This window comes from Tenrec ecaudatus, chromosome 13 (assembly GCF_050624435.1).
Source record: "Tenrec ecaudatus isolate mTenEca1 chromosome 13, mTenEca1.hap1, whole genome shotgun sequence".
NCBI classification, from domain to species: domain Eukaryota; kingdom Metazoa; phylum Chordata; class Mammalia; order Afrosoricida; family Tenrecidae; genus Tenrec; species Tenrec ecaudatus.
Genome location: NC_134542.1, coordinates 23,523,875 through 23,594,033, shown reverse-complemented (window position 1 = coordinate 23,594,033; position 70,159 = coordinate 23,523,875). Strand labels below are relative to the sequence as shown.

The window sequence follows — 70,159 nt, the reverse complement described above, 5'->3', positions numbered from 1 at the left end:
AAAAGGCTTTCGAAAGGAGGTTAATTCAACCAATAAAATGGAGCTGACTACTGTGTAGCTGGAATACGTGGTCAAAACTCTGCTAGCATGCCTTTCAGCTCTCCAAGACAGGTAGCAGTTTCTTGGAGTGTGTGTGTGTGTGTGTGTGTGTGTGTGTTCTTGCTCCTTTTTCAAGTTTTGCTTTATTTTGTGTTGGTGACACAAAAGGCTGAATTTCAAAAAAGAAAGAAAAATTCTCAGTATTTGAATTATTTTCTACCCTCTTCATGTTGCCATATAGCATGCATATCAGCTCTCATCTGAAGCTAATCATGAAGGTTAGTTAAATGATTATAAAACATTCCCTTTCAAATAAATCTTTATGCTGTTGAGACCCTACTAGCCCCATTAGGTCTGTGTAACCCTATAAATTCTGCATCTTGCCTGATGGACTTAGCTTTAAGAGATATTGCCACAAGATATTGCCACAATATTGTATATTTAATACAGTTCATAATTAACCTGTTTTTCTCATACCCAATAACCTGTTTTTAAAATTTATTTATTAAAGGGGGTAAAGGGAGATGTCGGACAGGGCAATATATGACAAAATAATAATTTATAAAATATCAAGGCTCATGAGGCAGGGGGCAGCGGGGAGGGAGGGGTTAAAAAAAAGAGGACCTGATGCCAAGGGCTTAAGTGGAGAGCAAATGCTTTGAAAATGATGAGAACAATGAATGTGCAGATGTGCTTTACACAATTGATGTATGTATGGATTGTGATAAGAGTTGTATGAGCCCCTAATAAAATGTTTTAAAATAAAATTTATTTATTTAGTTAGTTTTTGAGTTCTTTCTTCCCAAGAAAAGTATTCCACCACAGCAAGCATCACTCCTTTTTTTAAAACGTTTTATTAGGGCCTCATACAACTCTTATCACAATCCATACATACATCAATTGTGTAAAGCACATCTGTACATTCTTTACCCTCATCATTTTCAAAGCATTTGCTCTCCACTTAAGCCCTTTGCACCAGGTCCTCTTTTTTCCTCTCCCTCCCCGCTCCCTCCTCCTCCATGAACCATTGATTACTTATAAATCATTATTTTGTTATATCTTGCCCTGTCCGACGTCTCCCTTCACCCTCTTTTCTGCAGTCCGTCCCCCAGAGCAGAGGTCACACGTAGATCCTTGTAATTGGTTCCCTCTTTCCAAACCACTCATTCTCTACCCTCCCAGTATTGCCACTCACACCCCTGGTCCTGAAGGTATCATCCTCCCTGGATTCCCTGTGCCTCCAGCTCCCATCTGCACCAGTGTACAACCTCTGCTCTATCCAGACTTACAAGGTAGAATTCGGATCGTGATAGTTGGGGGTGGGGAGGAAGAACTGAGGAACTGGAGGAAAGCTGTATTCTTCATCGGTGCTACATCGCACCCTGACTGACTCATCTCCTCCCCTAGACCCCTCTACAAGGGGATCTCCAGTGGCCGACACATGGGCTTTGGGTCTCCACTCTGCACTTCCCCCTTCATTCACTATGGTAAGATCTTTTTGGTTCTGATGATGCCTTATACCTGATCCCTTCAATACCTCGTGATCGCACAGGCTGGTGTGCTTCTTCCATGTGGGCTTTGTTGCTTCTGAGCTAGATGGCCGCTTGTTTACCTTCAAGTCTTTAAGACCCCAGACGCTATCTCTTTTGATAGCTGGGCACCATCAGCTTTCTTCGCCACATTTGGCAAGCATCACTCTTAACCAGACATTAGAAGGATGTCATCAGACAAACTCGGACCTCTAGGATGGAGTCTCACCAGACACTTCCTGGTCAAGAATTATAGCCTGGCCCCAAGGCATATTCATGACCATACCTCAGAAACCTGTTACATATTTACAATCTCAATTTACTTCCTGGGATAAGTGGCAAGCAAGGCAAATGCCCCTCTTCAGGGGCTCGTGTGTGGTTGCTGTGCGGTTTTGAGTCTTGGTGAGCCTGTGACATAGTGGGTCATGCATTGGGCCGCTAACCGAAGGTCAGCATTTCAAAATGACCTGTGTGGGAGAGAGACGAGGCTTCCTATTGCCGTAAAGATAGAGCCTCAAAAGCCCACAGAGACAGTTCTCTTCTGACTATGAGTCAGAATGAACTCAATGGCAGCGAGTGGCTCGATTCCAAATCTGCCCAATGTAATACATCTTGTGATTCTTGACTACTGCTTGAGTGTTGATTTTTGGAATCAAATCAAATAAAACCCCTGACAATCTTTTCTCCACTGGTCATGATACTGTCTATTGGTCCAGTTGCGAGGATTTTGATTTTCTTTGGTTTTTTAAAAAATCTTTACCAGTAAATGTTTCTTGTCTTCTTTACTTTTATTAAATAAAGATCAAGTCATTCTGAATACCACGGGAGGTTAATGCGCTCTTCTCCATCCGGATGGCATGTTCTTTTTCACGAAGACCAGCTTAGATTTTTTGCGTAGTGTACAGCTTGGTTAAGTATGGTGAAAGGATACAACTATGAGGCATTTCTCTCACCAGTTTTAAAATTTTGACTGAAATGACATGGAGATTTAAAATCCTTACTGTTTATAACTTATAAAACTCGGGTCCATATTAAACACATGTACCATGTCATGAAGGTTTCAGTAGTGAAACAGAAATACGTTGAAATAGAGTTGATTCGTCACTTACCTGGCACATGACGCTATGCTAAATGCTTCCTTGAGATGCCTTCTTTTCATTTAATCACAACGCTAGGAGGTAAGCCTCCTTATCCTCACCGTCTTAAGGATGAGGATGCCAGGCTGGAAACAAGGACCCAGATGAAGCGTTCTGAACGACCCGCTTTGAGGAAAGCCCGGGTCTCTTCGTGAACTCTCACCGGAGTGAATGTATGAGCAAAGCCATTGACCCAAAAGGTTTTGTGGATAACATCTTCAACATGAAACTAATTTATTTGAAAGGTGTCACAGAGTATTATGCTAACTGGTAGGCTGCCCTGTGGCATCTCATTCTACCTTTCCCCAATCAACCCCCTGCTTAATACACTCCCACTGTGCAGGGACCTTTTCATTTGGTTGTAGAAAAGGGTTACCACCCACTCCTCACGAGTCAGTACACTAAGTGGGGCAGAGTCTCTGCCTCCGGTCTCTCTGGCACATGCACCATTGGCTCAGTGCTTGGCCAATGGCAACTGAGTGAATAAAAGCAAAGAAGAAGAAATGAAAAATAACCTTGAAGTTGACATTTAGTGACGAGTTATCCAGCCATGCACAGTGCTGAGTGCTCTGCTTGTGTTATTTTATTCTGAAGGCAACTGCCAGAGATAGATATTAATTTCCCCAACTCACACCCCTGGTCCTGAAGGTATCATCCTCCCTGGATTCCCTGTGCCTCCAGTTCCTATCTGCACCAGTGTACAACCTCTGCTCTATCCAGACTTACAAGATAGAATTCGGATCGTGATAGTTGGGGGCTCAGAAACCATAAAGATGCTTAAGTTTATGCAGCAAGAGAAGCCTAGAGCTGGAATTTCATTCACAGTCTTCCTGACCACCAAAGGCATTCTCTTAAGCAAGCCATAAACTAAGAACTCAAACTTAAGGCCATCAAGCCCATTCAAACTCAGTGGGACTCTAGAGGACAGAATAGAACTGCTCCTGGGGGATTCTGCAGCTGTAACTCTTTGTGGGAATACAAAGCCTCATCTTTGTCCCAAGGAGTGGCTGGTGGCTTCACACTGCTGACGGCTGTGGAGGGCAGCTCAATGTGTAACCACTCTGCTTCCAGGACTCCTAGGGAAGCCACAGCTTCCCTCAAAGAGATTTTGCCCCCTATATGTTATAACAAACTCAGCCACATTTTCTGGAGCTTGCTTTTGTTGTTTCCATCAGTGTTCATTCTCCACCCTTCACTGCCATACGTGTGTCCTGGCTGCCGAGAGACTGGACTTGCTCGTGCCTCCTCTCCCTGCTGGGGAGCAGGGGAAAGGGGCCAGAGTCGTTCCTCCAACCCTCTCCTTGCTTCTGACGGCAGTGTCCAAGTTCTGGTGGCAGCTGTCTCCTTCTAGAACATTCCATACTGGGGACAAGATTGCCCCCCAAAAGGAGCAGTTAGTTGGTTTGAAGTGGGAGGTGGCCAGGCCAGAAATTCACAGTTGAGGCAATGGTTTCTGGCCTTCTGACGGTCAATCTTACTTGAGAAAATCTGTAATTCCTTCGTTGATAATTTCTTTCATTAGGCAGAATTTAAGTTGAATTAATTGTTTCTCAGAGGGCCAATAATAGTGGTAATGACGGTCAAAGGGGAGGAATACTGGTTTAGAATGACCTCTCCTTTCAAGGCTCCAGCTCTCCCTGTCTTCCTCTCCTTTCTGTTAACTGGTTGCTCTGGGAGGGCAGAGGCTTCCTACATGGCTGGTCTCCAGGAGTCTCAACTACCTTTGCTTCTTCCTTGGCCAAGCCCACTCCTGGAATAGTGCCTTCCCCACAGCCTTGCCCCCCAAACCACGGGATGTCTATTTGTGCAGAAGCCCTGTGGAACCACATGCCAAGGGTTTCTAGCCAGGACATGAGCGGCTCATGTACACTTTGGCTTTAAGTCTTATTGGAGCAACACAAACTTAACAGCTATGAATTCTTACCTAAACATAACCTTCTATTAATGACTGCGCAGTGATTTCTCCTGCGTGCCCCCGAGTTTGAGGGGTCTTGTCCAATTCCGAGTGTGTGGCCTTCAAACAGCTTGGGGATCATAAAATGAGGGAGAGAAGAAATTGGGTTTTCTCTGGAAACATACAGCATTTGTCTAAACTTCTTAACTCCTCAGAAACCATTAGATTTATCCAGTAACTAATTTGACTCATGCAAAAAGTTGGGATTGGGAAGCCTATCACATGGAGACAAGGGACTTATCAGGAAAAGCTTCTCATGAATCTGCAAAAGCCATATATGGAAAAATGAAAGCATTTTTACACGTTTTCATATGTGCAGAGATTCAGGTTTTGCTTTGTGATACACGGTTTTCGCTGAGAGATTGTAAAGCCAAAGAAAGCTTACTCAGATCTGTTCCACTGCAGTGCACTGTAAATTCCCAGAGCTTGCCAATGTTTAGTGTAGATAAATTCCTTATCAGGCACTTGAAAAAACTAAGACAGATCAGATGGACTAACAATCACTTATCATTGTCAGATTCTCTCCATCAAAAATAAGCAAAATACTATCCTGTCTTTAATCTTAGACTACAATGTGCTATTTCCCATGTGATACAGTGGGAAATGCTTTGAAAACTTCTCATGGTGATCCGTGAAGCTTGAAACTTACTTTACTCAGTTTTGAGGGATTAAACAGTCCAGTTAATCTTAGAGTAAGTTGTAATTTAGAAGTAATTATGAAGTCTCTGCTAGAAATACGTCAACAGTAGTTCCTTTCTAGCTCACCCTAAAGACATGCTGGAGTGTATCCTTCATGTTTATAGCAAAGTAGTCACACTTTTGTGAGTTTATAGAAGATTCTTGATACTTTACCAACTTACACGTTAAATTAATCTTCCTGTTTTCTTTGCCCAATCATTTAAAGCAAGATAATACAAATATATCATTAGGCCAAATTATAAACTCATTTCAGTTTAGAATAGCAATATACTATAAATATCGTGTGGAATTATAATTAGAGCATTAAGATTGTTTTGATTTTTTTCAATGTAGGAAAATAGTTTATCAAATAAGAAGATGTTTTTCCTTATCCAGGTCAATGTTCATAACAGAGGTCATAAGACAGTGTTCTACATCCTACTTTATGAGTGGTAAATTTGGTCTTAAAAGCTCACAAGTAGCCATCTAAGGTGATACTATTGGTCTGTCCTGATTGAAGGAAGGAAGAGTGATTAAAACGGAAAAATATATGGAACAAATTAATCTGAATGGACTAACGAATCATGAAAGCATACGTTTCCATGACGCTGAAACCAGAACTAGATGGTGCCCAACATCCACTACCAATTACCCTGAAAAGGATCACATTAGACCAGTGATTCTCATCCTGTGGGTCACGACCCCTTTGGGGGTCAAACAACCCTTTCACAGTGGTCACCTGATTCATAACAGTAGCAAAATTACAGTTATGAAGTAGCCATGTAAATAATTTTATGGTGGGGGTCACCTCCACATGAGGAACTGTATTAAAGGGTCATGGCATTAGGAAGGTTGAGTACCACACTGCATTAGAAGATTCTGGATAGAGTGGAAGAAAAATGTGGGAAACCACCTCGCCGCCCCCCACCCACTAAAAAATCATAAAAGAGACTAAGCTACCTTGTTGGATAGAGACTAGTGGCCCGTAGTCTCTCTTCAGCTATTGAACTGAACTCACTCCTTTGTTATTGGGGGGATGGGTCAAGATTTCTTAACTTGCTACCATCAAGGAAAGGACAGGTACACAGTTGTGATGACAAAAAATTGCTTGGCACTACTTTCCTGGCCTTTTGGTAACCTATCAAGTTTTCCATTTCTTTAAAACTTCTTAATAACCCCATGTCCTGTGTCCTTGGTGAAAACCTAGTCAGTTTGGCCACAGTTACCATAACTTTCTGGCAGTTGGAGACATATTGGAAATGGATATCATCAGTGAGAGCCCATAATAAATCTGCTAATGTCTTCTATGGAGCAATGAATGCATTTTCAACATGCTTTCCCATGTGCAAAGACGCAAATTTTGCTTTTTGAGAACTCGCACAGTTTTCGCTGAGAGACTGTAAAGCCAAATAAAGCTTACTCAGATCTGTTCCACTGCAGTGCGCTATAAATTCCCAGAGCTTGCCAAGGTTTAGTGTAGATAAATTCCTTATCAGGCACTTGAAATAACTAAGACAGATCAGATGGACTAACAATCACTTATCTTTGTCAGATCTTCTCCGTCAGAAATAAACAAAATATCACCCGATCTTTAATCTGACTGCAATATGATATTTCCCATGTGATACAGTGGGAAATGCTTTGATCACTTCTCATGGTGATCCACAGAGCTTTAAACTGACATTACTTCATTTCTGAGAAATTCTGCCTTCAATTCCATTATCTCAATGGGTCCCCTCAGAAATTATTGTTCGGTTTGGATTGGGTTGTGAAGGAATCCTAAATAGAGGAAGACTAGTGTATTACTGAAGTTGTCTAGGATTTCCCCCGGCTCGGATCCACCATCAATGCTCCTGGAAGTAGCAGGCAAGAGATCGAACCATGTTGTTCCACTCAGTAATCCGCTGCACAAGACCTCGTTCACGTGTGGAAGAACAGCGATTTGTTTTGAGGACTTTTTGATCCAAGCCAAGGTGTTTTCGCTCATGCCATGTGCTTATGAAAGTTGGACCTTGGATAAGGACAACCAAAGAGTCGTTTCTGCATTTGCATGATGGCTCTGGAGAAGAATATTAGAAGTTCCAGGAACTGCTAAATGAGCAAACAAATCTCTCCTGGAAATACAGCCATACTGTTCTTTAGAGGCAAGCATGGTGAGACTCTCACCTACTTTGACTATGTTGTCAGGAGAGATCAGTCTCTGGAAAAAGACATCAAGCTTGTTAAAGTAGAAGAACGTAGTGAAAAAGAGGCAGACCATAGATGAGATGGATCGATACAGAAGCTACAACAGTGGGCTGCACGGAAGAATAATTGGGAGGATGGTGCAGGGCTGGGCTGGTCAAGGCTTCCTTCTGTTGTCCATCGGGTGACTATGCGTCACAGCCTACTCCGTGGCACCTAGCAACAACAGCAAACAGCAACAAACAACAACGCATCACTAAGAGCACATGTCTGCAGTCAGGTACTGATGGAAAAGACATGTTGAAATACATTTTGTTTGGAATAAACTTGTGTGTGTGTGAAAGGGAAGCCTAGTAGCAGTACTTTTTGCATTTGCCTCATTGCACTATTGACTCCTTGATAAAAAAAATTAAATTAAGAAAAAGAAAAGTAACAAGGACAGAGAGAACTACCAAGACACAAGTTTTCAACTAAATGCCCTTCATTGATCTCCCTCAGGTGATGGATTTTGTAGTTTTTCTCTATTTTAGAATCTTTCTAAGTTGGAAGGACATTGAGACCAGAAAAAATGAGAGGATCTTCTACTCTAAAAAAGTTGCCCTGTAAAGGATTTTTTAGGAAAGAAGAAGTACTTTAGCTTCTTGGGAAGTAAAGAAAGGCTTATTCCTAGACCCCAGCTATCTAAATGTGGTCTGGTCGAGGGGTCATTTGAGCATGCCAGGCTCCGCCCGAGGCATATTTCAGAAGGGAGGACTCCTGATGATTTCCAGAATGTGCGGATACCCTGATACCTACCTACTGAAATACTCTTAAAACCAGACTGTGCGCATCACATTGAATCAAGCAAGCCAGATGCACTTGACTTCTGTCTGATTTTTAAGATCCCTCATCCTAACCCAGAGAGGATACACTCTTTGGCCAAATAAGAGCCACTCTGTTCTTGTTCAGCTTGCAAGTTAAGAATGGTTTTTACATTTTAGGTAGTAGGGGGTGAAATCAGAGGACGGATAATATTTTATGACACATACAAATGATATGAAATTTGAATTATAATGTTCATAAAGAGGGTTTTCATTTACATAGTTCATGACTGCTTCCACGCTACAATGGCCAAGATGAGAAGTTGGCACAGAGATTGTTAAAGACCACAAAACAAAAAAGACCATAAAACAACAAAAAATTTATTACTTAGCCCTTTAAGACAAAGTTTGCTAACCCCTGGTCCATGACACTTGAGTAAAGAACGCTTGTAAATTCTTAAAATATTTCCCAGATCTCTTTCAGTTCGCTTGTATCTACCTCATTCAACAGCAATACACATATACATAAATAGGTGAGATCGCATAATGCTGTGAGTTAATTAAAAAATCTTTAAGTATTTTTGGTGAGAATATACAGGCAACCCCTGCCAAGTCCGTAGTTTCTACATGTACTGTTCAGTGGCCTTGATTACTTTCTGTGAGTTGTATGACCATCGTCACCCACCTTGACTGAGTCGTTCCTCTCCCATTAACTAAGCTCATTGTCCCCTAATGTTCCTGTCGTTGCTGTCAATTTGACCCCATAGAAAAAATTCTTGAAAAATCGCAGTGCTCAGTAAAGTTGTTTTTTTTAAATCATCAACTGCAATATTTTTAATATCTCAACTTTAGCAAGTCTTTCCTAAGTAGTACAAATTAGTTTTTACAGAAAATATTATTTGCACATGTTTATTTCTAATTCTCATAGAAAACCTAACTAAACTAATGATTTTAAAAAATGAATACAGCTGGAATAAACAGTATGGAGCTCAACAACTGCCTACCGCTAAGCTGGTCACTCAACTGATAGAAACAGAAGAGCTTTGATCATTAGAGAGCGAGACTTGGGGCAAGCCTTTGGCACCGAGCATGCATTTTCCTGAAGCAACGCAGAGCACCACTGAGTGGGGTGAATGGATTGAGTAGAAGTTGTTTAAGAAATTTCACATCATAATTGTAGTCAGGTTATTTCGGGGCTTGGTTTTTATCTCCCTCAACTGAAGTATAAACGCCCTACGGGCGGGGAAACACATTGCTTTTGCATTCATCTTCCAAGTGTGGAGCACTAAGCTGAGCATATGCCAGATGCTCAGTCAATGTCCATGGCATGGGTAGTCGATGAAGCCTCCCATACATCAGAGGTGACAATTCCTGGGCCAAGTCAGCTCTCATAGTCACAAGGAAGGCTGGACTCCATCACCTCATTTTAGATCGTCAATGTGTTGATTTGTGATGTTGTATCCTATTTTTTTAAGCTAGCATCCCAAATGGCATGTCAGTTTTTATGATTTATCTTATGCTTTCTTGTCTGTCACGTCAATATTAGACTTTTGCCTAAGAAGCAGAACCCAAAGAAAGCACTCCAGTCTGAATTCCTGATGTGACCAAGAAGAGCAGAAGGTCCACATGACCTCCCAGGGTATAAAACAATGTCAGTGCAAACAAGCGACAGTATTTCGAGACAAAACATGAGGCTGTCTTCAAAAGTATGCGTAGTGTTTGGTGATATGGGGGTGCTTGTTACATATCACCTAGAACCGGAGGGAAAAGATGTCAGTACTGGAAGCGAGAACGCCTGGACTTGCATAGTCTATTGTTATATCAACTGGGCATGATTCCTGATTTAATTATTTTTCTTTCTTGCTATCCTGGAGTCTGATTAAGAATCTGCAACAGTGTCTTCTAACCTGTTATATTGTCATTCTGAGAGAAATATGCTTTTGTGTTGATGGTCAACCTAACATGTTGTCACATCTTGGTATGTAATTATGGTCAAATGCTGAATATATGTAATTGTGGTATAGAGGACACTGGTAAGAATTAGGTTATTTATTAGCATGCACCCCAGTTAATCTTATGAGTATAGGAAAAGTACTTATTTTTATAACATAATCCAAGAGCTTCCGAAGAAAAACAAAACAGACACGTGCTCTGCTACATTATTGCCATGCTGCAAAGGGAAGAACACTCTCCAGAGAGGCATTTATGGCTTTTGGCTTCATAATGATTATCAATTGGCATTTTGGCATAATTGGCACCCTGGTCCTTGCCCTGCCAGTTTATATTAATAAAATCTTGTTCATGTTTAAATCTCTAAGCCTCAATATCCTTGTTGATAGAACATAGGCTTAAAATTAGATTGTATCTTATTCCTTTGGCTAATATCATTATATGACTTGAACAAAAGGAAGTAAAAAACCCCAACTCTTGCAGTTATATCTATTTTAAACTTCCCTTTCCAATGCTTGATTAAACAATAACAGTAGATTCACACTCACTAAGGATTAATCCACTTATTTCACATATACCCCAAACATTCTTAGCAAGGATTATGGTCTAACACTCACTCAAGAGCCAACTGAAGGATTGGCGCTTTGAATCCACCACAGCCTAGCAAACCCAGTGGAGGCAAGTCAACTCTGTCCTAGAGGTCTGCTTTGGGTTGCCACTGACTCCGGGACACACAGGGAACACAAACACAACATCATGCACTTGCTTCTGGTTCTAAGTAAGAGAAAAGGTAAACCGCTAAAGAAAGAATCAAAACCACCCTGCGCCCCTATTTCAATAATTAAACAAACACTTGTTACTCAGCATTAGGAGTCCCACCTGTGGGATCCCAGTGGTTTAGCGCTCAGATGCTGATATTGGCAGTTTGAACTCCCACCAGCTGCCCTGTGGGAGAAAGATGTAGGAGGAGCCTGCTTCCACATTGGATGGCCTTGGGGCCCCCACGGAGCAGTTCTGTTCTTTCATACATGCTTGGTGTGAAAGAGAAGCAACTCCATGGCATGCACTTTGGATGTTTGTTCTGTTTTGTTTCAGAGGTGCGCGCGCGCGCGCGTGTGTATGAACCATGTTGGTTCGCGAGTAGTATTCTTCCCTCCCCCACTTATTGATCAGTAGAGGCTTGCGTGGTGCTGTGATGCTTCAGCAGAGCTTCCAGACCATGGGCGACGCGGAAGAGAGGCCTGGCAACCCACTTCCCCAAATCACAACCTTGTGAGCCCTTTGTGCATGGTGTCCCCACAAGTCAGCTAGCAACAAACAGTGGAGGTAGGGGAGGGCTACTCATGAAACAACACGTCTCTTTTTCCGCTTGAGTTCCTCCTCGCTGACTGGTGACCTCTAACATGGAGGAAGCCGCCCAGGAAGCGTCAAACAGGTTCTGCAAACTCACTCGCTGCAGGCTCGCTCTTTGGACTGGAGTGCCCATTGGAACTCTTGTCTTTAAAAATGAATTTGTGTTCCTTTGAAAAGACTTGATAAAGTCGGGACACTAAAACTATTGCTGTTGGCAGTAAAATGTCTCTACCCTGAGCATGACGTTCTTTTAAGAATGTTCTACAAGGGGTCAAATGGACATGGCAACTAGAAACAGTAGGTAGACACGCAGGGGCCACTCGGCATGAAAGAGCCGAGGAGCAGCAAAGTTCCTTATGAATAGCTCCCGCCCGCTGGAGGGAAGAGGATGGCAGAATGAAACCAGCATGCCTGGGTACCTTTTTCATGTGATCACTTCAGTAAGAAGCTGCAATTCATGTTTTCCAAGAAGAAACAAGTGGAGAAAGGAGGCCAAAAAAGGTGCTAATGTATCTATAGAAAACCACCTGGGAAATTCTCTCTCTAAATCTCAGTTAGAATCATTACTAGCTATGTCCCCTTGAAATGAACTTTGGTGAATTAAAAAGTAAACCTTAGAAAATGCCAAACTGTGGCATGGAAACCAACTTAAAATAGCTTTGTAAGATTTGTCTATAAAGAAGCCACTCTTGGTTCTACTTTGGCAGGTGCTTTGCAAAGAAAGAAATGCATGTGTTTAACATTCATACTGTGTTCATATTGCTACTGTTTGCTTTGGAATTGTGGTTGCATTGTTTCTATTTAGGAGGAAACAGTGGTCTTAAAAATAAAACAACTGTAACTCGTTTTCACAATCCGAGTTCTTGCAAATGTTTTAGAAAAACTTCACAAATTGCTTTGACGTGGTCTGAAGCAACGTTTGTGAATTAAAAATCCACGAGTGAGAATTGTTTCTATAGGACTACCCAATGAGCTACAATATTGAACGTAGTTTGATAGAAATAATGCTCGCACAAATTTTTACAGTTGCTAGATAAAGACTTATAATTAAATAATAACTGACAAGATAAGAACATAATGGCCTCTGTTTGCCCCTCAGGGTGACAGATGGAGGTACAGGGAGGTAGATTTTGCTGCAATGTGAAGGTGAGCTTCCTAATGCTAAGAGCCATCCACAATTGCAATTAGCTGCTTTAGTCAAAAAAGGCTATAAAACCATTTCGTGGTAGTACTTGAAAGGGACTCACTCATGCTGATATTATACGGGATGACTTCCAAGTGCTCCTCCAATTCTAGTATTCTCTAATAGCAGCTGAATCATACAAGGATGTAAATGTTTTCAAAATTATTTGACCCCCTTTAATAATTCTTAATAGGATACACTTCAACTATCCAGCATAGCTCTACTTAGGATAATAGAAAAGAATTGAGACTTAAAATTGTATTAGGGAGACGGCAACCATTTGAAAGAGTATATTTTTTAAAAAAATTAAGGTATTAAGAACAATATCTATTTTCTAAGCAATTTTTAAAGAAGATCTTTGCAAATATCAAGTATCATAATGGTTTCTCTGTGTTATTCTTTGTGCATTATTATGAATGATTAAGGTTCTACTGGTAAAATTATTTGACTGATTCTAAAATGCTTAGTAGTAGATGCATAAAGTTGCCCACAAATGGACAGTGTTCATTGGGAATCACTGTCCTAAGGATTTGTGAGTAGATGGTTCAAGTGAGGGAGCTTTAAGCATCACAGTGGAGCATTGTCTGGTTTAGTTCCGGAAAGGAGGTAAAAGCTGCCTCCTGAAAGCAAGGTCAGCTTTCATGATAGAGAGCAAAGCTTCCAAGACCTTCTCTCACTAATGGAACCCAATTCTGAATGAGAAAACACAGTGGCAAATTTCCATTAATAATTAGGATGGAATAATTGAGACAAAGTATGAATCTAGGAGAACTGGAAGCTGTCACAAATGAAGTGGAATGCACAGAGATCAGTATCCTAGGCATTGGTGAGCTGAAATGGATTTCTACGGGTCCATTTTAATCAGAAAACTATACAGTTTACTGTACTTGGAATGACGAATTCAAGAAGAATGCAATCAACAGGAATGGGAGTAGCCATTCTAGGAGGGCAGGGGGAAGTGGGGAGGGGAGGGGAGGGGAGGAAGGGGGAACTGACTGCAATGATTGACACGTAACCACCCCCCGCCCTCCCAGGGGGATGAACAACAGAAACTGTGGGGGAAGGGAGACAGCAGTTAGTGTAAGATATGAAAACAATAATAATTTATAATTTTTCAAGGGACCATGAGGGTGCGGAAGAGGTGCTGACACCAAAGGCTCTCTAGAAAATAAAGGTCTAGAAAGTGATTATGGCAACATATGTACAAACGTGCTTGATACAACTGATGTATGGATTGTTACAAGAGCTGTAAGAGCCCTCAATAAAATGTTTTTTTAAAAAGTTTAAAAAAATGAATGCAATCTTATTTATCATCAAAAAGAACACTTCAAGGTCTATCTTGAAATACAATGTTGTCTGTAATAGGATATCTATACACCTAGAAAGAAGATCACTTAATACAACTATTATTCAAATTTATGAACCAACATTAAAGCCTATTATGAAGAAATTGAAGAATTCTAACAATTTCTTTAAAATGTATTTAAAATGCCATCAGGATGTATTGATGATTATTGGTGATTGGGATGTTAAAGTTTGAAACAAAGAAGGATCAGTTGTTGGCCAATATGACCTTGGTGATACCAAAGAGATCAGCTGGAGATCACGTGACAGAATTTTACAAGATCATCAACTTCTTCATTGTAAATAACTTTTTTTCAACAATAAACATGGAATTTAAGAGATGGAATACCAAACCAAAACCAAACTCCCTGCCATCGAGCTGTTGCCAACTCAAAGCAACACTATGGGACAAGGTAGAACTAGTCCCATGAGTTTCTAAGACTGTAACTTCACAGGAGTAGAAAGTCTCGTCTTTCTCCTCAGGAGATGCTTTCCAACTGCTTACCATGTGGTGAGCAGCCCAACACACGGCCACACTGCCAGCAGCACTCTATGGCATGGGACAGATGGAATACACAGTAATCAAATTGACTACATCTGTGGGAAGAGATGATGGAGAAGCTCAATATTGTCAGCCAAAACAAGGCCCGGACCGAAGGTGGAATTGACCATCAATTGCTCTAATGCAAGTTCAGGTTGAAGCTGAAGAAAATGAAAAGTCTATGAGTTCATGAAAGCTTAAGCATGAACTTGAATGTATCTCTTTTTAATTTTGAGAACATCATAAGAACAAATTGACGTACTGAGCACTAAGGACCAAAGAAATTGTGGATTGACACCAAGAACGAACATCATGTATGAAGAAAGCAAAGGGTTATTTAAGAGACAGGAAAGAAAGAAAAGACAAAAGAAGATGTCAGAAGATACCCTGAAGTGTGCCTTTGAATATAGAATATCTAAAGTAAAAACAAAATATGATCAGCCTATCTCCAGCAGAAAACACTAAAAGGACAATCCGTTCCTGAAGAAATGTCTGGGCAAACCTTGAAAAGAGACAGGAAGTCTGGAAACCCAAGGGAAGGACTACACAGAGCCGTGATACCCAAAAGAATTGGTTTGGATTCAACTATTTCCAAAGGTAGTCTATGAGCAAGAATGGATGGTCATCAGCTGATGTGAATGAGGCGCGCCCACATCTCATACCAATCGGTGATGTCATGATAAAGAGAGAAAAGACTGACATTGTCAAGAATTTTATCTTTTTTGGATCCACAGTCCATGCTTGCGGTAGCAAACAGTCAAGAAATCAAACAAAGTACTTGCATTGGGCAAATCTGCTGCACAAGACCCCTCCAGAGTTTAAAGAACAATGGTGGGGGGCACATTGATGACGAAAGGGTGCCTGACCCAGTCCAGGGTGTTTTTCCAACGCATCATACGAATGTGAAAGTTGGACAATGAATAAGGGAGACTGAGGAAGTGTGGTTGCATTTGAATTATGGCATTGCTAAAGGATATGCCAGCCAGCCAGCATTTGCCCAGTGACGAAGGCGTGGAGGCATGGGAAAGAGGGCAGAGTGGAAACAGGGATCGTGGGGAGGACTTGTGCGGGTGAAGGTACATTGAGAGGATCACCATGAGCGGACTGAAGCCGACAGTCTATGCATTGATAGGGTTGATGATCTGCTCTGTGGACCTTCCCCTAATTCACAATAAATGTTTGTCGTTTTTTTTAAAAAAAAAGAGAAAGTACCATGGACCACCAGTGAGAGAAAAAATAAATCCGTCTTGGAGAAAGGATAGCTAGAATTGCTCCTAGGAATTGGAGCTTAAATTCTAAGCATCCCTTTTGCAAAAGTCTCTGGATGATGGAGCAAGCCCCAGAGTCATTGCGGAGTCCCCACGTGGATCAAGCCTCCACGGAATTCCTTCCGACCCTTTGCTAGGTATGTGAGCAAAATGCATGAAAGTGAATTACTTCTCCTCCCTCCACTCAGCCCAGGGTGGGATAGTCTCCCTTGGAGACTTGCCAGAGTGTGTTCTTAAAGGAGATCCCCGTACTGGAGGTCACACAGACATGTGTCAGTCATGCCCTGATGTCTTTGATCGAAAGGCCCTGGACGAATTTTGTAAGCTCTTCTGTCCAACATAATGTATGTTTCCCAATCGTGGTTCTATTCCTGCTTCTGCAGTCGCACCTGTCGCTGTGATAAGTTGCGGTGACATGGTTAGGGTTTTGTTACGGCATCTTGTATTCGAGTGTCCGTGTGGCTTTACCTCATGCTAATGGTCTCCCACATCCAGATGACAAGTCTTGCTCTTTAAAACATAATACGTGTTCTCCTTAAATTATGTTTGAGAGGTGGAGTTTCTTTTGACCTCTGAAATAAAACAGAGGCTGGAAGTTTCCCACACATTCTTTGGACATGTTATCCCATGTCCCTGGAAAGGGACGTCACGTGTGGCAAAGTACAGGGCGAGCGAGAGAAGAAAACTCGTGAGGAAACGACTTGGCAGAAGGCATACAAAGACGTCCTCAAATGCATCAACTCTGCGAGAACGGTGCAGTACCAGGCAATGGTTCATTCTGTGGCACGTAGGGTGGATGTAAGAGCTAATGAGGCAGCACCTTCAAACAACAATGAGGGAAATAGAATTTATTAATTGATTACAGTCTTTTATTATCTGGTTGTGTGGATAAACATCTCTCTCCAACAGAGTGCCCGTGTGTTCCGTTAGCAGCTGAATGCAGGGGCTCCTTGTCAACAGTCAGGGCTCATAGCTCATTTATTTCCTGTCAGTCTTCACCAGAAACACATCCTTATTAATAGCCAAGGCCATGCCCTTACTGGCAAGTAGGAGGAGCTGTTTCGTTTCTGCTCTCTCTCAAAGTCCTTCCCATGGAGCCAGCACATGGCTCCTACTTGTACTGAGCTCACCATTGTGTCCTTTGCTCTTCCTCTGTAGAGAATAAAGAAAAATATGTGTATTTTAAGTTTTGTAAGGAAAGCAGAATTTCTGGATTCCTAGGTAATTAAGAATTGATGTTAATGAAGATTGTCCTGCCCTGCTTGGTTCACAAGATATCATCCTGGGTGGTTATCGCTCAAAAACGAGGCTAGATATGGATATGGAGGTGTTTGCCTGTGATTAATATTTGGCTAACACTTTCATAATCACGGGGCATGTGTCATCCAACTTCAGCTGCACCTATCGGGTTTCTTGGGAAGCTCCCATTCCAGCGTAGGCTGTTCCTTGTATAACAATGAGTTGGAAGAAATGGGCTTACACCACCAAACATAAGCGCCCTATCAGGCATCAAAGAACAACAAATCATATCATTGGCTGCACACCTCCATGATACGATCGCCGAAGACAAACGGGTGAATAAGCAAATGTGGCGAAGAAAGCTGATGGTGCCCGGCTATCAAAAGATAGTGTCTGGGGCAGAGGTTGTACACTGGTGCATATGGGAGCTGGAGGCACAGGGAATCCAGGGTGAATGATACCTTCAGGACCAGGGGTGTGAGGGGCGATACTGGGAGAGTAGAGGGTGAGTGGGTTGGAAAGGGGGGACCGATTGCAAGGATCCACATGTGACCTCCTCCCTGAGAGACAGATGGCAGAGAAGGGGGGAAGGGAGACTCCGGATAGAGCAAGATATGACAAAATAACAATGTATAAATTATCAAGGGCTCATGAGGGAGGGGGGAGGGGGGAGGGAGGGGGAAAAATAGGACCTGATGCAAAGGGCTTAAGTGGAGAGCAAATGCTTTGAAAATGATTAGGGCAAAGAATGTACGGATGTGCTTTATATAATTCATGTATGTATATGTATGGATTGTGATAAGAGTTGTATGAGCCCCTAATAAAATGTAAAATATAAATAAATAAATAAGTAAAAGAATTTCATTGGAAAACCTTTAAAAAAAACAAAAAAAGCAATTGTATGAAAATCCATAAAAAGTTAAAAAAATATTTTTCACTTGATTCCAACATGTTTTCCATTATTGGAAAATATAGAGTATTAAAAAAAGATTCAAAACAGAAAATACAAAGGTCATAAAAGGTTTTGTTAAAGCAGATTACCCCTGATATGTGGGTAGAGTTGTTTTCAGGTGCCATCGAGTCATTTCAGACTTACAGTGACCCTATGTATAACTGATCAAATAATGGCCAGTTCTGCTCCCTCGTCAAAGTCATTCACATGGTTGCGTCCATTGTTGGGGCCACTGTGTCAATGCATCTTGTTGAGGAGATTCCTTTTCTCTGGCCCTCTCCTTCCCAGGGAAAACATCCTTTTCCAGGTCCAGGTCTCTCTCAACAACCTCTACAAAGCATGTGAGATGCCATCTCACCATTCTTTCTTCGAAGGAACATTCTGGCTAGATTTCTTCTAAGACAGATTTGTTTGTTGTTTTTTTGGAGGGTAGGAGGGGGGGTAGTCCATGGTATTTTCAATATTCTTCCCCAATTCCATAATTCAATTGCATCGATTCTTCGCCTGTCTTCTTTATTCAATATCCAACTTTCATATGCATATGAGGTGATTGAAAATACCCCCAACCTCCCCTGCCATAACCCTAAGGGACTATTAATCTAGTTACTGTATCTATGGATTACTTAACCAGGATTTCATAGTAAAAAGAAAATCATACCAATAGCCCCAAACAAAATAAAACACAGAAAAACCTCAATACAAAAGAAAACAGAAGATAATAAAAACTACAACAAATTAAAACTGGGTCAAGAGGGAAAAAATAAGACATTAAGTTTTAACATAACTTCAGAAATCCCCTTTCTAATACATTCTGATGGCAAAAATATTCATATCCTACTCAGCGGTCTGAGGAAGTTTAGGGGAGGTTTAATCTGTGTGGGGAACAGAATGAAACACCCTTAAGTGGTTTGGAATTCTTGTCCTTTGCAATTTTACTTAATTTTTTTAATGATCCACACAGTCCAATATCTTTGCATAGTCAACATAATACATGTAAACATCTATCTTTCCCGTATTCTCTGCCTTCAGCCAACATCTATCTGACATCATCAATGATATCGTGTGCTCTACATTCTCTTTTGAATCTGGGTTGAATTTCTGGAAGCTCTTTGTCAGTGCATGGTGACAACCATTTTACTACTATCCTCCCCCAAAATTTACTTGCATGTTATCCTAATGTTATTGGTTGATACTTTCTACATTCATATGAATCATCTTTCTTGGGAGTGAGCACAGATACGGCTCTCTTTCAGTTGTCTGCCCAACAAATTTCTTGGCATAGATGCCTGAGCTCTTCCAAAATTGCATCGGTTTGCTGAAACAACTTAACTTGTATCTTGTCAGTTCCTGGAGCCTTATTGTTTGTCAGTGATTTCTTCTTTCAGTGGCCTTGATTCTTCAGCATATGCTACCCCTGAAAGGGTGGTACATGGACCAAGTTGTTGACTGTACTTTGAGGAATCCCGTTCCATCAGGCTAGCTCTAACTCACAGTTACTCTACGGAACAAAACAGAATGCCCCTGTGAGTTTCTGAGACTCTATCTTTATCTTTATGGGAGTGGAACATCTAGTCTTTCTCCATGGGCTCTTGGTGGTTCTGTCGGGCAAGAGCTAGACTGCTAACCATAGGCTGGTGGTTCAAACCCATCAGCTGATCCTAGAAAGAGGAAGCTATCTGCTCCATTACAGATTTATAGCCCTGGAAACCTCATATTAGGTAATGATGAGTTGGAATTGACTAGATATCAAGCAGCGAGTTCTACTTCAAGGCAGCAACCCTTCCCCAGTCCTATTTCGAATGGCTTCCAATCCGTGGGGTTCATCTTGTTGAACTGTCCCTAACACGGTTCTACTGCTGTCTATTAGGTTTTCACTCGTCCATTTTTTTTCAGAAGAGCCCTTGTGCTTCTTTCCAGTTGGTCTTAGTCTGGAAGCTCTACTGAGATCTGTCTACCATGGATGACGATACTAATATTTGACATACCAGTGGTGTAGTACTCAACATCCCAGCCACACTTAAGTTAGCTTAGCATGACAAATAGACAGATTCATGATTCAATTACTGTCTAGAGACATGTGTAGTTGACTTCAGTCGAAGATGGCAAGTTTGGAAGAGCCTTTTCATCCATAGTAAGTCTAACACATCTAAATGAAATCAACCAAATAAGAGCAATATTCCTGCATGTCGAAACCAGATAAAATTTGCCAATTTCTTACAGTTCCAAGTAGAACAAAAATCAGTATTTGTTTTCTACTTCCACAGAGCAAAATCATCACAAACATGGTGGCTCCTTTTCGTCTCAATCTACATTGGGTTCGAAGTCTGCGGTGGCTCCACTGGGCTCTCCGCTTAGGGCCTCACAAGTACAGTGGGCTTGGGCCCTTATCTGAAGGTGCTGGATGGAATGGGCTCCCAGATTGAGTGAGATGGTTGGCAGAATTCAATTCCTTGGGTTGTTGGTTGGGGTTTGCCCTTCTCAGATACTAGAAACTGTCAATGTTGTTGCTGTTAGGTGCCATTGAGTCTGTTCTGACTCTTGGTATCTGTGGCTGTCACCTAATCTGGTGTCAATTTAAGGATTAAGAGTGTAGGGGTGGAGTCTAGGCTGTCGATCAGATCATAGCGAATGAGGCCTCTATGTGGGCGTGGCCTTCTCCTGAGAATTCTAGGAAATCTGGTACTTCCTCCTTGGAGGTGGAAGACATTTCTCTCTCTCTGCTACTCCCTGGGAGATATTGCAGAAGATAAGCCACATGAATGCAACCAGACCTCAGAAGCTGGAGAAATCACAGAGAGACCCTTGCCAGCACTGAGATGCTTATAACGCCACTGGACCCGAAGACTTTCTATGAACTGGCTTGTGATCTTCCTGCATTTGTTTCATTGCATGTGTTTCATGAATCTGAAGAGGACTTTATAGATTGGTATCGGACATATGGGCTAATATCAGCCTTATGGCCTTGGACTGGACTGGACTGGGATGCTTTCTCAATGTTCAATTCCTCTTGCATAAAAACCTCTCCCTTTTAAAAAATTTAATAAATCTTTTTATTGGGGCTCATACAACTCTTATCACAATCCATACATACATCAATTGAGTAAAGCACCCTTATACATTCGTTGCCCTCGTCATTCTCAAAATTCACCTTCCACTTGGGTTCCTGGAATCAGCTCATTTTCCTTTTTTTCCTTTCCTCTCCCTCCCTGCTCCCCCCACCCCCCTGAACCCTTAATAGTTCATAAATAATTATTTTCTTATCTTACACTGCCCGGCGTCTCCCCTCACCCACCTTCCCATTTCCCATCCCCAGAGAGGAGGTTACACATAGATCCCCAAGATCAGTTCTCCCTTTCTACACCCCCTTCCCTCAACCTCTCCCTGATATACATACACATGTTTATGAATTTGTTCCTCTAGTTCCCCCCGGACTACCGCAGCAACCTTGTATACCATAGAGTGAAATACTGCCAGGTCCTGCACCATCTTGACAATTGTTATATTCGAGACCATTGTTGCAGCCACTGTGTCCGTCTGTCTTGTCCAGGGCCCTCCTCTTTTGTGCTGCCCCTCTAATTGGTCAAGCCTGATGTCCTTCTCCAGGGATTGGTCTCTCCTGACAACATGTCCAAAGTATGTGGCATGGAGTCTTGCCTTCTTTCTTAGCCTCTAAGCAGTGTTCTGGCTGTACTTCTTCCAACTCTAATTTCTTCAGCAAAACCCCCTTTGCCAGGTAACCTAACATAAAGATAGAGATGCTGTCAGGCCATTTTAGAATTTTGTCTGTAATGTATATTAAATATGATCCCAAATATCTTGCTTATAAAGTTCTAAGTTGCCATGATTATGCTATACATGACCTGAGGACATTTTTCTAGGTAGCAGATGAGAAGGACAGGATGGGAAATATTTTCGAAGCTGATAAACCTTAAAGTGTATGTGTGCATGTGTCTATGTGTGTTTCAATGAAGTCAATGTTCTAATATACTTCAATTTTAACCTTAATTTCATTCTAGATGATAAAATTATACCTAAAGTACTTCATGAATCAATATTAAAAATGATTGGAAAATTTGATGATAAAATTAGTGTGAGAATCTTAGAATGCCTTCTAGAGAATCCATCCTATATATTTTGCTGGTACCACTTACAAAAAAAACCAATAATTAAAATAATTGGTACAATTATAAGACTGAAAATTTATGAATCCTGCTCATAAGACTCCTACTTAGGGCCAAATTAATAGATCAAATTTAATAACAGTAAGTGGACATCTGCCAAACACTTCTCAGACGCTGTTGTGTGGTGCCTTACTTAGAACAAATGAGAAGATATTCTTACGTCACTATGACTCAGAATTGATTTGATGGCAGTGAGTTTTGGGAGAAGACTGCAAAGACGATGAAAGTTATAATAATAACAACCCTTTATTGAATACTTACTATATGCAGACACTATGCTTTAGATAAGAGCTGTAGGAGATTATGTAGTAAAGTGGCCAACGACCTGGGATTGAGAACCAGACTGGGTTCATAGTCCCACTTGTCTCTGAGTAGTTACAGATTTTGAATAGAGATTGTTAGTCTTTCAGTATCACTTCAATGATCTACCATGTCGAGTGGATTAAGTGAGATAATCCACGAGAAGGATTTATACACACTTACTCAGAGAGTACCACTTATTTTTATTATTGGAAGTTATTATTGGAAAGTTCGAGAAAAAAGAAGGGCAATAAGGTTGATAGAGGTAGTATGGCCAAGAAAGACTCTCTAAAGGAAGAGAGGCTGGAGCTGAATTGGGTTAACTTGGGTTTCTATAATTAATTAAGCATGCCAATATATTCATTCTAATTTAAGTAAAATTACCCATGTAAGGTTTTCTTTTTCATTTTGTAGAAACGAGGAACTGTTTATATCTGCTCATTTGAATGGTATGTGGGACCAATAATAATCTATACATCCTGCATGTAAACAGAGACCATGTCTGCATAGCTTCTGTTTATTTGAAGATAGGGAAACAAATCTACCAACATGGCACTTTGGGAAAACAGGCAACTGCATTGGGTAAGCAGGTTTGGTTCATATCCAAGAAGCTTACTCTAGGAACTTGGTAAGCCATAAGACTTAGGTTGACTCAAAAACCAAACTAACTGCCATCTAGTCTATTCTGACTCATGGCGACCCATGAGTAGGTAAAACTGCCTGGTGCATTTTGGATACTATAACTCTGTACGGGACGAGAAAGTCTTATCTTTCTCCCACCAGTGGCTGGTGGTTTCAAACTGCTGACCTTGTGGTTAGCAGCCCAACATATAACCAAAAGGGCTCCTTTAGTTAGGCTAAGGTCTAACTAAGGTCCTCATCTAAGCTTTTCCACCATTACTTAATTGGCCAAAAAGGCTAGGTCGTTCCCTCCCAGCGTTATCCACGTTAAATTGAACAATAGCTCAACCTGCAGTCAGAGCAGTGGTGAAACTGGCCACTATTTGGGAAATCACAGAAAAGACTGGTGTTGTAGTCTCGCCATCAGTCCATTCTAGCAAGCTTCTGTTTAAACATATATTTTTAAATACTTTTATGGGGACTCTTACATCTCATCACAATCCATACATTCATCCAGTGTGTCAAGCACATTTATACACATGCCTCCATCATAATTTTCAAAGCATTCTCTTCCCACTTGAGCCCCTGATTTCAGCTCCCTATTACTTCCCCCTCCCCCACCTGCCCCCCCTCACAAACCCTTGATAAGTTAAAGATTATTTTTCCATATCTTACATCATACTCCATCACCCCTCACCTACTTTTCCATTATTCATCCCCCTGGGAGGGGGTTCTAGATTGATCTTTGTGAGTGAGTCCCCCTTTCTTCCCCCACACTCCCCTAATCTTCCTGGTATTTCTACTCTCATTGTTGGCCCTGAGAGGTTTATCTATCCTGGATTTCCTGTGCTGTGGGCACTTATCTGTAGCAGTGTACATGCTCTGATCTAATCTGATTTGTAAGATATAATTGAGGTCATGATAGTGGGGTGAAGGAAGCACCAAAGAGCTAGAGGAAAGTTGTGTGTTTCATTGGTGTTACAATGCACCCTGACTGGCTCATCTCTTCCCTGTGAGGGAATTTCCAATTGTCTACAGATGGGCATAGGGTCTCCAGTCCATGTGCCCATTCCCCCTACCCCACCCCCCCGCCCCTGCCAATTCACATTGGGTATGATTTTGTTCTGTGTCTTACATGCCTGATACCTAATTCCATTGAAACCAGGAGTCAAGTAATCTAAATACTGGCCTAAGATGGTCCTAAATCAGATCAGTTCATCAATTTCCAATTGACAAGTTAAGCATTATTCCAATTGTCTTCTAAGGAACCATTCCTTCTGCACTTATATTCTATGCTCTTTAGACCGGGCTGACTGCTAGGGTAGGGTTTTAATTTAAATCAGGATAACCAGAGTCTTGAAATGCTCTGGGCTTTGCTATTGGTTCATGAGTGGACATATACAGTAGTCAAACCTAGCCCAGCTGAATTAATTTTTTTCCAGAGGCTTTTGTTAGAATGAATTCATAATTGTCTTTCCAACTGGGTTGCTAAAATGATAGAATGAAGATGTGAAACCACTGTCAGGTAACTTAACTCTGAGAAGAACCTTCTGGAACATGAAGACGACAAACAGAAACATTAACTTAGAGATGGAGTGGAGGGACTCTGTCCTGAAGATGTCTTTTGAACAGCTTTATGCAGCTTTGTTGGAACCACCATTCCTCTGGGCTTCCAAACGGCTGAGGATTTCTATCCATTTATCCGAGAACAATTGAGTTGCAGTGTCTTTCACTTGCAGCCAAAGCGTTCTGGCAAGTAGAATCCAGCTCACAGAGCCTCCGCTGTCCTATCTCCACCTTAACCGACCATTACAACAGACTCATTGGTTTCATTTCTTTCTTTCAATTAATTAATTTTAATAAATCATTTTATTGGGGGCTCTTACAGCTCTTATAACAACCCCTACCTCAATTGTATCAAGCACATTTGTACATGTGCTGCTATCATCATTTCCAAAACATTTTCTTTCTACTTGAGCCCTTGCTATCAACTCCTCTTTTTTACCTTCCCTCCCCAACCCTCCTGCCCTCATGAACCGTTGATACATTATAAATTATTATTATTTTCATATTTTACACCATCCGTGGTCTCTCTCCACCCACTTTTCTGTTGTTAGATCCCCTGGATCAGGGGGTGGGGGTGTATATTGATCATGCGATCGGTCCCCTCTTTCTCTCTCTTCACCCCCACCTTCCCCCTACCCTCATGGTATCACTACTCTCATTATTGGTCCTGAGGGCTTTATCTGTCATGGATTCTGTGTGTACAGTGCACATGCTCTTCTCAGAACAGTGTACATGCTCTGGTCTAGCCAGATTTGTAAGCTAGAACTGGAGTCATGATAGCGACCGGGACGGGAAAGCATTAAAGAACTAGAGGAATGTTGTGCATTTACTGACTCATCAATTTTAATTCTAACAATAAAATCCTGGTAGAGAAAATTGCTGCCTCTGGTCCCGTGGTCTGTGCTTAGCATGCGACAGGCTTATAGAATGCAAGCATGGCACTTGCTGGGGCTTGCCCTGTGGTCCTCTGAGATAGGGTCGTTCACATCAAAGAGGAACTGAGGCACTTATCAGAATCATTGACTTCACTCCCTAAGGATATTTCAGAAAAGAAGTACTTCAAAAGAACATGAATTCTAATCATTACATAATGAGCCTGTGTATAGGCCAGGAGATGGTCTTTCAAACAGAACAATACCGAGTGGTTTAAAAATCAGGAAAGTTGATTGTCAGCATTGTAGCCTTTCATCATACTTATTCAATCTGTATGGAAAGTGGATAATCTGTGACACGACTCTTGGAAGAACATGGCACTGGGACTGGAGGAAGGCTTACTGACAACCTGACACTGGCTTTCAGAAGTTGAGAGGACTTGGAACTTGCTGAATGAAGATCACGGAGTACAGCCTTTCCTGCACACTATGACTGGCTGGAAAGAAAGTAACAATCCTTACAACTGGACCAAGAGACAGCGTCACGGTCAACAGAGAAAGGATTGACGTGACCGAGGATTTCATTTTACTTGGACCCACACTCAACACTGATGGAAATAGCTGTCAAGGAATCAAATGGTGTATTGACTTGGGTACATCGATTCCATCAGACCTCTTTAAGATGTTGGAGGACGGAGCAGCGCCCCTCATGTGCCTGTGACAGATGGCCACTGGATAAGGAAGAACTCAGAAGAATGGGTGCATTTGAGCTGTGGTGTTGGTGGAGAATGTGTAAAGCACCGTGGACTAGCAAAGGAACCGTTAGCATGCTCTTTAGAAAGAAGGATGCTGAGAATTTCTCTCCTGCACTTCGGGCATATGTCAAGGGAGCTCTGTCTCTGGAAAAGAACATCATGCTTGGTAAAGTGTGAGGTCAGCCAAGAAGAGGAAGGTCCTTGACAAGATGGATTGACAACGGGGCTGCAACAAAGCGAGCATGACATTAATTGTGCGGATGACCCAGGACTGGGTAGGTTTCCTTCTGTGGTGCATAGCATTGCCGTGAGTTGGCACTGACATGATAATGACGGCAATTAAAATATGTGACTTTCATAAGGAGGGATTAAAAGCATTTATTTTTAATGAATAACAATTATTTGTGCTTCTTTAAATTCAAAGGCTAATACAAGTTTTTGTCCCTCAAATAATTTTCATCACCAATTAATAATGTAAATTCAAACACAGAAATGTTTATTCTGGGTCACTTGACATAAGGCACTAGTGTTCAGAGGGAACATGGAGAACCCAAATCTGTTTGGTCAACCTCTTTCCATGCCTCACAGTCTCGCCTTCTTGAGCCAAATCCCTACAGTCTGTTCCTGTAATCTATCTTCAGTCTCTGCGGCCTCTTTTCCAGAGGCACACAGCCCTTGGGACTATATGTACGATGGAAACGTCCCCAGGGAGGACTGAGACCAGCTTGGATACAGGGTGGTATTTTCCCAAGAAGCCAATCATCCAATTTTATCAAAATCCCCAAACAAGTTGACATCATCGCCAGTAGCCAACAAATACAAAATAACTGTGAGTCCTAGCTTAGGGTATAGTTCTCTACTTATAGACTTGATTCCTAAGTGAAAAAGGATATTATTTAGAAAAGAGTGGTCACCCTACCTTAATAATTACAGAAGAGAATTTTGAATTTACTTAATACAGACTGTCTTTCTATAGAAGAGGAAGCTGAGATACAAGAAATATAAATTAAATACTCCAAAACAAATCTGAGTCTATCCTGTATTTTAAAGCAAATAATACACGTGCTATGCCCGAGCCTCGGGCTTTAGGAGATTTGATAAGAAACGGTGTATACCGACCTGACTTGGTTCTGGGTGCAAATATCTCTAACTTGTTCCATGACAGAAATTTCTACCCTGGTTTTTTGAATGTTGATGGGAGTCTTTTCTCTCTTACTCATTATTTGTATTTTGGTCTTTATATTATTTTATTTTCAGCACACCTTATTTTGATGTTGTTTTAATTGTTTCTGTTGGGTTTCCCAGTCTGTGATGCACAGGAGGAGTGGATGCATCATGATGATAACTGATCCACGGGTAGGGGTCAGGCAATGGGGAGGGACAGGGAATTTCAGGATGGAAAAATGAAGATGGGCGGGGGGAGGGAGCACTAGCACTGACTGTGATTGCACAAGACATTTTAAAGGCGAATTAACCACAGGGGTGGGAATATTCCAAAACTGATATGGTAATGATTACACAATTCTCCTTGTTATGCTTGAATGATTGAACTATTGAATTGCACGATATGTAAATTATGTGGTAGTAAATTATGTGCCATTGTGGTAGTTACATAATCTGTTGTCAATTTGAGACTGATGAGTGAAGGGGTGGAGTTTAGCCTGTCAATCAGGTCACAGCTTGATGACTTCATTTGGAAGCACTGAGGAGATAAACAGCTCCCTAGAGGTGGAACACATGCTCATTCCCTGAGAGACGATACTGACAAAGAGCCGGATGGAGTTATGCTGATACAACCAGAGCTCTGGTGCTGGAGGAGCCATGTGGAGACCCCTGCCAGTGCTGAGATGCTTACATTGCTACTGGATCCAGAAGACCATCTACCCACTGGCCTGTGATCTTCTTGCATTCTGTAGCATTGCATTTGTTGGGTAAGTCTGAAGAGGAATTTATAGATTGGTCTCAGACATATGGGATAATATAGGAGTTAAGAACTTGATCTGAACTGGGCTGGGATGTTTTCTCAATATTCAACTGCTCTTGTATATAAAGCTCTTTCTTTTTGCTTGTTTGTTTGTTTTTTAAAAGCTCTTTCTTATACATATATGTGTCTCCCTGGATTTATTTCTCTTGCCTACACAGACTAACAAAGCCATTAAAACTTTTATTAAAAAGAAGAAAAGGTCCCTAAAGTAAAAAGGAAAATAAAAGCCAATAATTTAGGAGGCAAATGAAAACAAATACAGAGAAAAACAAACATCAAAACAATATAACATGTTAAAAGAGAGAGAGAAACAAGTGTTTTGAGAACTTAGTGGGGAGAGAGATTACTTTCTAGAGGTTTTAGGCAATTGATGTAATGCATTAGCATCTTGGGAGATGTGTGGTCGACCAATAAGTGAAGCTAAGAAAGAGAAGCACTCTAGGGAAGACAAATGGAACTTGACCAAAGTGGATTTGGATGCGCTGCAGATGCTTAAGAGGTTGACTATAAATTTGAACAGCAAATTATTAGGAGGATTTGAAAGTCAAGCTAAAGACTTTATTTTGTTTAATTTAGAAAACTCACAAAAGGAGGGAGGATTTGACAATGAATCACATGCGTATCACCTATTTTCTATAACATCAAACCATGGTTAGTCTTATTTCATCTGTGACTCCCATTTTTCCTGCTCTCCCATGCCCTAGATAATTTTAGACTACATGTAGGTTACATTTTATTTTTTCTACCAATGTGTTCCATATACCCATAGGAGAAGGACTGGAAGAGCATCATAGGCCTGGGGGCAGAATGGTACCATTGTTCTGTCATCACAGTCATTAGTCACTAGGTCAGTAGGTTCATGGCGTAGAACTGACTTCCCAATTAATCATATGTCTGAGCATGACAGAGTTGTGGTCTTCATCATTTTCACTTCACTGTGGGTTATGTAGATATTGGGTTCCAATTACATTGCTCAAAATAGAGATGTGTTCGTGTCCTTTATTCCCGTCAATATATACCAATGAAAAATATTTTCAAGTAATTGAGAACTTTGTACCAAGGTAAATGCTTTCCAGATCTAAAAACATTTTTCATTCCTCCCCATTCTTCATTTGCTTATAGTGTAATTACTTGTGTTAGTCTAGGTAGACTAGAGAAACAAATTCATAGATACTCATATGTGTGTAAGAAAGAGCTTTATATAAAAGATCAATTTTATAGTGTGAAAACATACCAGCCCCAGTCCAGATCAAGCCCATAAGTCTGATATTAACTCATATGTCTGATACTAACCCATAAATTCCTCTTTAGACTCACCCAGCACATGCAATGATGCTGAATGCAAGAAGATCATAGGTCAGTGGGTTGAAGGTCTTGTGAATCCGGTGGCGTTGGAAGCGTCTCAACACTGGCGAAGGTTCCCCCGTGTCTCCTCCAGCTCTCTGAGTATCTCAACAGCAGGAAAGTGAAGGCAGAGAGACTGGGTCTGGCCTCCAGTGAGCTCTTTATCTCTGTTAATGCTTCCAAACGAGGTCAGCAAGCTGTGACCTGATTGACAGGCCAGACTCCATCCCTTTGCTCAAGTTGACAGGAGATTATGTAACAGTCGCATTACTTGCTTGGGTTAAAATGGTTTAGCTGATTGAATTAAGTTTATACTTGGTTGATCTCAATAAACCAAAAAACTTACTGTCATCGAGTGAATGCTGACTCATAGTAACCCCCTATGAGTTTCTGAGACTGTAACTGTTTATCGGAGGAGAAAGCCCAGTCTATATTTTGAAAGCTCAGCTGTTGGTGGTTTCAAACTTCCCACCATGCGGATTGCAGCCCAAGCATAATCACTACAACACTAGGGCTCCTGGTTGATCTCAACATGCTGCATTATTTAATCCTAGGGTTTAGCACTTGTACAAATCCTCTCTCTCTCTCTTTGAAGCCTTGATGGAAAGGACAAGATTGTCCATTCGTTTTGAAGTGAACTGATGTACAGCCACTGTTTTCAAGCCACAGAATGAGTGTTACTCCGTGGGCTGCGAATAGCAAGGCCAGCGGTTTGAGCCCAGCAGCCTCTCGACAGGACATAGACTAGTTTCCTTACTCCTGTAAAGAACTACAGTCATGGAAACCCACAGGGATCATTCTACCCTGACCTACAGGGTTGGTGCCAGTCAGAATCAGCTTGATGGCAGTGAGTTTGGTTTTGGATTACAGGTAACAGAAATCCTTTGAATATATTTTATCTGAGGAGCAGCATGCTCAGAACTCTGCTTGGAGCAGGAAGAAACAGGGCAGGAGAAGCAATTCATATTCCATGTTGTTATTTTCCTATATGTTATATCAAAATTATTTACTTGTGTTAGCATAAAATATGCTGTATGGTACCTTATGCTGGTATTTAAATGTAGGCATAATTTATGCATGGTTGGTCAGTGGAGATCTTTCCTTTGTGGGGACTTTGTCATGCAGATATTTCCGTTTCATATTTTGTACTTTTTTTAATTCATTGAAGTGTATGGTAATAATGTAAGTGCAAAATTACAAAAATTTTACTTCCACATTAAGTATTCATTTTTTATTTTACTATGTAGCTCATGAGGACATTCTGAGTATGAGCTGGATGCTTATGGAAGGGAGGGCTTTCTTAGCTCTGAAATATTTACCATGGGAGTTCCTTATCTCTTCAAGTAGAAAAATATATCACATACATTATTCAGGCGGTATAAAAAAGAAATAAATACATTTCAAATGGCTATTTAAACATCATTTCTCTGTGAAGTGCATCCTACTTCACAGACACTGCAAAACCATGGAAGGTTGAAATATTTTCTGAGTGAGAAAACTTTCAACATGATGCACCACACAGGGTATTGGGAACAGAAACTAAAATAAACCCTGTCTGGCCTCAGGGTTCATGTCGACTATTTAGAGTTGGAAATTCTCATTTCAGGGTACATTTTTCTTTAGCCCAGTCATCCTAAAGGGAAACAAGAATGCCCAAGGAGAGATAAGAGTGCCCGTCTGGCCAGCGGGGTTTGCTGTCCTTCACGCTACTCAAAGATTTATAGAGTATGGTCGAGGATTTTAGATCTTGAAACCATACAATACATCTTCTGCTTTTAATTTATGCTTTGAAGATTTACACAAAATGGAAAGACCAAATAACTCACTTTCCAGCTAACAGGCTCACATTTTCCATCTGGCACATTGTTATGAATAACATGTCCACATTACATCATAGTAAATTTTTCATACCAATGCTCGTCTGCCATGAATTTATAATCAGAAATGTCACATGGCTTATTGAAAAGACATCAGGATTACCCATGGTGGATGTATTATTTAACAGAAGCTTCCCTTGCAATTTATCTCTGTAAATGATATGGGATAGTTAGAAGACGAAGAAGGGAAGAGAATATATCGAGCGGGCAAGTTCACAATGTTGTACAGAGGTCTTTGAGTAAGCATCACAATGGTATTTGAAAAATCTTATATTTTTTGATTAATTTTAAAAATGAAAACACCAACTTGATCGATGAATAATAGAAAACATTTTTATCACCAAATCTCTCCAAGTGTTTAAAATTTCAGACGACTAGCAGGAAGAGACATAAGCATGTTGTAACATGTGTACTTGGTCAGGCACCACATGATGGTAACAGTTCGTGAAGACAGTGCCCTGCACATCACTTTGGTGAGCCATGACTGGAGTACTGAAAGCTTGAGAGGGGCCAACGCAACTGTCGGCGCGAGCATTGGTCTCTCCCGTCTGCAGCAATGTGAAGGAAAACATCATTTAAAAAGACGAATGCAGCACTTGGACCCTAGTCTTCCCCGAGAGCACAGAAACTAGATGGTGCCCTTCTATCACCGCTGTGCTGTGGAAGGGATCCTCATAATAGAAGATCCCGGGTCGAATGGGACAAACACGTGGACCAAAGTTCAGAATCATACAGCAAGACCAGGCTTACAGATCTGATGGAGATCGATGGAAACCAACCCCCTCAACTCCCTACCGCAAGACTATAACCTTTCGAACCTGGAACTAAAGTCACTGCCTCCTTATCCCATCCTGTGGCTTGCCTTTCAGTCCAACAATGGACAGGCCTCCAAGCCTTAGAGTCTACGGTGTGCAGTAACACCCGGGAAGTATGTACTGAATTCCTCAGAACTATCAACACGAAGATCAAAAGGGTGGCATTTGCTTGGAGAGACAGCTCAGAAGCAATAGGAAAGAAGGACAGACGGCAAGAGTAAACATGGGACAGAAATGGGAAGAGCGCTGTCACATTTGGAGCACTGCCATCCACGTCACAGATCAAAATGTGTATCAATGGTTGAGTGGAAAATCAATTTTCCCCGTAAACTTTCCCTCAAGTCACAATAAAGTGCTACACACAAACAAACAAGAAATGCAGCTATCACCTTACACCAACAGTGATAGCAAAATGTAATGCCCCTCCCCCACAAAGCCCCTACACAGAAAAGAACCAATTGTAGAGAGGATGAGGAGAGATCGCGGCACTCGGACCCTGCTGGTGGGATTGCACCGCCAATTATGAAAAAAAAAAACACATGGGCTTCCTTAAAACACTGTGAATAGAATATCACATGGCTCTGCAATCTCTCAACTCAGAACACACCCCAGAGAAGCACAGGACAAAATATGAACTGAAATATGCACACTCATGTTTAGCTGTGATCATTAGTTGTGACCTCACTGCACTCGGACCAGCCATGCACACTCATGTTTATCACAGCACTATCACTAATAGCAAAAAGATGAAAACAACCCACCCGTGAAGGAATGAATCAATAAACTCGGGTGCACACACACAATGGAATAGCATACGTCTCTGAGAAACAATAAGGAAGCTGTCAAACGCCTCATGCCATGGAAGAATTCGGAAGACACCCTGGCTCAGAAAAATGAGCCTATTTCATAGAGACAAGTACTTCAAGGCACCTTCATGATAAAGGAAAACAAAACAGCAAAGAAAAATGGTTTTCACACCAACAGCAGCGGACTTTGAAGGCTGTGGCAACAAGCAGGTCGGGGACAGGGAAGGTATGAGAGAGGGCGGGGGAAGCGAGGGCCATATATATTGGGGAGTGGGGGTGAGAGGTCGACTACTAGAATTTTGCCACTGTTCTGATGGGAGGGGCTATGCAACTGGGGTTTGTGTAATACTCCACAAATTAAATAAAACAAAGCAAAATAAAAACTTTGCTATCTTAAGGCTGGTCTGTGACCATCTTTCTGAAAAAAGAGGCCTTGTGCTTTAGGATTTCAGTCATCCAAGGTAGTCATGGGCTCGAATATTTCCAAACATGTAATGAACAGAGAGGGAAGGCGGAAAACCTGAGCTCTCATGCCCGATCCCAGTCTCCTTTAGATGAGCCTGTTCTGATTTCAGTACTTCACTTTCTTGAGCTCTGGAACAAAGAGGATTTTAATTATCAAAGTAAATTTCAAAGAGAACATTTACCTGCAAAAGATGGTCCTTTGCTATTATTATTCTGTTCCTAAATCTGAGGAACTGATATTGCCAAAGGTTATTCAGCCACAAAAATTTATTGAATGTCTATTACATATGCCAGCATTGTTCTCGTGGTTGGGACTTAATAGTAAACCAAACCAAGTCCCTGCTCCACCGGGTATACAGTGAGGGAGTCTAGACATCATTGCAAATAATATTAAGTACCGCAAATATTTTAGAAGGCTGAGTAAGTGTTCAGAATGACTAAATGATAGGGTGTGCAAATTAAACATGAGTCATCAAGAAGAGCCTCCTAGAGGAAATGATGCTGAAAATGACTTTCAGAAGATGAGCCAGGTAAAAGTATTTTAGGCAGTAGGAATGTCTTGGGAAAAATCCCTGACTTTCTTGAAAGGCTCATGCATCTTGAGTAGGGTAGTATCGCCCAGTATTTTTCCTATCATACCACACAGGTGTTGTTGGGTTTCGTAGAGGAGGTTCTGGCTCCTAGTCACCGTAGGTACCACCAAACAAAGCACTGCCCAGTCCTGCCCCATCCTCACCATGATGCCATGGGAACCCACGGTGGCGGCCACTGTCTTAACCCATCTCACTGAAGGGCTTCCTCTTTTCCCTGACCCTCTCTTTTATCAAGCACGACACCCTTTTCCAGGAACTGGTATCTCCCAATAACATGTCCGAAGAACGTGCATTCTGGCTATAGTTCCGCTAAGAAAGGTTGGCTTGTCCTAGAAGTCCATGGTACTTTCAATAGTCTTCTTCAGCCTTATCATCCAAATGTCACACTTAGAAAGTGATGTTTGCATGTCCCGCATGGCTTCCTGGTCTGGCCTGGATCTCTGGCAAGTAACCACAGACTCAATATCTTGGCATGTCTGCAATTCATTTGCAGGAGTACTTAGGGCTTTGACACATCAGTGTGCAGAAGAGGACTTGGTATTAGAGTATGGAGTAGAGGTAGGCAGGGCCCAGACAGGACAAGGTTAAATGGTGAATGGGCTATGGGAAAGAGGCTGTGTAGGCAGCACAGCCGCCAAAGAAACTTGACTTTATACTAAGGCTAGTTTGTTGAGAAGGGAAAGATGTGATCCAGATATAGAGTGTTGAATTCATCAATAAACGAGACAAACACAGGTAACTTGTGCTTACTTATTAATCTAGAGTGAACAATTTTACAGATGCCGTGGAACCCATATGAAATTGTTCCCTGCAGATTAGCAGTGGGAATGAGTAAACCCGTGCATACCTAGCTCCTGGTGATATGTCTTGAAAATATCCACTTGGAAGCGTTAGAAATCTGAAGTTTAGGGAATTCTCTGAGTTAGAGACAGCCCCTGGGAGTCACGGTGAAGAAGAAGGTCTCTGGAGCTGTGGGAGCACAGGAGACCACTGATGTGGAAGCATACATTTCCTCCAACAGCAACTTTCCAAGTTAAACGCTTGAAGTGCTGTTTAATTAACACGAATGCACTTACATGTCAATCATCGTACTTATATATTCATTTGAAAAAAAAAAGTCAAATTTGCTGCACTTTCCAGAAGGGTCAGGAATCCTGGTGGGTGATGTGTTGGGTTGCTGACAATAAGGGCAGCAGTTCAAAGCCACCAGCGGCACTGCAGGAGAAAGATGAGGCTTTTCTACTTCCAGGAAGATTGACAGCCTCAGAAATCAAAGGGGGGCAGTTATTTCCTGTCATGGAGGGTGGCTATGAATTGCAGCCCAGAAATTTCAAGGACAACAAATACATGGTCATGACCACTCATTCCTCCCTCAGAGTGCCGGAGTTTTACCCGATCACATAAAGAGGCAGGTGGCTATTCGGTATTTATTGATTACCAGTACCTAAAATTGTTTGATCCAAACTGATAGTAGCTCTTATCAGTTGGGGTCTATTCTAGCCAGGAGCTTTCCTATAGAAGTGGCGCAGGAATTAGAGCATGATGAGGTGAATTGACTGTCACAGGTCAATATCACCAAAGAAAGGTTAGAAGCATCTTTCCTCGTTATTCTCTTGCAGGTCTGGATTTCAATGTCTGGTTATCATAGACAGATATTTCTTTATCTATAGAAAACCTAGAGTAGATGCGCCACGGCTTCGGTAGCGACGGCTCTCGCTGTGTCTGAGCTGCTCTAACCCCTCCCCCAGGACCGTCGCAGTCGGCTAGTCCGCGCTTCACGGTGACCACGTGCGACCGAAAGGCCGTGATCCAAAATGCCGACATGTCTGGAGGAGATGCAACAGGACTCGGTGGAGTGCGCGACTCAGGCGCTGGAGAAATACAACCTAGAGAAGGACATTGCGGCCACATCAAGAAGGAGTTTGACAAGAAGTACAGTCCCACTTGGCACTGCATTGTGGGCGGAAACGTTGGTAGTTATGTGACGCATGAAACGAAGCCCTTCAGTTACTTCTACCTGGGCCAAGTGGCCATCCTTCTGTTGAAATCTGGTTAGAGCATGGATTGTGCCCACACACCCGGGGATCCATCCAAAACCAAGGACTGCCGCCTCAATTCCAAATACCAGAGACTGGACTCTTCAGCCTTGCTAGGAACACCTCCACCTTTGAACCTTTTTGTGCTGTTTGGTACAGGACCTCCTCTGGACACCTTTGTGGTTATAAAGCAATTAGCAAAACGGCTTACATTTGTATTTATTTTCTATTCCATACTTTGTCCTGCCTCATGGTTTTTTCTTTCCTCACAATTCATGCTTTTCCAAAAAAAATAATAAATCTGTTGATGTGTGCAAAAAAAAGAAAACCTAGATTTATTGGTTCAGCTACCACAGAGACAAAATGATTCTCATGAAGTTGAGAACTTCATCCCAATTTCACTTGTTCTACTATAGAAAATGAGCTTTTAAGGTGGCAGAGCCTGAAAGCTATAATCTACAAGGCTATATCAGACTGGAAATTTTCAGGCTAAGCAAGGTGAAAGGAGATGCCCAGACTATGTGGCTGGCATGTTTCTGAAGAGACGACCTAAAGAGGTGTAAATTAGTTAACCAGTCCCCCATATTAGTGAAAAATCCTTACTTGTATGGAGAATGAACAAAGAGGCTCCGATTTCTCCCAAGTATCTCCGTCCCTCCTTCTCTGCTGGGCTTGCATCTACCTCCAGGCTCCTGTGCACTTTTACCACATAGGCAGATCCTGGGGGTAGAAACCATAGGCCTGCTCAGAGGCATTGAGACTCAGAAAGTGTGGGGCTAAGGATAAACTACAAATGCCCTCTTTGTTAAGTTAATTCACCTTTCATAATAAAGGGCTTACATTTCTTCAGCTGGTGATAACTTAGCAACACAGCGTAGTCTGTCTCAGGAAAGAACTGGTTCAGGTGAGTTTGGGAGAAGGAAAAGGTCTCTCATTCACCCGGACTCCACAATCTAAGGGGCACCAAGTTCTCCTACAGTGATGGGCAGAACCTCGAAGCCATTTTCAGTGATCAATATCTGCAGCTTCAAATCGCCCTAACTTCCAGTGTAGTGTCTGCCCCCATCCCATTTTCGAAATGCCCAGCCACGTTATACTGGCTGCTCACAGACCGATAAAGCCTTCCATCTGATCTCTGCGATGTGGCTTGGCTTTCTGCTGTCAAGTGGGATCACCCCTCTTCATAGGTCTAAGATGTAGGAGCATCCCCCTGCCCTTGTTGTGTGCTCCTCCATCACACTCTGCTCCATCAAAATCATCTGTCTCTTCATCCTCAGGATCAGGAGGCAAAGCTTGCCAATCCCACATTGTGGTGAACTTTGTTTCAAATACTGGTTTTTCAGCTGGGTATGGATCTACATTCAGTAATAAAATAGGTGCAACACCATCCTCACCATCTTCCACTTCTTCACCAGCAATGGATTCTGCTTCGAATTTGGCATTCACCGGGTCATACAAATGCTCTCACTGATAAGAGCTTATAGATTCCTGGATGCAGCATGCACACGGATGGCGGGGTATTCCAACGAGAATCCTAATCCAGAGCCATCCAACCAAGACAGGTGACTCTCCATGGTGGAAAGGGCGCCAGAGCTGAGATCTTGCCCAGCAGAGCCTGGTATCTTGCCGCTGTTGGCGCCTCCAGCCCTCAGTCAGCCCAGGTGGAAGGACATTTTTGAGGGAGCCCGTTTCACCTGGGAGCATCAAGGTACAGGCATGAAGGATGTTGTGGCAACAGATATTTTCAGTAAATTAAGTGAATCACATTCTCACTACAACAGTTAACCCCTCAAGCAGTTTAGCATAAAAGGAAGCTATTTCCCTTGTAAGTCGAAGCAAGTTGGCGATCATTTCCTGCTCCTGGGATTTCTTAGATATGTGTGGTCTGTTGGGTATCTTTCTGTCCTTTAATAGCACTGCCATTTTCCACTGAGAAGTTACGTCTTTCCCCTGGGATAAACTGGTGGGGACCACAAACTACGGGTGGAGGCTGTGATGTTTTCTGATTCACCATCTCTGGATGGTGAGTGTCGCCTTGATGCTCCGAGCTCCACTCTTGGATATCATGTTGATTCTAAGAACCCTGACATCCTTCTAAGACAGTCCTGTCTGCTGACAGTAGCACGACAACGTAGTCACCTTTTCTAGGGCAGATATTGCTACTTATTGACTCCTCTCTACCTGAGATTTTGCTGTTTTCTTTTCCCCCAGTTTCTGTGATAAGGTATCCAAACTGAATTTCTTCTCAACCCGTGTTACATCAACAGATTAAATTTCTTTTTGGTTTATTTCAAGATTGAGCTGGTAGCATCTGTATTAAAAAAAAATCTCTTCTTATACATATTCACTTGGAAAAAAATCATGTAAATGTTCTGCAAAAATTCATGAGGTGAAACCATTGGATTTTGACAGTGACTTTCAGTGCACATAGAGAGAAAGAGAGAATTTATCAAACCACATTAAAAAATAAGAACTCTAAGAGTTGTCTGATTTAGCCATGGTTTCCTTTCATAAATTCAAGCACAAGTGTAACCTACTTCTTCCTGGTCCTGTGCACGATTACGTGTGGAGATAGTCTAGACATGCTGAACATTAAGCAACTAATTTCTTTGTTAAGTGAGTTGTCTGTGTTTAGATTTTCTGTGGGTCACTTAAACTCTGTTGTCTTCTTTCCTTGTGGCTGTCCAATCATGTACGATTCTGGGTATCACATATCAGAGGTATGGCTTGGTGGTTCTGATCCTAGTGTAAAGGTGAAACTGAGGTACAGGGAGCTGGACGGACATAACTGACAAGGGGAGCTCCCCGATGAGGTTCTGTGACCTAAGCCAATGGGTCAGGGAAGTTGTACCCAGCAGCTGGGGGCTCGGGGATTTTAAAGGGGTGGTCAGGAATCTATGGCAGTTATGGCAATTTGCATACGGGTCTGGAAGCTCTGAGAATTGCTTGTCCACTCATTGTGGCCTTCTTCCAACCCAGAACATCTGGTTTCGCTGGTGATCTTATCTGGCAGTTATCTTATCTGGCATCTCTGCTGCTGACCTTTGGGATGTGCAGGGAAGCACTGCAGGGCCTGACCTGCTTCAGCTTAGTCCAAACAGCTAGCAGAGATGATTCCAGAAGAGTTCCCACTCCTGTTAGTCAGCCTGACTTTCCTTTGCCCCCGGCCAATTGTCTTAGTTTTACAACCCAGACTTGATCAGAGAGCCTTTAGGAACGTCTATGAGGACAGATCAGTTTGTACTTTTAAAATGTTGGTGCGACAAAGAGAAATTGTTAGGTAGCTAGCATCAGGAATGGGAAAGTCCATTAACGCATGCCCAGGAGGGCCCGCATAGGACACAGCTGGATTTTCCCGGTGGGCTCGGATGGGCGTTACATCTGGAGCAGCCCACCTGGGCCAGGTGATTGCAATTCAGCCAATGGGATCGACCTGGGGTTGTTCACCACGCCTCCCCCAGGAACCTTTAAGAAGGCAGGAAGGTCTTCTTAAGGGAGAGGGTCTTGCTTGGGTGGTCTGGTCGTCTTCATGGGAGGAGAGAGATCCTTGCGTGACCCTGAGCAGCCTCTGCCAGGCCGCATGGTCAAAGGAATCCTATGGGTGTCACGTAAAACCTGAAGCTTCTTTTAACTCTCATTAAATTCACTTGGATCATGAGCCCGGCTTCGGCATGAAATCTTTCTCGCGCGGAGCCAAGGACCGAGGCTGAAATCTAGTCGGAGAGAGAGACCTTACAAAATCTCTTTTTAACTCCTCATATGGTTGCTTTTTAATTAATGTCTTTTGTTCTGACACTGTCTTTAAGTGCATATGTTTAATTATGGTTTCAGTTGCCATTAGCCTCTCCCCATAAAGAAATGCCACTCTTTGGTAAAATTCCCAGACTCGTCATTAAAGTTATTGTCAGGAGAGCTTTAAAAATAAAACATATTCAAGTGTGAAGAAAACTACCTCTGAAAGTTCGAATAACAAAGTAAAACCCAACATCGTTACCCAACAAGCCATTTCCACAGCTTAGGGAGATAATATTCTACTTCTCGGCCTGCCCTTCCCTTGCAGGTGCTGAACAAGAAAGTTTCTGAAGGTCGGGGTTTGGGAAGGAATGAGAACTTGGTCTGCCGGTTTGTGATTTACATTTGACCCAATTCAGAAATTCAGAGAAATAAATAAAAGATGCTTTTGTGACTGAGACTTAAGAAAAAGAACGATTCTTAAATGCCCAGGAGGTCTCTTTCAATTGCAGATTTCCAAAATCCAATTCTAACTGGCCTGAGCAAAAGAGAGACTGTTGGCTCCTATCACTGAAAAGGTCACAGGCATCCGGCCTAATTGGATCCAGATGTTTCATATCATCGGGTGTGGTCTCTCTCCGACACCCCTGCTCTGCCTTCCTCAGCCCTCATTTGTTGTCAGGCAGTTCCCTGCCTGCCCTCGACACACATGGTGATAAAACACCCACCACAAGCTCCAGGACCCCACGCTACTAATTTCGTCACCACAACAGTAAAAACTCTTTTCTCCATTGATTAGGTCTTCTGGGGTCTCCATAAAGCTCATAGGTCTTCTCTGCCTGTGTTCTGAAGCAACTGGGAAATAAGAAAAAAAATAACAATAAAGGACGGGTCACAGAAGGCCAGGTATCTATAGAGTCATGTGGGAACCCTAATATGAACTGCAGAGTGGGGCAGACATTTCCACCAAGGGCAAAGTTATACTGGGCAGGGCCTCTCCAACGGAGCTCTGTGAGTAGATTTTCTTTAGAAAATACTCACTCTCTTCTTTCAAAAGTTGTCAGTTAAGCTAAGCCACCCATCCCTGATGGAGTAAGAAAAGGGAGAAAGAGCTGGGGTGTTACATCCAATGGAGTTCTGCCACTCAGAGGGACATGTTGTGGATATGGAGAATGTTCCTGACAAGTAGGTATGAATTGAAGAGTGTTCCCTAAACATCTGTCTAAGAATCCTCACCTCCTCTATCTGTGGATGTAATCGCATTTGGGGATAGAGTTTTCTTTGTTATGCCCAAAAGGTTCTATTAGTGTGGGTGTGTCTTAAATCTTCCCATTTTCAGGATATAAAAAGAGCAAAGTAGGCATAGAAAAGCAAGTCCAAGGGAGGGCAAACTAGATACCATTCAGATAGTGCCAAGTAATCAAGGAAGTCCAAGTCTACAGAAAAGGGGATAGATATTCCCCCAGAGAGAGAGAGAGAGAGAGAGAGAGAGAGAGAGAGAGAGAGAGAGAGAGAGAGAGAGAGAGAGAAGAAAGAACTGGAGAGAATAGGGAGGAGAGAAGAAAGAGAAGAGAAAGATCCTGAATTTGGACTTCTAGACTCCTAAATTTTAAGTAAATAAATTTCTGGCGATTAGTCTTTCACTTATGCTGTTTCTAGTACAGCAGCACCAGAAAACCAAGACAGAACTTGGTACTGGGAATGGGTACACTTCTCTAATAAATTTCTAAAATACGGAAGTGAAATGGACTTGGGAAATGGCTAGAGGCTGGAGGAATTTTGATGTATTTCGTTGCAAGGCCCTGGTTTACCATGAAACCTGTGGGTAGAATTATGGACATTAAGGGCGATTCTGATGAGGGCTCGGAAAGCATTAGAACCTGTGATGAATAGGATACGTATAGGCATAGAGTTCCTATTCGCTCTGAACACACATCCCCATTGTTGTCTTCCACCCATGGGTGGAAGAAACAACATTCAAGTTTCACCACCATTAGCCTTGAGATTGTAACAAATTATATTTTATTTTTTATGTCTATCTGCCAACACAAAAATTCCATAGATCCCCTCACCAAATAGCTCCCATATGGTTTATGGTAACACTCCCCTAGTCAGACTCTGGGTCTTCTCTTTTTGGTGGCTTGCCTCACATATAGTTTTTTACGATTCATAATGTAGTCACCAGACTGATCATTTAAAAATATAAATCAGAGAAGGGGAAAAAAGAAGAGCAGATACCAAGGGCTCAAGTAGAAAATGTTTTGGAAATGATGATGATGGCAACATATATACAAATATACTTGACAGGGTTTATGTATGGAATGTTATGAGCTAGAAGAGCCCCCAATAAAATGATTTTTAAAAAAGTCAGATCATGTCACTCCTTTGCTCAAAAGCCTCCAAGGGCTTCTGAGTCTATCGAAGATTAAGGTCAAGTTTCAGCCTATTGACCTCCAGGCCTTCTAGCGTCTGCTCCCCTCTCATCCACCCATTCTCTGTGCTCCATCTGGCTCCTTGTCCTGTCTTGCTTTCCTCATGGATAGTCTTCAAACATGCCAGCTTGCTGTTGCTTCAGGGTCTTTGTTTAGCTTAAAGTCTGTTTTCTAAAGCTCTTTCTCGTGATCTTCTCTTGGCTGACCGCCCTGCTTCTTCTAAATCTTTGTTTAAATATTGCCTTTATAGTAAGCCCATGCACGATGCCCGCAAGAAAAATGGTCAGCTCTCCTATAGTAGTTAGAACGTGAGATCCATGTTCTCGGCACTGGAACCTGGAACCAGGTGACTTTACCTGCCAAAAGATGTGATGAGGTTAAGGATTTTGAGATGGTGACATTATCCAAGATGTGGTGGAATCGTGGGTTACAAGTTGAGCTACTAAATACAAGGCCAGCAGTTCAAAACCACCTACTGCTCCATAGGAGAAAGATGAGGTGCTTTACTCCCCTAAAGATTTCAAGTCTCAGAAACCCACAGAGGCATTTCTACCCTGTTTTATAGGGTCTCTTGAGAGCTGGAATCAAACTTGATGGCAGTGAGTTTTTGTATCTGGGTGGATTATAGGAGGCAGCCAGGAGGTCAGTCAGAGAAGGACATGTCATGACCGAAGCCATGGTCAGAATGATCTAATTACTGGAAGGGAGTCATGAACCAAGGAATGTGGGCAGCCTTAGAAGCTGGAAAAGACAGGGAAAGAGATTCTTCCCTAGCATTTCCAGGAGTAACAGAATCCTTCTGACACCTTGATTTTAATCTAGTGAAATACTGTCAGCATGCGGCCGCCAGAAATGTAAGGTAATACGCTTGTGTTGTTTTAAACCAAGTTTGTGGTAATTTATTATAGGAGCACCAGGAAATAAAATCATCACTCCCACCCCCAAGCTCTGCACTTTCCATACACCCTCATCTGCTTTTCTTTCTCCAGGGTACCATACAAGATGACCCAAAACCCTGCTGTCTTCGAGTTGATTCCTGCACTTAGGGACACTGTAGGGCAAAGTAGAATTTGCCATATGTCTCGTCTTTCTCCTTAAGAGCAGTTGGGTTTCAGTGGGCTGACCTGGTGGTTAAACAGCCCAATGCCTAACCCATAGCACCCAGAGTGCCTTCAAGGATCTCACAGACCATCCGAAGTACTTTAATTATTCATTCCATTCATTATCCATCTCTGCCCATTGGAATATTAGCTCCATTAGGATATAGACTTTTTATTTGTATGTTTGTTGTTTACTCTAGAATCCCCAGTATTGTGACCAGTACCTGTCTTATACCAAACCAAATCAGTGGCATCAAATCAATTCTGATTCACAGTGACCTATAGGTGTTAGAGTAGAACTGTGCTTCCTAAACCGTCATTGGCTGATTTTTGGAAGCAGATCTTTGGGATTTTTTCCCCCCTCAAAAGAGCCTCAGGACAGACTCAACTGGATAGGCTCAGCATAGCACCTTACCACATGTGCCAACAAGAGACTTAACGTAGAGTGTTGTTGTGTGCTGTCAAGTCATTTGTAACTTATAGTAACCCAGTAGGACGGAGTAGAACTGGCTGATGGGGTTTCCAAGGTTGTAAATCTTCACAGAACCAGAGTTCCCCATCTTTCTCCTACAAAGTGGCTGGTAGGTTTGAACCATTAAAGTTTTGGTTAGCAGCCTACTACCATTATAGAGAAAGACTTTCAATAATGGTGACTATTTGCCAAATGGAAAGATGCATTGGTCTTCTAGAATTGTCTCACATCATATCATTCTTAGTTGTTGTTTCCCCCCCCAAATTTTTGATACAAAAGATTTTTTTCATATAATAAAAACAGCTTTCTACACTTTCAGTCATTTCAAATGTAAAACAAATACCAGTATTTTACATAATTTTTTGCTGTTGTTAGAGTTAATTTAGAGGATTATTAACAGTTTCATTTACAAAGTCCTCCCTCACATTTTGAATGTTCTTAGGTAGGAAAAAGTTCACATTTTAGATTTTTAAAGAACAGGCTTTGCATGTTCTAAAGGCATTAGTAAATACAGAAATTATGTCCTTACCTAATAAAAAAAAAGCAATCTTTAAATTCCCTGGCCAAATCTCAACTTCCTGAAGTCATTCAGCATCAGACCCAAGGACCTCAAAGTCTTCGAGAGAGAATTCCAAAATATGTTTCTCATAGATTTGGGGGAAGTAAATCATTTTAGAACAATTCTCTCTTCCCTTCCCCCTACCACATAGCTTTTAACTACATTCCAAAGAGAGGAAATGACAAAATGCCCTTCGTTCTGATTTTTTATGAAATCTGCCATGACCTATTTAATCATTATGAACCTGAGTCCCAGGTTGGGTGTATGGGATCCCACTTCCTGCCCATGTAAGTGTAGCACTACGGTCATTCCATTCCACACTTTCCTAAAGTTGTCATGGTATAACCAGTGGTAGTGGTGAAATTGTCTGGACAGCTGTTCTTTTAGTTAGCAATGTTCATCAAGTCCCCATCGTGCAAGGTGCTTTGGGTACAAAGACCATGGTTCACCGTGAACTCTCTATCTAGTGAATATCTTAACATGTTACATTTAGGATGTCTAGGGTCATCCCTATAATGAGTTCCAAAAAGGGAAAAAACAAAAGAAAATTAAGGAAGAATTTTCTTATGGGATCCTTTCCTTTTAATAAATAACTTTTCAATGTAGGACCTATCACTTTAATCTCTTTCATTGGAAAAATGTTATGCTTCTTGCTCAAGATGGTGATTTAAGCTTGGAATTCCTATTTCTTAAATTCCCATGAACGTTTTGAATGGGCTACAAAGACGGGGGGAAACTCTGTATCACTGCTAAAAGTGGAAAAGATGTCCTCTGTGTGTTAAAGCTGAGAGGGATCCATGAGAGACTGAGTTGAATGAAGGGCCAACTGAACAATGACTTATTGTCTAAGAAAACGTTGGACGTTCATGAAGGTGGAAGAATGCCACTAGCACCGTCTGGCTCAGAAGGGCAGGAGCTGGAGGAGGAAAAAGTATACTTTGAGAGGTCTTTGGCAGTGGCCATGGCCCCCACAGAGTGCAATTCTTGCCATGTTCTTACGGTAACTGACACTTGATGTGGATGGCCATCGCTAGGCAAGCTGCCAGCGTTCTGTTAGCTGCCTCCTAGTGAGGGTAATGGTACAGGCTGGCCGCCACAGTGAAGGAGAAAGGGACTTTCTCACAGACCGAGGGGAGCCCTTAGTGTCTGGTGTGGCCTTCTTTAGTTCACAAACGAACGGGCTGCCAAGTAGAGAATTCAGAGTGATAATTTCCCTGCCTTTATCTGTTTTCTTTAATCGAAGGTTTGAAGGGGAGCTCTTGCAGGTTCGGACAGAGCATCCTAAGCCATGTAGATGTGGGTGTTAGGTGGCCTGCAGGGGGTTCTCACCCCTAGCAATCTTATGCAGAGCGCAATGAAATGCTGTCCAGTCCTGTGCCACCTCTCACTTTTTACTATGTTTGAATCATTTTTTGTAGCCACTGGATCAATCCATCTTATTGAGGGTCTCCCGTTTTTCAATGACCCTCTACGTTACCAAGTATGTTGCTCTTCTTCTGTGATGAGTCCCTCCAGAAAAATGTCCAAAGAATTTTAGACAATATCCTATCATCCTCATTTCTAAGGAGCCATACTTCTTCCACGACAGATTTGTTGGCAGTCCACAGCACTTTTAATATGCTTCACCCACAACATAATCCACATGCACCGGTTCTTCTTTCATCTTCCGTATATTCATTGTTCAGTTTGACTCATAAGGAAGGATATCACTCCACTTGCTACATGAGAATGGGAAAAGAGAGATAAGCATGGAATAGGTGAAAATGTATGCCTGCCAAAAGCAGAAATGGTGTTCTTGAGTGGTACCAATGATAAAAAGAGAGGACACAAAAAGTCCAATCCTTCACAATTGATTACATTCTTGGGCATCCTTACTTTGAAAAAGCTGCAGTGATTGAGAAGGATGCTAGAAATTCTTATTGAAATAGAAAAAAAACCCCACAACCTTGTTTATTATAGCAGAACATTAGTGAAAATGTCTATCGGGGGAGAATGGCTAAGTGAATATGACATAACTCTCAAAGCAATGAAAAGAATGAATTAGATCATTCATCAATAAGGATGACTTTCAATGGAATCATCAATGAACAGCAAGCTAAGAGAATACCTTTAGAATGGCATCATTTATAACCAGTTGAAAATGATTCATTTCTAAATTATATTCTTCCATAAACTTATTGAAACTCCCTGGTGTTAACTTCTTAGGGCTGGTGTGAAAAATTGCCACCAGCCCGGTGGCATAAAAAGACAGACATTCCTTGTCTCACAGTGAAATAGGCTCGAAGTCTAACACTGAGATGTTGCTGCCTCTGAAAGATCTAGGGAAGAATTCTTCACTGTCCCTTCCTAGGTTTGAGTGGCTCCTTGGTGTCACCCCAGACACCAATTCTTGGGGTCTTTCCTTGTTTCCAAAAAAGGCCCCAAACCAAACTCAGTGCCATTGAGTTGGTTTCTGCCTCTCAGCCACCTAGATGGCAGAGTAGAACTGCTCGTGTCCACGCGGAAAACCATCATGAGAGTAAACGGCCTCATCTTTCTCCCTCGGAGGGGCTGGTAGTTTCTAGTGACTGAACTTGCGGTCAGCAGCCCAATGGTGACCTACTACGCCACCAGAGCTCCTTGCTTCCCATTTCTTAAATCTCTTCCTGCATCTTTGCCTGACATTTATCGCTGCATGTGGCAAGTGCATCCTCTCATCTCCTTAACATCAGTTATTAGATTCAGGACCCAACGCTACCACCCAATCTTAACTAAATGACTTCTGCAAAGTGATTACATTCGGAGGTTATGAATGGACATGAGTTTGGGGGGATATGAATCAACCTATGACAATAATTTTAAATAGTCTTTAGAGCTATGCACCGATGTAGAAAAAGTAGAGAGAAACCCTCAGAGAGAAAGACAGAACACACAATGACATCTAGCCAGTGCCAATAGAGAGGAAGTAGGGGGTTGCATTTCTTACATCAGTCGATTTTTTACAAAAGGCTTTTACTGAAATAGATTCAAATTGGGCTTACTTTTTCTTTCTTTCCAATTGACATGCAATCATTCAGCAGTGAGAATACTAGATTATGGAAAAACACTACACTGTGGATATTGTTTTAAAAGTGTGTCTTTCCCTTCCTATCAGTAGGCCAAGGCAAATATAGAGATAGGGGCTCACTGTCTCCTACCCTTGATTGTAAGAATACAAGCTCTCAAAACACAGCTCCTCCAGCGCTTCATGCCTTCAACCGTGGCCTACATGAGACCAGCTGCAGCATGTTTCTGTAAACTTTTGAAGATCTGATTGAACTCAAGGGAGAGTAACTTTCTTTTCACACCTAAAATGGCAGTAACACTTTAGAAAAACAAAGGAATATTCACTCTCTACCATACCTTGACTTTGTACTTTCCCATACGTTAAAGTGGGGTGGGGGGAGGGAAGAGACCGAAGAATAAACAAACAAAAGGAACAACAAAACAATATTCTTTATCGATGCAAATGATGGGGGTTGGAGTGGAGATCCCAGACCCATCTGTAGACAATTGGACAGTCCTTCACAGGAGGGTCACAAGGAAGGAAGGAGCCAGTCAGCCAGGGTGCAGCATAGTATAGATGAGAGCTCTCAACACTCGGAATCCAGGACAGATAAACCTCTCAGGAGCAGTAATGGGAGTAGTGATTCCATGAGGGTAAGGGGAAGGTGGAAGGAGAAGGAGGAGAAACAGGGAACTGACTACAATGATAGACACATCACACACACACACACAAACACACACGGATGAATAACAGAAACGTGGGTGAAGGGAGACAGCAGATGGTGTGAGATATGAAAATAATAACGATCTATAATTTATCAGGGGTCCACGAGGGTGGAAGGCAGGGGAGGGAGAGAAAACAGAGGTGCTGATACCAAGGGCTCGAGCAGAAAGATAATGTTTTGAAAATGATCATGGCAACTTATGTACAAATGTGTTTGATAAAATTGATGTATGATTGTTATAAGAGCTGTAAGACACCCAATACAATGATTTATTAATAAAAACATTACTCTTTCCTTGGACTGTTTAACCATTTCATACGTTTATGGCATGAGAAATATTAGAACAGAGAAACCCAGAGTCAGAATTTTGAATACAGTGACTTCCCAACACAAAATACAGATTGTAATTTTTAGGACCTCTAAGTTCTATGTGTATTGAGGCCTGGTGGCATCGTGGTTACATGTTGGCCTGCTAACTGCAAGGTCAGCTGTTAGAAATCCTCAGTTGGTCAGAGGAAGACGAGAGGGCTTTCTACTCTGGTCAGCACTGTCTCCAGGGCTGAGTTGGGTTCCGTTCTGTATTAAGGAGCCCTGGTGGTGCTATCGGGGAAGAGTTAAACATCCAACTGCAAGATGAATGCTTTCCAACTCACCAGCCACTGCACGGGGGTCAGAGGAGGCTGACTTCTCGTATCAGGATTTACAAACCCTCTCATTGCCTTTGAGTCAACTTTGACTCATAGCGACCTTACAGGGCAGGGCAGAACTGCCCTGCCGGATTCCAAGACTGTAAATCTTTACGGAAGTAGAAAGTCTCCTCTTTCTCATGTGAAGCTCCTGGTGGTTTAGAACGATGGACCTTATATTTACCAACTCAGCTCATCACCCACTACTCCGATAAAACGCAAAACAAACTCACTGCCACTGAGTTGGCTCCGTAACCATGGAGGATAGGGTAGAAACATGCCACCAGTGATCCTCAGATAGCCTAGGAAGCTCCATATGAAGTCACCATAAGTCACCTCCATGGCAGCATGTTTGCTAAGTTCCATATTACACGCCTTTACTTGTTAGTGGTTATAGGAAACAACTCTAGAAAGGTGTCCCGCCTCACACTTACATTGGAATTTGAGCTCAGTACTGTTTCACTTGCAAGTTGACAGCATAGAACTGACTTCTCAATTAGCCACATGTCTGAACATGACAATGCTGCTGTTCGTATTATTTTCACTTCACCATGAGTTATGTCACTGTTGAGTTCCAATTACCTTGCTGGCAATGGAGATGTGTGTGCATTCTTTGTTGCCATAAATATATGAAAATGAATAATATTTTCAAGTAGCTTGAGAATATGATACCCAGGCAAGTGCTTTCAAGATTTAATTCTGTTACCACCCCTCTCGCCCACACACCTCCTGGACCGTTTCCCCCACTTCCTAGGGCTTAGCACCTGAACAAATCCTCTCTCTCTGAAGCCTTGGTGAATGATGGAAAGGACAAGATCATTCATTCAATCTGAACTGAGGAGGGATACCAAAAAAACAAAAAAATCCAGGATTTTTTTCCATGCCATGTATTTAATTTTTTTTTTTTTGCAAAACAACCTTATTATCTTCAAAGTACTCTCCATTACACTTCATGCATTTGTCAAATCTGAAATTCCATTCTTGGAAATATTTTCCGATTCATCGTTTTGAAAATGAGCTGACAGCACACCCCACTTTTTTTCTTCATCTTTTTAGGTTGTCAAATCACTGTCCTTTTGCATCTCTTTTCATTCACAGAGAGAGAAAAAAAGGAGTCCCATGGAGCGAGCTGAGGAGTGTCAGGTGCGTGGGGGCAAGACGCATGCTGGGTTTTTGCCCCAAACTGACACACTGAGAAGGCTGCATGAGCAGGTACATTGTTGTGGTGGCAAAACCAGTCTCCCATCTGCCATAAATCAGGCCTTTTTATTGCACCATGTCATGCTACACAGTCTTTTCAGAACTTCTAAATAGAAAGCTTGATTAGCAGCCTGACCTGGTGGAACGAACTCCAAATGACCTATCCCCCTCACATCAAAAAACCAATGAGCATCAGGTTTTGGCAGGGCATCCCCTCATCTATCCAGTGCTATTGAGTTATGCAGCCATGGTGGTGTAGTGGGTTACACGTTGGGCTGCTAACAGCCAGTTCAGCAGTTCAAACCTATCAGCCATATCTAAGAGAATGTTTTCTCATGCTGTGAAGAAAACCCAGAGGGGCAGTTCCTCCCTCCCCTGTAGCAGGGCTGGGAGTCAGAATGAACTCCCGGCCAGTGAGTGTGATTTGGTTTGGGGCTGATTTAGCTCCAACTCATGGCGAGCTTGTGTGACAGAGTAGCATGGCTTCTTAGGGTTCCGAGACTGCACGTTTTACAGGGAGAGACAAGCCCAGAATGACCCATGTGCTGGAACCACTGAGCGTCTGGTTAGGCTCTGAAGGATCAGCCCCGGTGCCACCCGGGCTCCTTATTGAACACAAGCACACTTCAAACGTTTATAGAAAATTCCATTATCTTTGAATCCCATTTCCCCACAAACTTTACAAATTCCCTCACATTTTTGTATACTTTTGTGTCAAACGATGGCTGAGACCCATTCTCCTTTTTTTGAACTTGTTAAGCATAGGTTCTCTTCTCTCATGATTGGGCTTAGTTCTAATGCTTGATTTGAGTTAGGCTCTGGAAGCTCCAAAAGCAGATTAGAGGCTGGAAGGTGCAAGATCAGGTGTTGCTTCTCCTGCCTTGCTCCCTGCCAGGTCACATAGGACGCAGCGCCTCTGAAAATGTTTCCATCTTGTTTTTGGTCTGGGTTCTGATCCTGTCTCCGTCTCTTTTATTTTCAAAGCCAGGCCAGGTCATGACTCCCTCCAGTAGCAAGTATTAGGCACCACGCTTTATTGCTTCTCTTAAATCCTCCATGCAACTTTGTAAAAAAAGTAGTTGTAATGAAAATTTCTTCAAACTTTTCCAATGTCAATGTGCTTCTGTGTTTTACCAGGTTCTTGGATCCAGTAATTATAAAAAAAAGAAGATTTGGACCATTCCTTATGGTTGGTGAGACAGAATAAAGTTACAATAAATGATGTTTCCACGCAGTGATGTTCCCTCCCATTTTCTATCTCCATTTATCATCCTAACCCACTCTCCATCCTTCTGGCCGTTCATGGCTGCTTTGCATGGAGTGCTGTCTACTTGATTAGGCCAAAAGTTTGCACATGGCATTCTCTCCCATCTCTCGAACGGCTCCTCAGCTTGGCTGCTCTATACGTCATTCTAGTCCATCAGCAAACATCCATTTCAATTAGAGATGACCTAGGGAAGCCATAGGAAACGCTCCTCTATGCTAAAGTACACATGCCTATTCTGTGTATAGAGTTCCACGCAATACTGACTTTCAGCAAAGATAGTAACGATTCTTCCCGGATTACAGCAGAGACCAAGGAGTGGTGCGCTTGTGGTGAGAATCTCACCTGTGGAATTGTCTCACTGAAAGACTGATTTTTCTGGATGACCCATTTAATGTCAAGTCAATATTTGTAATATTTTGTATATTTATTGTAGGTGTAGATGTTAACTTTAAACTTTAGGTTTAAAATAAGGAGGCCGCAAACATTTTTCAGAGAAACGGAATTAAAGCATATGAACTCTCTGATGTCCCCTAGAATAATAGGCGTTTTGTAGGATATAATTGTAGGCCGTATGCTTGAATTCTAATGCTTACTTACATGGTATTATGTTCAGCAAGAGCCGGGAAGAAATAAACTATACATTGTTATCGTGTTTTAACTTCTAGCAATTAACTATGAAGAACAATTCCTCCTCATTTAAAAAAAATCATCTTATTGGGGCTTGTACAATTCTTATCACAATCCATCCATCCATCCATTGTTTCAAGCACATTTGTACATTTGTTGCCATCATCATTCTCAAAACATTTGCCTTCTAATTGAGCCCTTAATACCAGCACCTCAGTTTTCCCAAAATGAACCCTTAATAATTCATAAATTATTATTATTTTATATTTTACACTGTCTGATGTCTCCCCTCACCCACTTCTCTGTTGTCCATCCTCCAGGGAGGAGGTTATATGTAGATCCTTATAACCGGTTCCCCCTTTCTACCCCACCTTCCCTCCACCCTCTGGTATCACCACTCTCATCACCGGTCCTGAAGGGATCATCTGTCCTGGGTTAGTGTTTTGCCTCGGTGTTGCGGGGTCAGTCAGGCCAGTCTTGCTCATTTTTAACCTTTAGACCTAGATTGCATTTGGAAGTTCTTGAGAACTGGAACCACACCTGTGTTAGTTTCTCATGTCTGTAGTATCCTCCAGGTGCAATATTAAAATATTCTATGGGGAAATAGTCAATGATGTAAGCAGTATCAAAATAACATAGAAGGAACACACAGAGTCACTAGATGAGCAAGAACTAGGTGAAGTTTACTCATTCAGTCGGTCTTATTTGTTTTTCCTAAGCCTGTAAATTCAGACAGCTACTTGAGAAAAGTATCTTGACTCACTAACAAGCCTTTTTTAATTCAGCCATTTAAATTGATAGCGTCTAATTAAAAAAAAAGATGGCCTCCTTGTTCAAGTCCTGTTTGTTCCAAATCTATCAGTTTTAAATACCAAGAAGTTTTTTTTTAATCACAGATATTACAAAGTCACAAACAAATGAAATAACTTGAAAACACACACACACACACATACTCGTTAGTGCTTGTCAATAATATTCAGACCATGTCTCATCTGAAGCAAACTATGCTTCAGCAATTTTTTTCTGAAACATATACCGCAGATTCTATTTCTTTCTTATTGTTTCTTTATCTGTAAAACTGCTGACTTAAAAATATGATAAAATTCTTCTGTTGTCAGCAATTGTGCAGAATTTTGCCCTGAAGGCGAGAATTATTTGCTTTTTCTTTTTATGAAAAAAAAAAACCCCAAATCAAACTTTTTATTGTAATTTGGGTTAAAGTTTACAGAATAAATTGGCTTCCACTGAACAATTTATACACATTTTGATTCATGCTCTTGATGGCAATTCCCACGATGTAATGTTGTTCTTCCCGCTAATTTCCCTTCCTTTCCCATCTCCTCCAACCTTCGGAGCTTTGACTCGGAGCTGCCCTGGAGAGCATCTTTGTCTAGGGAGTGTTACCTCTCTGGGGGGTGAGCAGGGTGAGTTCTATGCAAGGCTTGCAGGGTGACGAGGGGCCATGCTCTCAGGCTGCTGCTAATCACTATCAGACCTACTGGAGTCCTGTCTTTGTAAATGATTTTGTGTTTCCTTTCAGGTTCTGTTCCAACCCTAGCCAGGACCTTTTATGGTCCTCCCTTTCAGGGTGATGAGCCGTGGCAGCCAGGTTCCAGATCGGTCAGGGTTGGGTAACCTTTTTTTCTGCCAAGGACCATTTGTATATTCATAACTTCATTGTTGAGTTGTAGTGGTCACACATTTAATTGATTCACCCCTACTGTGATGGCTGGAATGGCCTGGGGTGTTAAGCTGGCATTCATGATTTTGTGGGCCTTATGTGGCCTAAGGGCTGGACAATCTCCACTCCTGATTCTAGTGCTTCTGGAATTGGGGCTGTGGAGAATAGGGCTCGCTTCTGGAATTGGGGCTGTGGAGAATAGGCCCATTCGTCCTTGAACTGATTGTTTCCATGTACCTTTGACTTTCTGCCCTCTTCTTTGCTCCCGATTGGGAGAGATCAATAGTGTACCTTACACAGCTCTCTGTAAGCTTTGAAGTGTCCAGTCACCACTCACCAAAAGAGGATCCAGACATGGATTTTGTGGCTTATGCCAATTGACCTTGATGTGTCCCTTCCGGCTCCCCCTCAACTGTGGTCCTGTGCTCCCAGGCACTTTTGATTAGGTTTTAGAATAACAGCTCTCTTTCTTTAGTGAGATTGCCCCTCCCCCAGGAAGTAGTAGTCTTTGAATCAAAGGCAGAGTAGTGGGTGTCTTTAGAAGTCTTGGCCACTAAGTTTGTCATAGGAATCTGATATTTTTAAGACAAAATATGTTATTTTCCATACTCCAATATATATATATATATATTTAATAATTTTATTGGGGGGCTCATACAATTCTTATCACAATCCATCCATCCATCCATTGTATGTCAAGCTCATTTGTACATTTGTTACCCTCATCATATTCAATACATTTGCTTTCTACTTAAGCCCTTGGTATCAGCTTCTCATTTTTCCCTTCCCTCCCCGCTCCCCTCTTCCTCATGAGCCCTTGATAATTTATAAATTATTATTATTTTGTCATATCTTGCACTGTCCGATGTCTCCTTTCACCCACTTCCCTGTTGTCCATCCCCCAGGGAGGAGGTTATATGTAGATCTTTATAATCGGTTCCCCCTTTATACCTCATCTTCCCTCCACCCTCCAATATCACTTCTTACCACCATTCCTGAAGGGATCATCTGTCCTGGGTTCCCTGTGTTTCCATTTCCTATCTGTACCAGTGTACATTCTCTGGTCTAGCTGGATTTGTAAGGTAGAATTGGGATCATGATAGTGGGGAGAAGGAGCATTTAGGAACTAGAGGAAAGTTGTATGTTTCATGGTTGCTACACTGCACCCTGACTGGCTTGTCTCCTCCCTGAGACCATTCTGTAAGGGAATGTCCAGTTATCTACAGATGGGCTTTGGGTCTCCAATCTGCATTCCCCCTCATTTACAATGATATGACTTTTGTTCTTTGATGCCTGATACCTGATCCTTTCAACACCTCATGGTCACACAGGCTGGTGTGCTTCTTCCATGTGGGCTTTGTTGCTTCTGAGCTAGATGGCCGCTTGGTTACCTTCAAGCCTTTAAGACCCAAGATACTGTATCTTTTGATAACCGGACACCATCAGCTTTCTTCACCACATTTGCTTCAGTGATCATGTTGGGAAGATGTGCATCATGGAATGCCAATTTAATAGAATAAAGCATTCTTGTATTGAGGAAGTACTTGAGTGGAGGCCCAATGTCCATCTGCTGTCTTAATACTAAACCTATAAATATATGCATGTAGATATGATTCCCCATCATCATATAAATATATCTACATATGTACATGCCTGTATTTAGACCTCTATAAATGCCCTTTGCCTCCTATTTCTTTCCTCTATTTCCTTTTACTTTCCTCTTGTCCCACTATCATGCTCAGCTTTCATTTGGGCTTCACTCCAAAGTATTTGGTAGAATCTGATAGCACAATTTGCAAGACCTTGGCTGAGGCAATTTGGCATAGGTGTAAAGTTTGTCATTCCTTCCCCAGATGAACAGTCTTTTTCTGAAATCTGGTTCCATGGCTTGTTCTTTTTGTGAAGTATGCTAAGTCACAGTGAAACGCACCAGATTACTACAGTTGTGTGGATTGCTAAAAAAATGTTGATTATGATGGGATCTATGAGTCATTGTTCTAAATTGAAAGATAATGGGATGATTGTTCTCCAGTTGTGTCGTTACTTTTATTTTCACACTACACACACATTACACTCATTAACACGATCATTTTCACAATATCCCAAGGAGATGAATGGAAACTGTTAATGCTGTTATTTACCCCCCAAAAAAAGCATGGACATTTGGCAAGTGGTTTGTGGTATAATTTGTAACAAAATATTATAAGATTCAATGATAAATTAAAAAATGTAATCCACATACCCTCTACCTAAGCTACTGTCAATTTGAGACTTAAAAGTGAAGGAAAGGGGTTTAGCCTGTCAATCAGGTTGCAGCTTGATGACCTCATTTGGATGTACTAAAGAGATACAGCTCACTGAAGGTGGGACACATGATCACTCCCGGTGAGACATTACTGACAATGAGCCTGATGGAGCTACACTGATACAGCCAGAGCCCTGGGAGCTGGAGGAGGAGCCACATGGAGACCCCTGCCAGGGCTGAGATGCTACCACCACCACCACTGGATCCACAAGACTTTTCACTCAATGACCTGTGATCTTCCTGCATTTGGTGTCATTGCATGTGTTGTGTGGGTCTGAAGAGGAATTTATAGATTGGCCTCCGACAGTTGGTCTCAGTAATATTGGACTTATGGACTTGATCTGGGCTGGGCTGGGATGTTTTCTCAATGCTCAATTGCTCTTGCATATAAAGCTCTTCCTTATACACATCTGAGTGTCTATGAATTTGTTTCTCTGGTCAACCCAGACTGACACACAACGTTTATCCCCAAGACCACACATAGAGAAACAAAACCAGCTGTCAAATTCCTCTCTGCTCATTGTGTTCCCATGTGTGGCAGAGCAGAACTGTGGTCTGTAGGTTTCGAGACCAGGTTTTTGGATCTAGATCCCCAAGCCTTTCTTCTAAGGAACCTGTGGCTGTTGACTGTCCAACTTCTCAAGCAGCAGCTGAGCATGTTAACCTTTGATCCCACCTAGGGATTTGACACATAAAAATGACAATCTCTTACACTCGCAGTTTTGCCAGTTACATGGCCTACAGGCCTTCCTACACTTTACATAGAGTTTTACCAACATAGGAGTAAAGGAAAACACCTAAATTTATTCTTTGAATCTAGAAATCTAGAAGGAGAGAGAAGTTTGAATGGGGAAAATGGGTCGTGAGTACCCAGGTAAGAGAAGCAGTAACAGCAGCAGCATTAGCAGCTGTGTCGGGTCTCCCTCGGGAGGTATCGCTCTGTTTGAACCTGGTGAAAATGTATGCATGAAACAAATAGGGTTATGTGGCTGGTTATACTAAAAAAAATTAACAGCAACCATCTTTTCATTGAGAATTAGGTGATGGCTTACCAGGTAGATCGGGGTGTGAAACTGGTGGCCCGCGGGCCACATGCGGCCCTCAAGGTAATTTTTTGTGGCCTGCAATGCTCTGAAATAAAATAATAGAAAAAAATGTTTTGAAGAAAATAGCGCTTAGGGGATATTGAGGCAATACCGTACACACAATTCCCTCCTTAACCCTTTAACTAGTGAAGGCGAGTATACAGGTGCGCAGTGCCTTTCCTGGGGGGCTGTGGACGTGTATGAACGCGCTGACTCAGTTCTGGTGAAGTTTGGAAGCGGTATGTCTGCCAGACTCAGTGTCACGTGATGTAAACAGATCCCAAAAGGCTAAAAGGAGCACTCTGGGTTGTGCTGTTATGAATCATCCCTAGCGGCAGCGCTAGTTCACATGTTTAGAGGGAAGCCATTACGATTGTGCATCACATTTGTCAGCTGTCCACCATTGTGTTTTTTATTAGTTACTTTGTTATATTTTCCGGTCACAACATAGTTGGTAAGTGAAAACCAGTAGGAGGAAAGCACTGGCAAGTTTTGGGTGAAAAAGAATAGTTCTAGTTTTATAAATACATTCAATAAAATAAATGTATCAATAAAAGCAATTATAGTGTTTTAATTATCCTATCCATATTCCTGAGTCCTCACTTCAAAATATAAATTTAACAAAATTTGAAATTTGATGTGGCCCGCGTGAATCTTGCCTGGTGCGCCAAATGATGTGCATTTTAATTGAGTTTGACACCCCTTATGTAGATAATCAGTTATCTACTCATCAACTTATCAAACACCCATTGTCTTGCTTTGTTATAACCATCTTCTCCCCCATTTCCCTCTTGTTGGACAGTGTTTTCCCTTTCACCTGAATACCACATGCCCACCCCCTAGCCTATGACTTCTCCTTTTGTCCCATACCCGCCTACCCTTGGTGACCAGCATGGTTTGCTTCTTTTAGTATGAAACCCTTTTCTTGATAGTTAAAAATAAGTGGTCTCATACAATCTTTTCCCTGTTGTTTTTCATTAATTTCACTCAGTTTACTCTTTTCCGGTTTCATCCATCATGAGGTGTTTCAGAGCTTCGTTGTTTTTGAACATGTTCTGTTGTGTGTATGTACCCAGGTTCATTCACCCATCCTCCCACTGATGGGCATTTAGGTTGCTTTCTTTCTTTTTTGGTTGCTATTTGAATAGTGATGTGGTGAATATGGGGGTGTATGATTATACTTCTAAAATATTGCTGCTCTGTTTTATCTACTTTCATGATTTTTCAATGTAGTATTGACTTGCCCCCATTGAGAGGTACCGGTGTGTTTTCTTCTCTTGAACCTGCATGTTCTTTGTAATGCTTTTAACCCACAGGGCATGTAGATATGGCATTATGTGGCTCCTGAGGCGAGAATGTAAAAGGAAATCCACTGTCCTGTCCTCACTCTCGTTTTTATGACTGGGCACCTGGCCCCTCAGAATCAGCCCCAGTGTTGTGAGGAAGTTGAAGACACGGGGAGAGGCCAGATGTAAATATTGTGGTAGCAAATCCCAGCTGAGATTCACTTTGATGGTTTATGGGAGTGATGGGTCTTCAGGTGACTCCAGCTTTCAAGCCTCCCTTGCTGGAAACATTTTAAATGGGACAAAGGACTGGCCTGTTGAGGTTTGCCTAAATTGCAGATTAGATTTGTGAGCAAAATGAATGTTGTGATTGTTCTAAGCCTCCAAATTCTGAAGCAATTTATCACATAGTCCTGATAACTAGATTTGGCAGTGGTGGTTGTGTGGGAGAATCCTTGCCTTCTTTGACGGAGCCCTGGATTTCATTCCTAATGAATGCACCTCATATTCAGTCACCACTCATTTGTTGCCGGTGGGTTGTTTATTGCTGTAATGCTGAACAGGTTTCAGAAGAACTTCTTGGCTAAGACAGACTATAAAGAAAAACCTGGAAATCTACTAAAAATCAGTCAATGAAAACAGTATAGATTGCAAGGAACTAATCCCACTGTATATGGCATTGCCGTAAGTCAGTAGCCAACTTGCTGCCAACAAGCCACAGCAGTAGATGACCTGAAAGCTACGGAACCAAGATGGTTCCTTAACACCACACAAATAATGTTGCTAATGGAATTTGAGGATGTCAAAAACCTAATGGTGCACCATAGTAATCCTAGATATATAAAACCTATTTCCTCTTTTACTGAATGTCAGGTCTCCTTCGGTGTGAATACCTTCAGAATGGAAAAAGTAAGGCTACTTCAGAATAGTGGGTGTCCAGATAATTATTAATCTATAGCTTTATGTGTCTTCAAAAGTAGGAAAAATATAGGTTAGAGGAAAACGCTTCCCTTCATTCCATTCTTAAAGGAACTCCTTCACAGCCTGATGTTGTCCCTCTGTTGATAGGAATCTAGATCGATCCAGGTCTTATCTTGAACTATTTCTCTAATTCTAATTAGAAATTTAAAAATGATTTGTGATGCAGCTCAATAAGCAATCGGTACAGCCATAGCAGTAACTACGTGATGTTTTTATCTGTTGTGAATGTCCTCAGGTCGGCTGGGAGCACCTTTGTGACAAGTCTTGAGCCACTTCTTCCTCTGTATCTCGGCAGGACGGCTCCTGCTGTTAATCTAAGATCCCAGGATGGGCTGGGGAAGCCGGCTGCAGTGGATTGGTCACCTCCTCGGATAAACCCTTGTAGGTTGTCACCACCATTATAGCCTGCCCTCTGCAACTTGACAGATTAGATTACACATAATTCACCAGATATTTAAACTGTATTTATGTATTTTCCCCAGCAGTTTCATTGACATATAATTCACATATCCTACAACTCAATAGTTCAATCGCATCAAGAAGTGGTATAATCACCACAATCAGTTTTAGAACATTTTCTTCAATCTTGTACTCATTGTTATTAGCTTGCCATTTCCCCTCTCTTTCCCGTGTCATACCCCCACTGAACCATTAATCCAGTTACTCTCTCTATCGATTTCCTTATCCTGGATTTCATATAAAATAAAACAAAACCATACAACAGCAACAAAAAAACCCATTAAAAATATCAAAGTAAAATAGATAAAAACCTCAGTAGAAAAGAAAGCAGAAAATATTACAAACTAGAACAACTTTAAATGACTCTAAAGTCAATGCATCCCCATTGTCAGGAATCCCTATTTATAGTAATCTGTATTGTGTGACTAGCTGGTATGACTGAGAGGTTTGTAATTGGGGATATTTCCAGGTTTCTAAAGTATTCTCTGTAAATACTGTAGTTTGTCCCTTTGTATAATCCTGGGGAAAAAATCCACATGGGCTATTGAACAAGTAGAATATTAGGGGGGCCTAAATGAAGCAATGTTGCATACCACTGTGACATCAAATCAATTTCAGTTCACTAAGGGAACTTCAGACCCAAACTTTCCATCAAATACTCGTTGCCACTCCCAAAAGAAGGTGATAATGTGGGGCCCTGGTTTACAACTGCCGGCACCAGCACCATGACAGGCTGTATAAAACCAAAGTCTGGGGCAGGCTTAAGCTCTAATTTCAGATTCCTGGACACTGAGGTAATTCTGTCAGAGAAGGCATCACCTGTCCCAGACTGACCAGTAGGGAGCAGCGACCACCACCCCCAATCGACCAGTCAAGAGAATATGTGTGGAACTACTCGCCAACCACCATTGGACAACGCTGATGCCAGAAGTTTTCTCCAATAAATTTAAAGAACAGCAACACTGGACTGCCCCCGTCCCTGGCCCCATAAAAGCCCAGGGAACAAAGAACTTGGGGCTGATTCCCTTCTGGACGCTTAAGTCCCGCTGCGCTGGGCAGTGGAGGGAAGGAAGCCCTAGCTCGAGCTAGCAAATAAACTCTTGTGGTGTTTGCATCTCAACTGGTCGTAATTCTTCCATGCGCCCAAGGTGAACTCGCGTTCCCTTCCCGAATCCAACAATACCATACGATGTCATACTAACCTCGTGAGAGACAAAGACCAAGACTGGACTCTGGAACCAGGCCGCCTAGATTCCAATTCTGTCTGACGCTGGTTCCATGGTTCTAGGGCAGGAGACTTGGCATTTTCTGCCTCTGCTTCCTTATTTCCAAAATGAAAACGATAGGATTGTTGGAAGGTTTGAAGGAGTTAATAATGCATCCACAGTGTATCTGACAGTGCTCTGTGTACAGTAATGTTAGCCATCGCTAGTGTTGTGTGTGTGTGTGAATTGTGATTGGCAGGCATTTCTTTCCCTTCAACATTGTAGAGTCGACACTCTGGGCAGTTAGTTGTCCAACTTGCTCAGGCAGCATATATGCTTCAGAACATTTCCCAACACCCACTCTGTCTCTGGAGGTGGTACAATCTCTCCAGGGATCTCCTGTGACAGCCAGCTCTGGACATCGACATGAAATACCATTCTTTGCACTATAGCGTAAGTCAAGAGAGGCTCCTCCAGAGTCCTGTCCCCACGCCAGCATTGCATAGAGACTGATATCATGACTGATAACAGCTTGCAAGAAGGGTCGCAAACAAGGCTGTGTTGGTGCCGAACAAGAAAACGGGAGACTGCTGACTTCACGGGGACTTCATGCTGAGCACAGATGATGGTCCTGGAGCATTCAGTGCCTCAGTGCAGGAGCCATGGGCTAAGCTGCTAATTGAAAGGTTGACAGTTTGAACCCACCAGCTGCTTTGTGGGGGGGCGGGGGTGGGGTGGGGGAGAAGCAGGTCTCTTTCAAACAGATTTACCGTCTGGGAAACCCTATGGGAAAGCTCTATGTGATTTTCCATAAGAATCACATGGAGGTGGTGCCTAAGCTTTTGTCTCACAAGGGCGAAGGATCTTCCCATCTGCTACTTCCAACAGTGGAAGGCTATTTCCACTGCAACCATGTCAGACAGGCCTCGACATTCTAGCTTTCTGCAGTGGCCACAGAGAACTCATAGACAATGCTCGCAGACACACAATTTATCTGTGTAACAACAACAATAACAAGTTACAGTTCAGGTTCAGGAACACTCAGGATACAGTTCTTTACTCAGGACCAGCCTCCTCTCAGCTGAACCTACAGGGATCCCTCTTTGGCCCTATGCCCACAGACTGGCCCCAGGCAAGTACTACAAAGTTCCTTAAGCTCTGCCAATCAATGCTTACAGACAACTTACTCTGCCAGCAAGCCTCCTTCCCAAAGTCACTCAGCTTTCTTACTTCATGGGACGGACAATTCACGAGGCTCTCTCTTGCTAGTTTCCTGGTTAGCCTGCTTCAGTGGTTGCCAATTCTTGTCATCTCTCACCATCTCTGGTGTCACTGTTTTCTGACTCCTGGATTCAGGATATTCAGGGAAGGAATCATGGTTATGAATGATTCAGCACCCTTCTGGGTCTTCTTTCTTGATGGAAGTGAGATTTCATCTTTCCTTCCTCTCTCTCTGCTTAGCTTTTCTAAGCTTAGTAGGGTAGCAAAATCGACCGACCCTCGTGTTAAGGCTGCATACACCACTTTGGCAGTTACGTGTCTCCTGTCAACTTGCAAAAGGGTGGAGTCTAGCTTGTCAATCAGGTCACAGCTTGATGACCTCATTTAGAGGTGCCACTGAGACAAATAACTCACTGGAGGTCAGATACACACACACTCTCTGCTTCCTCTTCCTGCTGACAAAACATATGGAGCTACTCTAGAGCCCTGGAACTGGAGTAGCCACCTAGAGACCTCTGCCAGCACTGAGATGCTTCCACAGCCACTAGATCCACAAGACTTTCCACTCACTAGTCTGTGGTTTTCCTACACTCAGCATCACTGCATGTGTTGCATGAGTCTGAAGAGGAACTTACAGGCTGGCATCGGACATATGGGCTAATATCAGACTTATGGACTTGATTGGATTGGGCTGGGATGTTTTCTTAATATTCAACTAGTCTTTTATATAAAACTCTTTCTTATACACTATGATTTTTTTCCTCTATTCCACCCAGACTAACACAACCATATTTGCTCAGTCTCACCTGGTACCTTATTTACATTACTAGCAATCTCTTTAGCACAGGCACCTCACCTTTACATCGTCCAGTCACTTGGTGGAAGTTACAAAATTAATAGCTCAAAGAGTTATATTAAGTAATTTACTGCACTTCATTTGCTATGAGTCAGAATAGGCTTGATGGCAACAAGTTTGCTTTTTTTTGAGGGGATATGCATAGCTCCTTTACTATAAGTGGAAGGCCCAATGGTAAGAAATTGGGCTTATTCCCAACATAAGAAACACATTTTCGCTAGGAAGTGAATGATGATATAGTACCCCCGCATGTAACATTACACTGAGACTGGCTTCATATAATACTTTTTTTCTAATAAATTATGAAGCAACTTAACAATAGCAGGATTTTGAGGAAGGAAAAAAACCCAGTAGAAAATGCAGAGCTTTGGGAAGGTTTAATCTTGCTTAGCTTTCGTTCACATCCGGGATTGCACATACTTATCTTAGTTGGCTAAATGCTGACACCAGAGATAGAGTAACCCAAGAAGGTGCCAGTGGAAGTTCTCGCTGCAAAATCTCCTGCTACGCCCTCCTTTTATGAGATTGCCAGTACTTCATCTTCCCTAAAAAAAACACTGATATCGTAACCTTGCCAGTAGATCTGAGAAATATAGTGAAGCCAGTATTTTTCTTCTTCCAATCGTCCTGGCTTTTCCTGTGAGAATAGCCTTTCCCTTGGCCTCAGGTTTATTGCTCAAGGTGTTAGAGCCCTTTGCCACTCATTTGTTTGGTTTGAGTTCAGCCGCATTCCCTCCTTTTCTCTATATTGAGGCGAACTCCATTTCCCATGTCGTTGCATTCTGGTTAGCTTTGGTCAATAAGGGGTATAAGTGAGAGACCGGGGGCAGGAGGAAGAGAGATTATATGGTACATCTCCTCTTCTCTGCCTTCAAAACATTTCTAACCAGGGCTGCGTCTCTCCTGTGCCTTCGGCTTCCATGGGCTTTTGTGCTTCAGTTCTGCTCTTCATTGAGAGGTTTTGCTTTTGGAACTTCAACAGGATCAACTTCTCTCTGCCTATCTAGCAGTAGTGACTTCCTTCTTTGGCTAATCTCGGTTTTCTCACTATCCTCGGCTTGCCTTTTCAGCACTTCCAATGACCAAGTGAACGGATTGCCTGATTTTCACTTCCCCTAAGAGAATGTATCAGGCTTCTACCCTCAAGGTGGATGGTGCAAACTCACCAGCTGCTCCACAGGAGAAAGATAAGGCTGTCTGATCCCATAAAAGCTTACAGTCTTAGAAGCCTTACATAGGGATATTATGATAAATTATGTAAAATACTATTTGTAGATCACTGATAATTTATTGGGTATCTATAGTCATGGCATTATGACCAATTACTAGTAAAAAGAAACAAGCCTACACTTGGGGGAACTTATCCACCACTTGCCTGTCAGTTTGTCGTCCTGTGGTGGTTTGTGTGTTGCAGAAGCTATATCAGTAGTATTGCAAATACCAGCAGTGTCACTGAAAAGAGCAGATCTGAACAGAATGTTCAGTCTAAGAACAGACTATAAGAAATTCACTTCTGAGGAATTTGTCACAGAAACATTATAAATAACATTGAAATCTTGTCAGATACTGAAAACTTCATGTACAGAAGTAGAACATTGCCAGAGCTACTGCCAGAAGGTAGGAAGGCACGCAAAATATGACTGAGCAAGAGCTGAGTCAAATCTAATGACACGATGGGGTCAAGCGTATGGGAGTTAAGCCTTTGGGACCTTCCTCTGCTGATGGGGTACAGCTCAAAATGAGAAGAAGCCCCTTCAAACATTAATGGTCAGAACTTGAAATGTATGAAGTCTGAATGTAGTAAAATTGGAAAGTGCAAAAAATGAAATGGAATATGTAAAGATTGACATTCTAGGCATTCATGAGCTGAAATGGACTGGTATCAACCACTTTGAATTAAAGAATCCCGTGGGCTACTATTTGTGGATGACAGATTAAAGAGTCATGGTGTCACATTGTAGTCAAAAAGTACATTTCTAGATTGATCATGACGTGTAATGCTGTCTGTGATAGGAAAATACCTATCTGAGTGGAAGGAAATCCCCTCAATACAACTCTTATTCAAATTTATGAACCTACTTGTGATGAAGAAGTTGAAGAATTCTACATACATCTGGTCTGAAATTGATCAGACATGCATTCAAGGTAAATCAATGATTATTGGTAATTGGAATGCAATAGTTGGAAACAAAGAGGAAGGAATAGTAGTTGGAAAATACGGACTTAGTGATAGAAATGGAGCTGGAGACCGTATGATATAATTTTGAAAGACAATTTACTTGTTCATAGCACATACCTTTCATCAACAACACATATGGGAACTATATACGTGGACTTCTACAGACAGAATATACAGAAATACTCCATATCAGGAGCTAAAACCAGACCAGGGTGTGACTGCACAACAGACCATCAACTGCTAATATGTAAGTTGATGATAAAGCTGAGGAAAATGAAAACAAGTCCACAAGAGCTAAAATGTGACCTTGAGTCTAGCCCACCTGAATTTCAAGAGCAGATTTGATGCACTAATGATAGAAAACCTGATGAGCTGTGGGATGGCATCAAGGACATCACTCATGAAGAGAGCAAAAGGCCATTAAAAAGACAAGAAAGGGGAAAAAAAGATCAAAGTGGAAGTCAGAAGAGACTCTGAAAATGCCCCTTCATTTTAGAGTGGCCTATGCAAGTGGAAGAAACAATAAAATCAAAGAATTGAACAGAAAAGTTCAAAGGGCAACTTTGACAGAGCTGTCAAAGGGAGTTAGACAACCAGAAATGATGCACATGCTCAGCATATCCTAAACTGAAAGAACTGAAGAAAACACTCAAGCCTCAAGTTACGATATTGAAAGAGTCTCTGGGCAAAATATTGAACGATGCAGGAAACATCAAAAGAAGATGGAAACAACACACAGAGTCAGTGTAGCAAAAAGAATTAGTTGATATTCAGCCATTTCAAGAGGTAGCGTATGAGCAAAGAGCCAATGGTCCAGAAGGAAGAAGTTCAAGCTGCGCTTGAAGCCATCTATCAAACACAAAGTGTCAGGAGTTGATTAGTTCTTAATTGAAATGTTTCAACAAGCTGATGAAGCACTGGAAGCAATCACTCATCTATGCCAGGATATTTAGAAGACAGCTACTTGGCCAACTGGCTGGAAGAGATCCATATTTGTACCCAGCCCATTGAAAGTTGACTCAAAAGAATTCTCAAATTCATAGAACAATATCACATACCAGTAAACTTTTGCTGAAGATCATCGAACAATGGTTGCAGTAGCACTTTGACAAGATGCTGTCAGAGCTTCAGGCTGGATTCAGAAGAGGACGTGGAAAAAGGGATATCATTGCTGATGTCAGATGGATATTGGCTGAAAGCAGGACGACGTTTGCTTCTGTTTTGTTGACTGTGCACAGATATTACACTGGGCAGACCATAACAAACTATGGATAACCTTGAGAAGAACTGTGATTTTAGAACTCTTTAATTGTGCTCATGCAGCATCTGCACATGGATCAAGAGGCAGTTGTGCAAACAGAACAAGGAATTACTGCATGGCTTAAAATTAAAAAAGGGCTGTAACCTCTTACCATATGTTTTCCAGTCTGTTTGCTGAGCAAATAACCAGAGTAGCTGGATTAAATGAAGAAGGATGCTGTATTAGGGCTGGGGAAGGCTCATTAACCTGTGATATGCAGATGATACAAGAAGGACTTGATGCACTTGAAGATGAAGGTCAATGATTGCAGCCTTCACTAGGGATTACAATCAATATAAAGAAAACCAAAGTTCATACAACTTGTCCAATCATGGCCATAAGAAAAGTTCAAAGTTGTCAAAGATGATGTCTTGCTTGATTCACAATCTATGCTCGTGGAACAGTCAAGAGATACAAGGACACACCGAATTGGGCAGATCTACTTCTCAAGCCTTCCTTAAGGTGACCAAAGCCTGACCTAAGCCATGGTACTTTCAATTGCTCATGTACATGTGGAAGTTAGACATTGAATAAGGAAGATTAAAGAGGAAGTGATTCACTTGAATTATGGCGCTATTGAAGAATACTGAAGTATCTTAGACTTCCAAAAAGAATAAACAAATCTGCCTTAGACGAAGTACAGCCAGAATGCTCCTTGGAGGAAAAGATGGAAAGACTTGGTCTTACGCACTTTGATTATGTTGTCAGGAGAAGCCAGTCTCTGAAGAATTACATCATGCTTGGTAAAGCAGAGAGGCCGCGGAAAAGAGGAAGACCCTGGACAAGATGGAGTGACACAGTGGCTGCAACAGTGGGTTCAAACATAAGAACAATTGTGAGGATGGCACAGGGCCGGGCAGTGTTTCATTCGGTTGTTGCGGTGAGTTGGAAATGACTCGATAGCACCTAATGATAAGATTAAGGGCCACAGTAGGATAGTGAGACATCCTCTTATAAACTTAAAACACTCATCTGGGTGCATCGTCAGGACTTTCTAGGGAGTCCTTTCGAACCACGACAGTCTTCACATAAAGCACAGTCATCACATAATTGCTTAGTCCTTCTTATGTACAATTTACTCCGTGGGACTTTGCTTAACTGGAAGTTCATATTTGTTCTTTGTATTTTCCCAGAGAACTGAAGTTTATCAAAAAGCTGGAGCAGATTGCTGCAGAACCTAGATGTAGACACAATCACCCAGGCACGCTTTTTAGTACAATGTTTCTAGATGTCTTGAAATCTGTCCCCATCTTATTGAAGTAGAGATTTTCCTACTGTTCTTAATACCTATTAATAATTCCTAGACTAATAGACCATTTTCTTCTCCAATATGTGTTGATGATCATTGGAAATAGGTCTGTGAATCGAGAATAACTTTTAGTCACTTCAGGTATGTGGCCATTGTAATCTTTAAGAATTAAGATTTATAGTTAGAGCAGTAGTACCAAAGGTGTGTCAAAAATACTATGAAAGAGATTCAAATGTATTTTAAACCATTTCCGTATATTATCTCTCATTTACTCTGCTACCAATTAGAATATAGCTTTCACCGTCAACTTCCACCAATATTCTATCTTTGTATTGGAAATCTGGGAGGAGGTCATGGGTAACCTGCCCTGCTAAAATTGTTTCTTTTTCTAAAAAATGTACTTTCTATGCTTCTAGCTTTTTCTAACTCTGTTTTGTCTACGAGATAGCTAATTAAGGGCATTATACTCCTTCCCCAATACAACGTGATTGCCACAACATAGACTGCAGCACAATACAATGAAATGATCATAGTGTTTGAAGTCATAAAGAATCAGGCTCAAACCTCAGCTTTTCCACATGAGATATATAATGTTGACCCTCTATGTCTATAAGACACCTCCGGAATGTCGATTCTGTAAGCTATAGGGTTGTTTTCAGAATTAAATATAATGATTGCTATACTGTAGCTTGTGCAGGGTAGAAAGTCATTTAAGTTTCATACAAAAACAACATAATAATGATCATGCCTCTTTTCTATTCGACAAAGGAAAATTCCAGACTCCTTAGGATGGCATGCATGGCTCCTTCCAGGTAACTGTGCCATTATCCCATACTCTGAAAGCACTGATGGGCTTGTTCCTTTATACATTTGACTTGCTTATTAATGCCTCCATATATTTGCATATCTAGTTCTCCATCTGTGATGTCCTTTTCTCTCTGTCTGAATGAGATTCCCAATTCATTCTTCAGAGCCCTTTCTGTCCTTACCTCCCAGATCAGTGGCCTCTTTCTAATAGTTTTTGAAAAGCATACACTGTTACAGTAGTTTTCGGTTCTTGAGCTATTTGCCCTTGGAATTTCCAAACTTTGTGAGTGTGTCACTCTACCACTGTAGAAAGAGATCATTTGTAGAGCCACGGATATCGTAAAGATCATTTCTCTCATTTTCGGTCAACCCCATGGTGAAGGGCATGCTACTGCACATTAAAAGCAGAAATTATAGTTCAAACTGTTCATTATGATAATTCTTGACACTGCCGAAGAAGTGATAATACAAGCTTAACACGGCGAGGAGGTAAAATTTCTAACCTTTGGAGAACTCAATTGGTCATGTGAGGTTAAGTTAAAAATTAATGCTACAAAATCCAACAAAGCTTTATTACAAAAAATATTAAAAATGTCAAGCTATTTTTGACACTTCTTCCGTCTAGATGGATACACTTTGAAGGTGGTCTCCTTTCCCTACATCCCATGCCCTTCAATTTACAGCCTCATCAAAATGGCAGCTTGGGCATCCTCAAGGACTCAAATCATGCTCCTTTCTGGAGCAAAAATAAGTCTTAAGGGGCAGGATCAGGGGTGTAGAGTAGATGGGGTAAAATTTCCCCATAAAATTCCAGTAGGACTGTCCTCACTACCCTTGAAGAATGAAGAGACACTTTGTCCTGATGAGAGCAATTCCTTGGCACAAATTTCCTGGCTTTTTTTTTTTTAACTGATGTAGTTTTCCAGTTTCTTAAAACTTCATATGAAGCCCCTGTGATTGTCCTTTGAGAAAATCTTTGTAAGTTAGAGTTCCCAAACCTTTGGAGCTGACCTCTCTGCCTTGACATTAACTGGCTTAGCAGATCCCTGAAGAAGCCCTTTGATTGTACCTGGTTTTGGAAGATATCCTAATAAGACTAATGAAAGTGTGTTATGGAGAGAATTTGTCTATAAACATCGACTGAACACAGAAACATGTTACAAATTTTTTTCTAATAAGCCCCCTTTTATATGGATTGTATCCCTAATAGCAATATATATATTTTTACTTATCCTCATACATATCTAAACCAATATTTACAATATTCCTAGATTTGGATGTAGTGAGTTTATTTCTAGAAATCTATATAAAGAAATAAAAAGATATGCACACAGATTTATGTATAAGCATGCTCAT

The 70,159-nt window shown here is 41.8% G+C and overlaps 2 pseudogenes; one reads left to right on the top strand and one right to left on the bottom strand.

Moving 5' to 3' along the window:
• The first annotated feature begins 33,430 nt into the window (after positions 1–33,430).
• LOC142424868 (dynein light chain 1, cytoplasmic pseudogene) lies at positions 33,431–36,385 on the top strand (annotated as a pseudogene).
• A 985-nt stretch (positions 36,386–37,370) lies between these two features.
• On the bottom strand, positions 37,371–37,939 carry LOC142424867 (methylosome subunit pICln pseudogene; annotated as a pseudogene).
• Between the last annotated feature and the right edge of the window lie 32,220 nt (positions 37,940–70,159).